Genomic DNA, 72,089 nt, shown 5'->3' with positions numbered 1-72,089 from the left:
ATTAAAACGACCGTGTCTGTACTTGGACACATTACGGAAGCGAAGCGTCTTACATAATATTATATGAATTATTATTAATGGGGCAAAACAATGTATTCGCAGTATACACAAATGAAAACACTTTTTGTTTGTAAAAAATATGAATCAACAATGAAATACGAAAAATATTATAAATATGTTGAAGCACGTGTTTTCTATAATATATGGTCAGCGCGTGACGAATTTTTTTGACGATCGTGTTTAATCTGTGACCCACATCCCGAAGCCTGAATTTAGAAGGTTCGTTTCAAAACTTTTGTAAAAATTGTCTGGAGATGTAAAAGTGTGGGGATTGAATAATATAAATATAAAACATAGTACAGTATAAACATATTGTAATTATTTAAATATCATATAATCAGTTGACTATATAATTTCAAGAAATTCGTGTGTTTAATTCTTTTAATTTTTATTTTAAATCGCTACTTAAAAAGTAGTAAATATATTTAAAACTCAGTTTTTATGGAAAATAATATTTGTCCATAAATACTATGAACTAAACACAATTTTTTTTTGGATAAATTTTTATATCATATTTAATTACGGTTTGAAATCTGTTAGGGCTTTATCTATATAAATAAAAATATAAAAGTTCGTTTGTTCAAATTCTTAAATCTCCGAAAAAGTTTTCATCGATTGCTTTGAAATTTTGACACAACGTTGCATTCGAATGCACGCGTGTTTTTTATATACCTACTATTTATACACCTAAGATGTCACAGATAATAACATGGTTTTTTCTGAAAAACAGCGCTATCTGTTGGACGTAAAAGCAATTCACGCTATACTAAATATTTCACGATTCCATTTCAATGTTTCCGATATGTGTGTCCGCTATAGACTAAAAAACTACTGGACCGATTTACGCGCGGGCAAAAAGGGAAGAATTGGAAAAGGTAAAAGGGAAGAAGGAAAAGATAGAAAAAAGAGGAAAACGGGGGAAAGGAAAAACGGGAAAAGGAAATGGAAAGGGTAAATGAGATAAGGGCGAAGGGGGAATAAGATAAAGATATACGGGAAGAAAATGGTCAGGGGATGGTAAATGGGGAAAGGGAATATGTTAAAGTGAAAATGGGAAAGAGAAAATGGGGAAAGGGGAAAAGGAAAAGGGAGAAAGAGGAAAAGTTTAATTTTGTGAAGTTCCGTAATGTTCATTTTGTTAATGTTTTATCATTTAATTTAATTTTGTGTTCATTTAATCTATGTATATACTCAAATCTAGCAATAGTGAAGCATTGCCGGGTCTGCTAGTGATAAATATTTTCCAAAGATTTTTTCGACTGTTGTTAATATCCTTTTCTATAAATAACCATATAACATCCAGTATATAAACTCAACCGATTGGGTTGGCCTATTGGTGAACTCATCATCGCAAATCATATGATTTCGAAATTGAGAGTTGTAAGATTGAAGTTTTAGTAAACGCATTTAATTGCTTTTATACGGATTTGAATACTAGATGGTGGTTACCTTTTTGGCATTTGGGTTTCAATTAACTACACATCTCAGGAATGGTCGACCTGAAACTGTACAAGATTACATTTCATTTACATTCATACATTCTCATCCTCACTTATCCTCTGAAGTAACTTCTTATGGTAGTTCCGGAGGCCAAACAGAAAAGAAAGAACACACAAATTTCATCGGTTAGAAAACGAATTGTATCTAATTCTCTTTTCATCTCTTTTGAGTTGTGAAATCAAAATTACGTAATCGATTTATTATCATCATTTTTTCAGGAAAATAACAAAAAATTTCAAATCGTCAATTACCCTAAAAAAATAATAAATATCCACTCCTTTTCCAAACCTTTAATATTTAATAATTAGAATAATTTATGCACGGTTTTCCTATTAAGGTTGTTATAAATACTGAGCCAAATTTCAACGTTCTGTGAATTCAGAAAGTTGGAGAATCTTTAAGAGTGAGTGAACGCTTTCTCATTTATATAGAAATATAAATGAGAAAGCGTTCTATTTAATTTTCTATTCTGTTAAACAGTTTCCTACATCCGAATAATTAAGTAATTATAGTTCAAGAAAGGAAAAAATGTAACATATACGTGTATTATTGAGATGTAACTGAACACATTTTTGTATAAATACACATACACAAAAATGTATATATATATATATATATAAATTGTGACTTGTGATGGTGATAAGTGAAAGTTTTAAATGTCAGCAGATTTTATTAGCAGTTTACTTTGGATTAAAAGGGAAGTAAATGATAAAATTATGAAGGATTAAAAATTATATTACATTACTTAGGTCTATAAAGAAATCAAAAAGTACAGAAGGTCAAATAGTTAAGATTTCACCACGTAATATGAGGGGGAGTTAAATAAAAAAACAATAAATGAAAAGTTTTGTTAGGAATGAAAATTGATTTCCTGAGGTGTAGTTGCCGGACATCACATTAGAGATGAGGTTTTATCAGAAAAAGAATGAATAGTACAAAAAATTGATAAATATATGTGAGGTAGATGAATAAAAATCAATTACCTATAGTACACGTGGCATCAGTCTTGGGTTGCACTTTTTCTATATAATCGCTAATTTTTGCTTTAATGCCTGTGGTGTAACATTAGAAATGATTATTTCGTTTTGCGCCAGTTGAAAAAGGTGTGCTTATATTTTTATTAAACAAAATCGCAAAAATATCAATTTCTTTTCTCTCATATTTCCCTAGATAACTCAATAACTGTTCATTTTAACGAAAATATTCGGAGAGAAAAAAGTTATTTTCAAATCGAAAAATACGTTATTATTAATACAAAAAGAGCAATAACCATTAAAAAAAAAACAGTATTTTTCGTGTACTTATACAAAGGACCTTCAAATTTTGCCTCAAAGTACTTTTTTGATATGATAAAGCAACAAGCCAAATTTCTACAAAATCGGTCTGACAGTTTTTGCACAACAATTTTGTAATACACATTTTTTTAAAAATTCAATCTTTTAAATTGTCTAGAACCTTAAATAAATTGTCTAGCTACTTGAAAATTGAATGACGTGTAAAGGAGCTCTCAAACTTTCAAATGCATTTTGAAAACTTTTAAGTCGGTTAATTAGGAGAGCCTAGGGAATTTTTCATACATAGTTGGCAATTCTTTTGCTTTTAAAATAATTGAATATCTTCAGGAGTTTTTATCTAAATTAATTTTAAAAAGCACATCTTAAAATTACTTGGACAACGCTTTTTTTTTTTTTTTTAAATTTGATTCGTTAACGTATCAAAGTTGACCGCTATTGTGCACCTATTGGAATAAATTATCGATAAATTAATAGACCTATATTTAGCAATAATTCGCGTTTGCCAGTTTTGATATTTTAACTTTTTAGCTTACAAAAGATCTATTTAAAAGAAAAACAATTTTGTTTGTTAAAATTGCAAGTATGTTTGAAAACTTCCTGTGAATTAAATTTACAAATTAATATCTGAATTTATATATTTGATTTACGAGTCAAAAAAGGCTAACAACGTGCAACGGTGTGTAATTTCGATCTTTTACTGGAAAGAGAAATTTGTAGCTACACGAGGCCATGTCACAAAAAGGTAAATGCTGAATATTTTACGAAACGATACCACGGGATATATACGTTTCAATACAGAATCGCGAGTTACGAAATTGACCCTGCAAATTTTGCAGTCGGACGTAAATACATTTTGATTGAGTGATCGCGATTGTTAAATATCTATTTCTGTGATTATTGCATTTAAAAATCTCATTATTTTCATTTCGAATTTCTTCTTTTTTTAATAAAGAATATTGATAAAATATAATTTGCATTTTCTACTGATGTTCTGCGTGCTTTTTAGACCAGAGATATTAATACTTTAATTATTAAACGTAACGCCAAGTATATAGTGTTGAATATCTTTCAAGAAATTCGTATAACGCAGAAGATTTAAGCCACCACCTCCAAATTTAAAGACAAGCATACAAATTATTGTTTTTATTATATATTAATGCAAAATAATGTTTATTACTTTATATTTTATTCGCATATAAAATTTTATAAATAAACACTACCTCATAAATTAATATTAAAAACCACAAATCATATATCAGTTTTGACGGGTTTTAAATTCAATACAAGCGTGATAACGAGTTGTCGGTATATTACAAGTTATAATTTGAAATAATTTTTGTAAAATTTCACAGTAAATATTCAAGGCTTATCAAATTTCCAGAGGTAAATTTTCGCGATATATTTTATCATTTTTCATGCAAATGCAAGTACAGTAAATATATAGTAACTTCCAAGAGACCGACGATTTTAGGTGATTATAATCAATGTTTAGGTAGCTTAGTGGCACTAATTTAATACACGGATATTGTAATGTAGTAATAAAAATTATTATTAAAAAAAATAATTTATTTCCGCAAAAATATATATATTTTTTTTTTTGGTTAACCTCCGGGTCCACCGTGAAGTATTGCTTCAGAGGATGAGATAAATGATTTGTAGCGTGTGTAAGAATGCCATGTCTAACCGAGATTCAAATTCGGGACCTCCGGATGAAAGGCCAAGACTCTCCGCATAATAATAAAAACCACAAAACAAAACTACGTATTAATAAATACAAATACGGTAGAGTAAAATAAGATACAGAAAAATGGTAAAAATTAATTTTTCTGCGAAAAGTCGGTTAATTTTCTTTATATCATTATGTTGACTACGCCGTAATTTTTTTGATTTCACAGAATTTGTTTCCAAATTTTCCTCTTTTTTCACGGTTGAATGACCTGGGCCTAATTCTTGGGCGATGTCCTTATAAGTTTCACCGTTCTCTAATATCCTGATAATGTGTGTCTTTTCCTCTAAAGTGAATGTTTTTCACGAAGTAATAATTAAATCATTGTTGAATGAATTACACAGGAAACGTAGAATAAAATACTGTAACCGCACGATATGATACGCTTACAGCAAAATATTAATAAAAACTTAATGTGACTGCTTTATTTTACAATAAATTTAGTACAGGAAGAAGATAAGAAAAACAACTATAGTACATATGTAGGTAAAAAGGAAATGGTGATTCATTTCAACCGTCAAAATATTTCTGTAGTTACAATGTAGATATAGTACTACGTTACTGACGAGTCACTTCCGTCCGTCATTATGAGCGACAAAATGTTGCATTGCGGTATAAATAATAAGCCATAATAATCGATATGTCACTACAACCGGTGTAATAATAAACACTATACATACTGAATTTATATATTATCAGCATACTAAACCAATCAAAAGACAAGTTTTTGATCGCTATATCCGATGACACTGTAAACGATACTTACTGTATTTGTATATACAACCCAGTTTATACGTTTTATATAAATATATATATATATATATACTATAAGCTTTCATTTAAATATATGAATTGATATATTACTATAGTTTTAGTTCTTTTTCAGATTCAAAAAATTGAATGTTTTCAGGCAAAATATTAACGAATTAACAGTTTAAATTTTATGTATTTTTATAAGCAACACTGAATGTGTATTTTTTATCTTTGGCAATCGGAAGAATGGGCAATGTATTTCCCGGAATTGTCGATTAAATTTACAAATTAATATTTCAGTTGATATATTTGATTTACGAGTCGAAAAATCCTAACGGCATATAGCGGTCTTTAATTCCGATCTTATCTTAGTTTATCGCTACACGAGGCCATGTCACAAAAAGGTAAATGTTACATATTTTACAAAACGATACCACGGGTTATATACGTTTCAATACAGAATCGCAAGAGTTACGAAATGGACTTTCAAATTTTGCAGTCAAGCGTAAATATATTTTGACTGAGTGATCGCTAGTCTCAATATATTTGTTATATGCAGTTCCCAAAAAAATGATTTACATATTCTTATTTGCAATTCTGTTGTTTTATAAAAAAATTTTCTAAAATGGTTTTTAATTTACAATTATGTAAAATTTGGTAAAATAGATGTTAAAATAAAGAATGAGAAAAATGATAAAAATTTCTACTAAAATTTTAACTACGTTGCTTTTTTTACAGTGCTTTAATTTTTTTATTAATTGATTAATTAAGCTATCACATGGTTATGAAACTTCAAAATTATTAAATTAAAAAAAAAATGCAGCAGGTACTTTTTTAAAATGATCTTAAGTAAAAATTAGAAGTAACGTGGATGAAAATGTATTAATTACACTAATTATTAATTTTACGACGTTTCGATTTTTTAATTCAATTTTCGTCAGACATCTCAATATTTAGTGAAAATAAATATTAACGTAGTATGGTTAATCAATAAATAAATATTAACATAATTAATCAATAAACCCATTACAATAATACAATCATCACAAACTGATAATAGTTATATTAATGAAATTTCCTCCAAATTCCTGCTAATTTTAACTTAAATGTTACTTTTATTTATGTGTTGTGCATTTATTACAGAACAATGAGACGTCAGGACAACGTCTGTCGGGTCCTCCAGTATATATATAAACTTTTGTTCTGATGGTGGTTTTGGGGTATGTGAAACGGGAAGATAAGTCAAAATTTTCCGGAAGTCGAATCATGATACCATTACAATTGGTAGCTTTCTCATGAAATCTACCTCAAAGTTCTTTGAGGCAAAATCTGAAGGTTCTATCTATAAGTACTCGAAAAAAATTTTCAAAAATCTTGTTTTTTATTTCATTTTTTTGACAGTTATTATTTTTGCATCAATAACAATTTTTTTTACATTTTGTTTAATAAAAATTTAAACACACCTTTTCTAACTGGCGCATAACAAAATAATCATTTCTGATGATATTCCGGAGGCAATAAAACAAAAATTCGCAATCTTTTAGAAAAAGTCCAAATATGCCCGTTTTAAAACTGATACCACCATGACCTGGACTACTATCAGATTATGAAATTCGGTATAGTATGGAAAACAGATGCGGGGATGATCATCACAGTTATGGAAAATTACATAAGAATTTGGAAAATTATCTATAATTTAACGGAATTCTTACCCGGTAAAAAGGGATCTAAAAACCATAATTTTATAGTTAAGTAATTTATGAACAGTTGACAAATACGTATTTTTTTTTCGAAATTCTTATTTGAACAATTTTAAGGAGTACAGATAAAATTACTCAATAATAAAAGAGTAATTAACTATGAAATCTTTTATTTATTATAACAATTTTTTTAATACATATTTAATAAAAATTACGAACAAATAATTACGTTTTTCGTTTTCTTTTGGTAAGTTAATAATGGTGTAAGACATACACAAATATTTTTATGATGATTTGGTATAGTACTATATAACATGCGATTTAGTTATAAATATTTATTTCCTGTGTTTATGTTGTTCTACGATATATAATGTATGCGACTGAACATTTTTCCACTTAGCATAAAATCATTACTGTATATGTATTTTTTTTATATGAAAACAGATTTACCTTTTCTTTGAATAAAAGTTAAATTAACTATGGGAATATACCTAATTAGTAAACAAATTTACTCTAATCGGCTAAATAAATAATTAAAATATATTAATTTACGAGTATATACAAAATTTACATTTTTTAAATATTACAAATAAATAAATGACTATTTTTAAAATTTATATATGTTATTTAAAAATCATACAATCGCATAAGTAGAATTTTATACAGAAGTATATCGATACATTTCATGCAACGATAATTTAATATGTTATGAAAACATAGAATTCATTTTACAACTCCATGATTCGACTTATTGCATACTCTTACATTTTTCAGATAGGAATCACGATTATAGAATATCGTGAATTCAAAAACATTTCATTTTGGACTTAACTATTTATTATTTTTCCTAATTTAACAAGTAACCTGTTCATTTTTTTTTTATTTGTGTCGTTAACTACTTATCTTCTTTTATATAATTGTATATATTTATACATATGTATTTTTTGTTTATATAAACATATTTTCAAATTAAAAAAAAATATATCGTGCTGCTGTTATACGAGTATAATGAAAATTCAATGTATTATTTTGGTCTGTTAAAAATGTAGTAGATTCTAATTCGCTCAATTAGTTTTATATATAGAATGATTCCAAATTTGCTCGGCAATCTGTTGGGAGATGATTTTATAGCCAAGAATAAGAAAATGTTCATGTAGATATAGATTAGAAAACGGTTCGTTAGCGAGTTTCGGCTGGCGAAATGTTTTGGCCTACTTTCTGCTCCATTTGTGAAATTAAAATTCGTGAGGTATAACTCGAGGAATAAATCTGGTGCTTCCTTATGGTGTTTGATCTAAGAAAATTAATTAAAGCGGTCCCAGACCTCTATCTTACTTAGGTTTTAAGAAAAACGGGGTAAACACGAAACGTTTTGTCGGAAAATACACTTTTTTAAATTTGAAATAAAATAAATTTGTTAATTTACCGTAAACAAATAAAAATTTCCAGTTAACTTTATATAAAATTTAATTTTTAGAAAGTTAATGTAAATAACGTCTATTAAAATTAAACAAAAATTTAAGTTTAACTTTAATAAAAAATATAATGCGGACACCACATGACTTCCTTGTACATCTATTTAATTACATATACGCATTTTTTAAAATGAAAAGTAGATAAAATTTTATTTAACTAATAACTAATGATTTTTTTTTATTGTTATTATTGAATTATTATTTATCGTTAGAATTTTGTTATACTCAGAAGTTAATAATTATTAATAAATCAATATATTTAAATTAAAAAAAAAAGTTTAAAGAAAAAAGGAAGTGATGTCGGATTCGAACCGATGTGTTCTTGTAAGATCTTACAAAAAGGATCTTTACTCTTTTAAGTTCAAATATTTCATTAATTAAAATTTCATTTGGCTATAACTCTAGAACTAATGAAAATAAGTACCGCTTATGATAAATCACTGAAAAGTTCTCTATGAGGGCTTATTACTTCAGTTAAGAAAAAGTCCAAACTCTAAATTCTTTGGATTTTAAGTATTTTTGACAGTTTTGGTCCAGTCGATTGCAATCAAAAGGAGGTGCTCAAGTAGATGTTGCAACAGTCCTAAATAAAAAATTTCTACATTCTACGACTAATCCTTTTTGACTTACGCGTGATACATAAGTACAGACGTCACGCCTAAAGTAGTCGAAATGGATTCAGGGATGTTCAAAATGGATATTTCCGTTGAAATCTGAAAATTTCGGCGATCACAATACTTCCTTTACTTTCTACAAGGAAGTAAAAACTTCCTTGTAATGTGTAACATGTGCAGACACATTAACTGAATTGGAAGCGATATGATTTTAAACAGAACAATTTACATAGAAACGCTAAAAATTATAAAAATAGGTTTGAAAGACATCCTTCTAAAAGATATTAAACAGTTTTATTTTTTTCATCGGTTGGTAATAATAATTAATCAGCAATTAAGTTTGGGTTCTAGCATTTGAATATTCATTCGTATGAGCGGTGTTTATGCTGTTAATGTTATATCAGTCATTACAGTGGGTTGTATCATAAATTTGTTTTCATTTTGAAAGTCGACGGACATGTTGTTAATTTATAGTCAACTAAATAAAAATGGGTCGGTTGCTATACGCAAATACCGGTAAAATTATCCAGATCGAAGATTACCGGATCGTAAAATTAAAGAGTTAAACAGGTAAAAACCGATTTTGTGAAAAATGCAAACTCTGAGGAGCAGTATTGAATGCAATAAAATTATCTCCGACCTCAAGCACTAAGGGTTATCACATAGCTTTCATGTTTTGCAATCAAGTGTGTAACAAACGTACGGGAGCAATAGACACACGAGCATTGCGTGTCCTTCGGACTATGCAACTGTATCTTATGTAACTGAAGTGAGTTTTCAGCACTCCGATATCGACTATTCTGCTTATTTACGTAGCCGTTCGGGTGAAAATGAATTTAATCTGATATAAATGTATGGTGAATTAAGTTTTCATCAACATCGATACGTTGTGACATTTCTTGGCAAAAATTCATGCGAGCAACTAAATTAGCATCTTTTATTTAATTCCTGAAGGATTTGAATTTTATTGGTTAAAGTTCTCTTGTAATTGATGGTTTGTTGATATTTATTGATAATGCATGTTTAACGGCAGAACGTTTTGTTTTTTGTGTTGAGGCAGTTCAACCTCTGTCTCTCAAGCTGTAATATTTTTTCCATTATTCTATGTTATAACATAAAGTGGGAACCCTGTTTTCTGAAATCTTTAAATTCATAAGATAATTGCATGAACAGACTGTACTCGCCTATGACACGGAATATTGAACAAATAGCGAAATAATTTTCATACAGTTGTCGCAGCCACCATTTTTATAAAAAGATTTAACGGGTAAAGCAGGATGTGTACACCTGACCGCTTTACTAAATGGTGTTAAACGACTGACAATCATCAAGTTCAGCGCCCTCATTCAAATATCAAATGAATAACCAAACTTTTAAAGTTTCTGCTTAATTGACGTGTCTTGTAGATTAAAAATAGTATTTTTATCGTGAAGCATAATCACTCGTAATTAAAAAACCAGGGAATACTTAAACCAAAATGATAAAAATTAAAAAAAAACTATTTTAACCAAAATTAACAAAAGTTCTTAAATAAAAAGTAAAGAAGTAAATTTCATGTTTAAATTTCGTTAAGATTTTATAAATAAATCGTAAATGTAAAATACGTTAACGTTCATGTAATGTTCTATTTTAAAATATAATATAAAAGATGGTTCGTAATTTTGTTGTTTTAAATATTTATAAAAGATGTAAGCCTATTAGGTAAGAAGGGATTAAAATCAGACTGGTACATTAAGGATTGCTTTCATTCAAGTAAGCTAGTTTAGAGTTAAGAATAACGAATAAATAAATTTAACTTTATTATTTTTTTTTTAATTATTGACTAACCTTTATATTAATTATGTTTGTTTTTTGAAAGGGATAAGGAGATCCGGTTAAACTGATAAGCGCATCAGTTCCAAGTCGGATGTTTCGTACATCTACCGGATTAGAAACGGGGTACCTGAATAGTTCAGTAATATATACGTAAAAATAAAATTTTTTACATCCTTAAAACGGATTTTTGTGAACCTTGAGTTAAAATGCACAGAAAACTAACTATTGCGAAAAAATAAATCAAAGAGAAAGAAAGGGTAAATAATAACAAACGGACGATTTATCCGTAGAAGTATAACAGATCCTTTATTGATGCAGCGGTTATATACAAGGTCTTATACGTATATAAGGTTGTTGATATTCATAGATTTGAATACTAACCTAAAATGCACTCTGCTCCTTTTAAAAGGATTAACGGTTTTCAACCGGCAGGATTTCGACGGAGAGATGCGCTTATATTGCTTAATCTGACCGTTATGGATTTCCTCTTTGCCTTAAATGGTCCGAATACAATTATTTTTAAATCGGTTTTTCTTTCAGAATGTATGCCGGAGGCGATTTTAGAACCTGTTCCTATTTGATACATGACCGTAGAAAAACAACGGGCGAGTCGGTACTCGCACGTTGTTTTTTATAAAATTTATAAAACACAGATTTTTGTAATGTACGATTTTCGGTAGCAACGATGCAACGTAAAATTTTGCGTGAAACTGGGAAAAAGTTCCACACAAACGTTTCAACTTTTGAAAAAAGCTTACGGAGATGATGCTGTAGAATCATCCTACATGATCCTGCGACCGTGATCCTGATGATGCTGCGACCACTTTTAAATCGTTGCGCAACGATTTAAAAGCGGTCGCAGTCGATTGAATCTGATCCTCGACTAGGAAGGCTTTCAACTTCAACTAATGACACCCGCATTGCGAAATTCAACGGTCAAATGCGTGCAAATCGCCGATTGACTTGTCAGAAAACTTTCAGAGGAGATTAGTATCTCGATCGGATCCATTTTGATTGATAAATTGAACATGTATCCGGAACATAAAACTTTGTTCCTCGTTTGATGAACGAACGACAGAAAGAACATGAGTAGACGTTTGTCGGCAGCTTCTTAAACAACCCGATGACGATGAAACACGTTCATGAAAAGTATCATAACGGTAGACGAAAGCCGGGTTTACGGCTACGATATCGAGACAAACGGTCAATCATCTAAAATATCACACGTTACAAAAATCGCTACTAACACTTAAACAAGTTGCACTCAAATAATAAACGAGATATCAATAATCCAAGAACATGTAATTAAAAATCCGGAATACAATGCTGCCAATCGTACGTCACTAAATATCTCCGTTAGCGGGTAATTAAAAATGTTCGGATTCTTTCTGAACAGATCTTGTATTGTTACTACGTAAAGTTTGTTAATCATTCTGCAAATGATTAACGTTTGCTAAAAAAATATTGACGGTCATTTATTATATTTTAACTACAATTTCGAAATGTACGGAATATAGACGTACGGAAACGATAGTCGAAAAATTGGTAGCCTTATGATTTCCAATTGCTTTGATTTATATTGAGTCGAAGGAATATTTTTTTAGTTAGCAAGCTATTTGGCAATGATAGTTTAAAAGAATTTATCACGTTAAACTGTAGTGGCATCAAAGAAGCACGATTAGGGTGTTTTCAACCCTGGGGATGGCTACAACAAATGCCTAGATTTTGGTGGAGTATCTAAAGAGAAAGGAGTGGACTGTTAAGTAATTTTTAGCGGGCAACAATAATATTTTTGTATTAAAAATGTTTATAATCAAACAGTTTTTATTTTCAAGTTAGTAGTAATAATAATAAATAATAGGCCCATGTAAAACCAGATGCTCTTTGGTTCGTGACGTGTAAAAATAAAATTATAAACTTACAACATGAAAATCTGTTGTAAGCTGTTTATTCTTTATTATCACTCTGTTTAATAATAAATAATTAACGAATCATTTTTCACACAACATTTTAGCGAAAAGATACGCAAACACGCTAACAACATAAAGTAAATTAGAAATAGTCTATAATTTTTCTTAATATTCATAGTTGTTTTTTGTTACGCGAAAATTATCGATCTATTAGTTATAATAATGAAGTATATTTAACCTGTTATTATTTATTTTCACATCTGATAAATAATCACGAAGCTTTTACCAGCAGTAGATTAATTTTAATTTTTTTATTTCCAGAAAAAAAAATGAAATGTTACCGGTAATAATCAGCAGACTATCTTGTAAAGTAATCGCAGCACATATATATATGTCGGTGAATGTACTGGTGAATGAATTGCTTAGAACACTGATGTTTACATGCGTACATATTAATAGCCACATCCTCTATTGTACATCTCAGTCTTCAGTCCATTCCGAGTAATTTTCCGAGAAAAGTAGACTACAAAACCAGATAAATGCGTTATTGATATATACCCCCTACTATCACGTATAATAATTAAAAATGCTTTATTTATTTTTATGCGGCTATTTTAATAACAGAATGTTGTAGATTGCTCGTTTTAAATTTGGAAATTACTACTTCCTATGATTTATTTATTTTATACTATATTTAACAATACTATTTTTACTTTTTTTTTTTTATAAATATATATCTTATATATAAATGCGAAATTTTGTCTGTTTGTTTGTAATAGCATCACGCGAACCAACCGACCGATTGCTTTCAAATTTTCAGGATATATTCGTTTATCTCAGGGAAGGTTTTAACCCATAGATCAAGGCCCTAGCCTCTTAGGGAGGATGAAGTTGTGAATTAAAGAAAACAAGATTAATCGTTTACTTCACCAGTATATTACTAACACCACGGCAACGGAAATAGGTTAATGACTAATTTTTTTTCTTTAACGAATATCTATAAAATACGGTATTCAATATACTTTTATGTATTCTATATATAGTCTAGGTATTATTTTTTTTTCTTATGTGGGCATCGACTTCTAAGGTTATTAGCCCTCAGGATATTCTTTAAAATAAAGTTTAAATCGTCACCTGGTTCTTCAGATGAAAGATTTTAAACGGCGCTTATATTTTATTTAAAAACGCAAAATAACAAACCACTAAACATTTAAGCAGTTATAACAGACACTAATAACACCTACACGGTGTAAAGGGCTGTGACACTTAAATAAAACACAAAAATAAATACATTAAAAATAAATTTTAAAAAAATCGCAAGTTTTGACAATGCCAAACGATTAAATAAAATCCATGTTAATACAAAGAACCACTTTATATAGAGAATTCTTAAACATAAAAGGTTGTACTGACATACTGATTTGATAATAATCCGCTGGCGTGTAAGCAACTATCTTTTCTTCTTTACCATTTTCCAAATCACAAGCAACAGTATTGTTTATTACATCGTACCATTTTTTGAGATTCTCATGCGTAGTACCCTCTTCCGGTAAATGCTTAATTGCAAGCTGTTTGTTACATGCACCGTACATTGGTTAAATATGAATATTAAAAATATGAATTTATTATTCTTGTGTGACCAATTCTGAATCTGGTCATCGCCACTTTTTCTCGGCGAATCAGTTTCACATCGCTTTTCCATTTGTACGGTGAAGTTTTAAACGCATTTAATTTCAGAAGCTTCTAATCTTTTCTTCTCAGATACTCAGATCGTCCAAGTTTCATTTCCATATAAAGCGACACTCCAAACATATACTTTCAAAAATCTTTTCCTGACATTTAAATTAATTTTTGATGTAAACAAATTATATTTCTGACTGAAGGCTCGTTTCGCCTGTGCTATTCGGCATTTTATATCGCTCCTGCTTCGTCCATCTTTAGTAATTCTACTTTCCAAATAACAAAATTCTTCTACCTCCATAATCTTTCTCCTCCTATTTTCACATTCAGTAGTCCATCTTCGTTATTTCTACTACATTTCATTACTTTCGTTTTGTTCTCGTTTATGATATATCGTTTTGTTCTTGTTTTGTATACTTATGATATATCGTTAAAAATTTTCATTAAGGGCTGATTACTGCAGTTAAGATAAAGTCCAAAATCTTCTTTTTTTAATTTTTTTTTGGACCCTTTGGTACAATCGATTGCAATCAAAATTGGAGGTGCACAACTAGATGTTACAACAGTCATAAATCAAAAATTTCAACATGGTTTGGGCTAATCCTTTTTGAATTATGAGAGATATATACGTACATACGTACAGACGTCACTCCGAAACTAATCAAAATGGATTCAGGGATGGTCAAAATGGATATTTTTTTGCTAAAATCTGAAAACTGAAAGATTTTTCGCTATTACAATACCTCCTAGTACTTCTTTCAAGGAAGTAAAAAAGTAAATATGAGTTAATTTGAATACTTTTTATCGATCTGAAAAAAGATGTGAGATGTTAAAATATCGATTATAATTTAAAGTGATATACCATTAATAACATATTTTTGAACCTTATTGTTTAGACGGTTCAAAAAAAATTGTTTACTTTTATGTCTTATATTAAAAAAAGTAATACTGAACCAAACACTGTAAAGAATTGAAATTCCTCAAGGCTATGTATTAGAGCCATTACTTTTTATCCTGTACAAGGATAAAATTGTTTTGTATGGTACACAGATAACACAGAGATTCGTTGTTCCGGAAGATCTTGACTATTTGTACGATAAATTAATGTATTACTATTTAAGCGAGATTCGTTTGGGGTTGGCTTCTAATCAATTTTCCTTGAAGTGAGGTTGTTAGATAGATAATATCCCTTCTAATAAAAATATTATTATTATGGTAACGGAATAAAACGAGTTGAATGCTGTAAATACCTCTGTGTGTACGTGGATTGTTTTACGAGGGAGGTCCTGTACGTGAATGAACTGTTAAAGAAGATAAATATTTCTTGTTTATTTTTCATAAATTAAGGAAAACATTTAGTAGTAGAATTCTATGATTGTTTTGCTGTGCCTGATTTCTGATCCTAATCCAAAATAGATTATGCTGTAATCGTATATGCAGAATAACGCCCTCTTGTAATTGCGTACGGGGGAGTCGGTTGCGTATGAAAATGTAATTAAGTCTCTAGTAGCCGTACAGAACAGTATATTCAAAGCCTTTTTAAAGACAAACAGTTACCCGGTTCTTTTAAAAATGAAGATCTGTTTGCATTAAACTTTCTGTTATTTTTATAATGGGGGTGAAATTCTTCTTACTTGTAGAGTATAATAGCAAAGCTAGAAATAAAGATTTCATCCTGCTGAAAGTCAGTAAATCTACTTTTTATAAATATAGTTGTTACGAAGGCTACCTTTTAAGTTTTTACAAAAGCGCAATGAAAGAAAAAAGTATTTTGGTACAAATTGTTTTATTGTTTGTTAAAACATTTTTAAATTTATACACTTCTGCTAATGATGTTAAAGAACAATTTAGATTTTGAGTAACAGTACAAGGTGAAAAGATAAAGATGCTACGATTTGCTGATGATATAGTAATTCTAGCCGAGAGTAAAAAGGATTTAGAAGAAACAATGAACGGCATGGATGAAGTCCTACGCAAGAACTACCGCATGAAAATAAACAAGAACAAAATGAAAGTAATGAAATGTAGTAGAAATTTTCACTGAATGTGAAAATAGTAGGAGAAAAGATTACGGAGGTAGAAGAATTTTGTTATTTGGGAAGTAGAATTACTAAAGATGGACGAAGCAGGAGCGATATAAAATACCGAATAGCACAGGCGAAACGAGCCTTCAGTCAGAAATATAATTTCTATACATCAAAAATTAATTTAAATGTTACGAAAATATTTTTGAAAGTATATGTTTGGAGCGTCGCTTTATATGGAAGTGAAACTTGGACGATCGGAGAACCTGAGAAGAAAACATTATAAACTTTTGAAATGCGGTGCTATAGGAGAATGTTAAAAATCAGATAGGTGGAAAAATGTGACAAATGAATAGGTGTTGCGGCAAATAGATGAAGAAAGAAGCATTTGGAAAAATGTAGCTAAAAGAAGAGACAGACTTATAGGCTACATATTAAGGCATCCTAGAATAGTCGCTTTAATATTGGAGGGACAGGTAGAAAGAAAAAATTGTGTAGGCAGGCAGCGTTAGGAATATGTAAAACAAATTGTTAGAGATGTAGGATGTAGGGGGTATACCGAAATGAAACTACTAGCGCTAGACAGGGACTTTGAGAGCTGAATCAAACCAGTCAAATGACTGAAGACAAAAAAAAATCTACGTTAAGTCTGTTGTTTCCAAATCTCTCAATTGTCGGTCTCCGAGGCGCGAGTGGTAGCGTCTCGGCCTTTCATTCGGAACTCTCGGGTGCTAATCTCGGTCAGGCGTGGAATTTTTACACACGCAACAAATCATTCGTCTCATACTCTGAAACAATACCTAACGGTAGTCCCGGAGGTAAAATAAATGGATTTTTCCCTAAAAATTTACAAGTAGTTTATTTTTTTAAAAGTAAAACAAATATTTAGGTTTATTCGACAATTAAAAAAAAATTAAGCAGAAAACAACGGTATGTTATTAAATCAATTATAAATGCATAAATATGATTAACCTTTAAGCAACCAACTAGTTTAAATAAAATTAAGCAAGCGTAATTATCGTCTGTAAAAGATCAACACGATGTGCCATATATGGTACAGCTATTATATTTTAAAATAAACATGGTACAGGATAAATAAGTTTGTGTTTGTGCGCGCGCGCACCTGTTGTGTTAGATAAATGTAAATCTTTCTTGTACGGTTAATTTGATATAATTAACCAAACAAGGCAGACTACGTAATTATGTAATTCTTAAATCGTATTCAAAATTTCACTTTGGAAAATGAAATCGCTTAAAAAGTTCAGTTTACATGATAATTGTTTAACAAAATTTCGTGTTCACATATCAGACCTACTTAATTTTGCATTTTATCTCCATTGGAGGTCAGGCTGGAAAATGTATAGTTTTATTGGTTTATACGCCACATAATTCTGGTGAGCGAGGTCGCTACTTTAGAAATCTATTATCAGAGACCCTTTAATTTATTTTTTAAAACGATTTTTGTGTAGCATATACTCGTATTTAAGCTAGTCAATTAAAATGGTTAATCGGTAATGTTTTACTTCTATTTAAGGAAAAATTCCAGATATCTAGAAATTTTATTTGCTGTCTGGAATGGATATGTGATATCCTTCGGGAGCGTTGTTTTATTTCGTAGTAGAATTCTTCGGAGAGTTGAGTTATGTTTCTCTACACCCAACCATTTTATTCATCCTTGATTTCTTACTCCTTACTCTCGGTTCGGTTGCAGAACGTTTGGCCCTAATATAGTCGTACCGAAGAAGCCAGAAAGTGTGATGATGATACAACCAGTATAATCTGGTGAGAGAGAACCGATCCAGGCTTTGTTTCCTTTCCAGCAGCTGCAAAATTTGCTTAATGGAATGACTAACAGTAAATAAAACTTTTTAATCCGTTCTAAAATAAAGAATATAAATCAATATATATTTATTTTTAAATATAAATATATTTATATGTAATATGTATATTTATAAATATACATTAAAATATATATATTACATATAAATATATTTATATTTAAATATAGATATGAATATATATATATAAGAATATAAATATAAATTCTATCGTAGAAATTCTCAAAGTGACAAAAGTATACCTAAGTGACGTGAATAGTTTTTTGAAAACGGAAGCGTGTTTTGGAAAGAGACTCAAAAAAGTAGATGTAAAACAAATGCCGAAACCACAGACAGATGTCTTTTCAATAAAGTGGAAAACGTTCAGTTCGTAATGTTAGTCATTATGTGAAAAGCTGACAACGCAGTTGCGAGTTGTTTCTGATGCACGGCTTAATTAAACACGCAACTTAATTAAAAATATTTATCATTTAATTTAAATATAATATTTTTTCATTTATTTAATTCAATGATTCTAATTAAAGCGCACGCAATGATTCTAATATTAGCACGCGCATATATTTAATTCGCGCGGGAGTGGCGGTACTAGCCGTGACGGTCGGCACTAACTTTCTTTCTTTCTTTTTCCTGTTTAGCCTCCGGTAACTACCGTTTAGATAATTCTTCAGAGGATGAATGAGGATGATATGTATGAGTGTAAATGAAGTGTAGTCTTTCTTGTACGTTCTCAGTTCGACCATTTCTGAGATGTGTGGTTAATTGAAACCCAACCACCAAAGAACACCGGTATCCACGATCTAGTATTCAAATCCATGTAAAAATATCTGGCTTTACTAGGACTTGAACGCTGTAACTCTCGACTTCCAAATCAGCTGATTTGGGATGACGCGTTAACCACTAGACCAACCTGGTGGGTTCGGCACTAACTAAACTAATGTAATCTCACAACTTACATAGAACAAATTTCGCTAGATGATCGGCATGGTAGTATAGCCGAGACTTAATGCACACCAGGTAACAAGTCGACCGGACAATCGAGTTTGAGACCCAACCAAACCGAGTTATTTTTTTATACTTTAAATTGTATTCATTCATTTAATTCTATACCTCATCTGTGACGTCAAAACATAGGAGACGACTGACACAACATCATTTTTTGTGTTGGGGGTGCGATTTTGTATTTTTTTTTTTAATTTTGTTGTTTTTCATCATTAACAAATACGTATAAAAAAATGTTATTTTAATTAGGCGACACCTCGAGATACTGAGGGTAACGGTGCTCTACAGCTTCACCCCTTGGACCTTTTAAGTTGAAAAATTTAATGGCATCAATGCTTCGTGTATATATGTAATCTGACCAAGTTTAGTCAAAATCGGTCTTCTAGTTCAGGAAATACAAGGTGATTTAGAGACCAAAATAGAACGCGCGCGCGCGCGCATATACGAACATTAACATCCGGTTTTTTTTGGTTCCTAGATGTCAAAACGTCAACATCGGGTGAAAATTTCATATGCTCAATTTGGACCGATTGCAATACTTTCCCTTCTAGATCTATATCGCAAGACGAGAAGGTAAAAATTCATAAAAGTTCTGTCCATGATGTTTGCAAACGATTAAAATTTCCTGTTTATAAAATGCAGCTATTCAATGAAATTCAACTTAACGATTATCCAATTTGTAACAGCCTTGTTAGATTTCGGTTCTGTTAATAGAAATTTCATGTAAATTATATTGAGTTACATTACGAGGTAAAAAAAAATTCTTTAGACTGTACTATCATGTAATAAAACATATATTTCTATAAAAACAAAAAGAACTGGAAATTTTACACAAAATTTCGATTTTTTTTTTCCTGATATATATATATATAGGATTCATCTTACGTAGAAAAAAATTCCATTGAGTCAAAGTTGTTTTAAAATTGATATTTGTAAGAAATAATTGATTACTACATTCAATTGGCAAAGAACTTCTACTACGATGATACTCTTTAGTTTCTTTTTATCTTATAATAGATTTATAATAATTGTAATTTTTGTCGAGTAAAATAAAGCAAATAGTAAAAACAAATTGAAAATAATTATTCTGATTTATTATTTTGCGTCAAAAGCAGTAAACTATCAGAAAAAATGAAATTGAATTAATAATAACGTTATATGTGAAACAATTTAGTTCGATACTATGCAGTGTGCATTAATCACAAGATTAATTTTACATGAACACAGAAAACGAAATAAAAATCATACGAAGAACAAACGAAAAGCTTTAATATCGGATCAGTTAACAGTCTGTTATAATTAATTATAATATTTTGAATGAAAATTACTCTATTAGTTAAAACGAAATCAAAGAATTGTTTTGAGTAATAGAGAGAACCACATTTACATATAAAAGCCCCTGCAGTATCTGTAGCGTAATAACTTATGTATTCGTCTCAGTATGATACGTATTTGAATAAATAAAGAATACGCGTTAATAATATTTTGTTTATTTATTTATTTCTTTGACTGCATATGTAATAAAATTTTAATCATTTTAATAATCAATTTAAAAAAAAATTCAATTATTAACAAAATTAAAATAAAAACAAAATTTGTTTTATCAATTTTAAATCGGATTTGAAAAACAAACCATCTTTATAGTTTACTATGACAATGTTGTTTATGTTATGTTATTATAAAAGATTAAAAACTCGTGTGTATGTAATAAATTTATATAAGAGAGAGAGAGAGAGAGAGTGCGGGTGAGAGAGAGCGAGAGAGAGAGAGAGAGTGAGCGAGAGAGAGAGAGTGAGAGAGGAGAGAGAGAGAGAGAGAGAGAGAGTGATTGAGTAGGATAAACCAAAAGATTGATATTTTTTCTCACATTTTTAATCGAACATAAAATTGAAGTTCGATGAGATAATTAAGTATCAATAACTTATGAAAAAATATTATATTTAATTTTTATATATATACACATATATATATATATATATATATATATATATATATATATATATATATATATAATTCATAATTAGGCCGATTTAATTATTAAAAATCTTTCTTTGTTTTATTTTGACGATAATATTTCACTTATATGTCATCAAAAACTCTTTGGATCATTAAAATTGGGTTGGAGGTAATTCAAAACTACGCGTATTTGCTTTGATTGATTCAGTATCACGAAGTAAAAAATACATTCAAATAAAATGTTTCAGTGATAAATTTGTCGTAATTACGATGTAAATATGTTTTTATTCAATGCTTGCTAGTTTAAATTTCATATTATAAAAACATCCCTAGTGAATTCGGATGTATAGCTAAATAATAAATACAGAGTACCTCACGAAGAAACGGAATGGATTCTTGTTTTCATTTAAAATTATAGTACAGTAATCTTCTACCGTGTCATTCTCCGTTCTATTTTTAATAAAAGTCTAATTTCTTAAACTCTTTCATATTAGTTGACGTTACTTACATAGAAATATTTTCTAACAATTAAATTTTCTACAAATTTTGTCGTACAATTTTATTTTTTTAACGAAATTATTGAACGTCGAAACAAATTGTTTTGCAAAACTCGTTTTCAAGTAGTGACTTCAAAAAAGGAGGTTATGTATTCGACCCGTTTATTTATTTGTTCCCATATAACTTTTTTCCCATTAATCCGATTAAAATAAATGTTGTTGCAATCGACACAATTGCTTTTCGCGGTGGTACCATACTATATTGAAACATTTTTTTAGACACAAAAAATCGGTCTGAAAATTGACAAAAATTTTTTTTCCCCGTTCGGCGGGTAGGTAGAGAGACTCTTTGAATTTTGATATTCTATATGTATCCGTTACGTTAGACGATGTTGTATGGTCTTCTGTAGGACAGGTAAAGTGAGTTTTTGCATAAGATATGTAGCACCGTTAATAAAATCATCAAAAATCGAGATATCTCGTCAGAAACCTTTCAGATCCATAACATTCGAACAATATTATTATATAATATAAAACGTCGGTAGAATCTAATAATTCTATACAAGTGCATCAAATTACATGGTCTTGATATCGGTTCCATTTTTTACTTTCCCGTTCAGCAGAGCTAGAACTTTAGAAGGGGAAGTACTGTAATCGGTCCAGTTCGGGCATATGCGGTTTGCACTGGATCTTGACGTTTTGACACCTAAGGAACCCAAAAAACCGGATGGAAATTTTCCGGATGTTCATATATAGGGATGTGTGTATGTGTGTGTGTGTTTTCGGTGTCGCACCCTAAATCACCTCTTATTTCCAGAACTAATCAACCGATTATGACCAAACATAGTCAGATTACTTCTATAAACGAGACAATGATGCCATTAAATTTCAGCTTAAAAGGTCAAGGGGTGAGGCTATAGAGCAAGGTCACCCTCAGCATCTTAAGATTTCGTCTTATTTTTCTTAGGCATATTTATTTAACAATTAAAAAATAATATTTCTAAAAAACGTTTTTGAAAAATCGCACTCCGACCGCAAAAAATGTTATAAATAAACTAGTGGCTAAGTGGGTGTACAGCGTCAATAGTAGTACCCCCTTTCACCACAAGGAGCACTTGTGAAGCACTGACGTACAGCTGCTGTAGTCTTCTGTTGTGTAGTGACGTCAGAGTTGATCGGTAGAATTAAATAAATTAATAATATTAAGTGTCAAAAACAATTTAAAATGACCACACAATTTAAAGTACCGCCACACCCGTACGAATGAAATACGGTATGCGCGTTCGTTTTAGTTAGTCGTTTATTTAAATAAATAAAAAATATTGTATTTAAATAAAATTATAAATATTTTTAATTAAGTTGTGTGTTTGTGTGTTTAAGCCGTGCATCACAAAAAAAACCCGTGTGACGGGAAAGTTTCACAACTGTTTTCAGCTTTTTCTGAAATAATTATTTCTGTTTTATACTTTCTCAAAGATTTCTATTCGTACAGTTATTGAACTTATTTTATTCAATTCCTCAGGTGTAAAACTCAGTGAAACCGTAAATTTACCCCGTAATTTAAGTTCCATAATCTTCCTTTTGCCTGTTTTTTTTTTTTTACGCATGAGGAGGTAAAATCTGCACACAGAGCCCAGCAGCCCGCACGACTGGGTGTGTGAGGGGGACTTACTAATCAACCTCTTCCTATGACAACATGCTCTTATACCGTCGTGATGGCATTACTCGGGACACGCTGTGTTCCTACGGGTTACACAGGACGGTTTCAGGAGTCCCACACACATCAGCAGCGACCTGAAGCACCCAAACTACCACCTCTATGTGCAGGCTGTCCGTATCCCGTCCTCCCAGTGCGTTCCGGCAAAATTGCAATTGTCGGAACCTCCATATCATCTTCGTGGTTCTATTTCTTTTGCCTTCATTCATGCGGGTCCGTGGCAAAACCCGTTGGGTCACAAGTTATACAATTTGGATGTTTTCAGACTCATGTTTGCATGATATTTTTTCTTTGTTTTCATTTACAGAATATGTACTGAATTTTTTTTGTTTCTTTACGACATACTCTGTATTTAATTAATATAAATATGAAACAGTTGATGAAATGCTAAACACCTATAATTTTAGTCACTGATAACATCATACTAAAAATAAATGATTTCTGGAAATTAAGTATTTTAAAAGTTTTATTTTGAAACATTACCATTTTTAAAATAAAAATAACTAAAATTTTAAATCTTTATTATTTTTTTATCCATGAGAAAATTTATGCCAGACTGATCAGTAAATCAAATATTTAAATCAATCAAAGGTGAAAACATCTTTATAAAGTTAAAAAAAAAAATTCTTTAAATTTAATAAACATTTTAATATTAACTTAATCAGTGTTTAGTTTAAATCTGTTTATTTATCCTTCTTTTCAGATTTAAAATGGATATTTACTAACCTACTAGATGACAAATTAAAAGCTTTCTCTCAGTAAAATTATTATGACCTGGTTGATGGATGCAATGTAAACGTTTTTGAAAAAAAACTTTCAAAACAGGCTAAATAAATTATAAAACGGTTTTGTAAAGTCCCAACCAGACATAAAACTGTAACTTATCTTATTTAAAATTAAAAATAAAACGAAATTATTTAAATACTTCAAATAAATCTAAATTAAGAAAAATTATCATCCAAACCCGCATCAGTTTTAGCAGATATAACGGAACATAAGAGAAAAAGTTTCCTTAACCCAAATTAATGTATAATAAAGTAGGTTTATAATTGCGTATAAGAAAAAATACTTTAACTATTCTAAATTGAGAGCAAAACGTGCCCAAGGTATTTGCCCCAAAAGGCAAAAAACTATCGAGTTATTTGCCTTCTTGAAATAAAGTTATTTGTGGTTTAATATATATCAAATCAAAATCAAATTTAGCCATTCAGTCGTATCCGACCTGAGGCGATTCCATAGGCGTTGATGTTTTTCATTGCAATTTACCTGGCAGGTTTTACGGGTACCCACCGGGTTGATCTAGTGGTGAACGGTCCTCCCAAATCAGCTGATTTTGAAGTCGAGAGTTCCAGCGTTCAAGTCCTAGTAAAGTCGGTTATTTCTACACGGATCTGAATACTAGATCGTGGATACCGGTGTTCTTTGGTGGTTGGATTTCAATTAACCACACATGTCAGGAATGGTCGAACTGAGACTGTACAAGACTACACTTCATTTACACTCATACATATCATCCTCATTCATCCTCTGAACTAGTACCTGAACGATAATTCCCGGAGGCTAAACAGGAAAAAGAAAGAAAGGTTTTAGGGGTGGTTTGCCATTGCCTTTCCATTGTGGTTAATTGAAACCCAACCATCGAAGAATACGGGTATCAACAGTCTAGTATTCACATCCATATATAAGCAGCTAAGCATATATAAGCCTTTACAAGGACTCGAAACTTAAAACCTTCGACTTCGAAAATCAGCTGATTTTGCGGTAAGAGTTTAACCACTAGACTAACCCGGCGGGTTTATCTAGCATTTTTTTCATTAAATGAATTAATGCTGTCTTATTTTGTAGAGTTTTCTTGAGTAAGTTCCTTTTGTGGTCCCGTTGTATGGTCCCTGTTTTTTTTTTTCATTGAATTAAACGAAAACATATATTACATTCATAAACGGGTGTTTTGTCGATATTACTTAGAGTATTATTATACCAAGTTACATAAAAGCTACATATCTCCGTATATTCGAAGTATTTTCATATGAAAATTCAGGAAAATGAGTTGTAGATTTTTGGCTTAAAACATAGTATAATTCCCACGTAACATAGTAACTTCGCTCAAGTTCATTAGCTCATGTCTTCACATCGTGTTTTGCATTCTTTTTTTATTTTTGTCAAGAAGAAGGTGTCTAACCATTGTCTTTATTGCGAGTGATGTTTACATACAAAATTTTTTTTAAAGGATTATTGAAACTTCCAATAAAAATATAAACAGAAAATAAAATAAATTAAATAATATATCAATAAAAAAAAAAAAATTATATATATTTTTTAATTTCAGATGTTTGAAATCGGTGCCAAATTAACGATTAGTAAATTGGTGATTAGTTTATTTTTAACTTGGCGCTAACTTTAAAAAATTACATTTTTTAGAAAATATAATGTTTCCTCTGCAAATTTTTTGTAAGTCAATTTATTATTATTTAAAAAAAAATTATTTTATGGACAGATATAATCAACAAATACTGTTTGAAGAAATACATCTTCAAGCCCATATATCTTTACGAATATTCAGAAATACAATAGTAAAAACTTTACTGTTATTTTTTTTAATTATTTAAAAAAAATTTAACAGAATCTTTTTTACGTATTTTCGTAATGTTATCGTTACTACAGTCAATTAAAAAATACATGAAAATATAAATAAATATGGTCATCTACCTGGATCGTCTCTCTCTTTAACTGATGACAAAAATTGTTGGTTAATTAAAAGCGACAGTTTTTAAATACAGTAACATCTCTTTGAGTATTAAAAAAGAGGGAAAAAGAAGAAGAATGAGAACTAACAAACAGGAAAATACGTAAAACAAAATCATGGAAATTGATCCAACAATATTAACTTTCTGTTAATATACGAGATCTGTAAATGAAGTAATGAGACTGATTCAGAAAAATATTTTATTTACAACCCAATTATACATGGATTCTATCACCTTCAAAATAGTTTCCTTAGGAAGCCACGCAACGCTTCAAAAGGTTTTCCCACACTTCATAGCAGTGTTGGAATATCCTTCAGATGGTCGGTTACATTTTTTTAATGTTTTCTACTGTTCCAAAATGGTGGTGTCCTTTGAGGTGTTCATTTAAAGCCGGGAACAGTAAAATGTCGCAGGGACTCAAGTCAAGTGAATAAGGTGATTGAGGAACCAGCATCTACGGCTGGTCTCACGCGGGCAACTCTTTTCCGCAGTTATTCAAAAATTTTTCGGTAAATATATGGATTTACAGTCTGTCCTGTAGACAAAAACTCCTTTTGGACAACGCCATTATTATCGAAGAAAATGGTTTTGTTTTATAGATTTTCTCATTTTTGCTTTTTTGGAACGTGGTGAGTTTGAATGTGCCACTCCTTGCTCTGGCGGTTTTTTCTGTGTCGTACTCAAATTTCCAAGATTCATCACCAGTAATAACATTTTTTAGAAAATCAGGATCAGTTACAATTCGTCCTAGAAGATCGCAGCACACTTCCACCCTATTCTTTTTCTATTCAGCAGTGAGTTTTTTGGACAAACTTTTTTCATGTCAGATTCGTTTGTTAAAAGTTGATGAACCGGAGTATATTTCAAATTCAATTGTTCTACAATCATTCTGACAGTTAATCGCCGGTCGTACCGTCTCTGATTCGCTCAACATTGTCATCTTTTTTTGGCGTTAACGGTCTTCTGGAGCGTGAATCGTCCGTAACTGATTACCGGCCATCTGAAAATGCTTTAAACCACCTAAAAACTTGGGCTCGTGACAGAGCATCATCTCCAGACGTCCTTTTCAATTCTGAAAAAGTTTCAGTAGCATTCTCACCGAGATTAACACAAAACTTGATCGCACAACGTTGCTCATAATTGTATCACTCATTTTTGTAACCCGCAATAAGAACTCCTCACGAAAAGTGTAAGTCTCACGTGACAACAATAGACTAAAAATATTAATATCTAATATAAATCAGCTGTTCATATAACCGTATATTTACAACTATATTTACAGTGTTGCCAATACTGCTGTCAAAAAAATCTAGTCTCATTACTTTATTTACAAACCTCGTATAAACAAAACGTTTTGTTCGTATATAAACTTTTATTTGGCGTTTTAAAATGAAAAAATAAAAAATAAAAAAGTATCACCGATAAAATTATTGGTAATATAAAATGGAAAAAATGTAGAACAAAATCATGGAAATATGTACAATATTAACACATTTAGACTGTGATCCAGCATCATGCCACTATCAATAAGGTCCAAAAATTTGAATGATTTTAGTCTTTTTGTTATGTCCTGTTGTATATATAATCTCTTGCTTGACTTTACGGAGCTTTAGTTTTTGCTATATGAACGTTTTATTGGTGATACACCAGAAAATGCACGATATTTTCGAAATACTTGATGCTCCCCACAGTTGGGTTTCATAAATCCAATCGAGTTGATTTAAATGTAATTTAAACATATTTATAATTATATATCGGCATTTTTGATTCGTGTCCAAATAACAAATACATCGTTTTGAACTTGAGATCAATTTGTATCCATTAGGAAAAACATGCGTTTGCCGTCGACCTAGATGGATTGTTAAGTATTTATCGCTATCAATTTATCAGTTTTGGATCGGTAAATAAGAAGACAGCAGGACAATTGTTTCCACATAATTAAAGATGACTTGCGTCGACTTCTTTTCATTCACTGTTATCGTCTAGGTTAGAATCCAAATCCCGGTGAATTAAAATATTCTTCCGATCGTTGAGTTGCTTATACTAAGACATTATCAACTACTAGTGAAGGTGTGATCTGCAAAAATAACAATCTTTGCTCGTATAGACATAATAAAGTCGGCTTTGAACAAAGCAAATAAGATGGGTCCGAGAATGCTCATCTGAATTACAACTGAATTAATCTTGTACAAATTAAATAGAAAATCTTGATATTTAACTTGAAAGCAGCACCTTCCAAATACGATTTTAAGTTTACACAAAAGCAAGAGGTAATCTAAGTCTTAATATATGCCTGATAAATAAATATCGGTAAATTTTTTTTAATCCTAAAGCTACGTTCACCTTCCAGATCCAATCCACCGTTTGGTATTTTTAAAATTAATCTGTTTGAAGTATTATCATTTGATCCGTGCTTACAAGACAAATTAACGAAAACATTTCTGTTAATAAAACTGAATCGAAATAAAATAATTTACATTATTTGAATTATGTAGCGTAAAGAAAAAAGAACGTTACAAGTTATATTCCTGTTCTTTTGTTAACGGTTTATTAAGTTTCCCTCCGATCAATTTTTATCTTTTTGATATAAATATATAAGTAATTGTTATAAAATGCCGGATTCCATCTACGGTACGGTGTAAATACGTAGTATATTATTGATATTAAAAAAAATTAAAGAGATATATCATCGTTTTTTTTTTTTACGGAAAGAAAATAAAAACTTTGTATCGATAATATATAATGTTTATTTTCCGTGGAATGTTGAACATGTTTTTAAAAAAACAACTGTATATATGAGTCACTCTGAATTAATGTTATAATAATTATTATTTTGTTGAACGGCTAAACTGTTCATTACCAATACATAAATAATTGTATAAAAATACACATATCAATTGTTCTAAACATTACAGTTGTCATTATAAGAGCTAGATTTTCTCACGCTTTACTTGTTTAGCCAGTTACCGCAAAATAGAATAGAATGTGTGTATGTGTGATATATATATATATATATATATATATATACACTTATTTGTACTCTACACGTTTACTGACCTCTAATTGATCGGAAATATATAAAATAAATAGAAATGAGAACAGGATTCTGACAGAAATGTGATCAGCCCTTCTCAGATGATATAGTAGTATGTTGCTGTCTGTACTATCAGAAATGTGAATTATTCTGCTCACATATTACGTATCGGTATCTTTCTACTTTATTTTCTTCACCTTCTCTCCTAAGTATATATATATATATATATATATATATATATATATATATATATATATATATATATATTATGTATTATCTCTTTTATACTATACTCGTACGTAGACTGTATGTTAAAATATTCTCACTTCATCACCACCTTCAATTGTTTTTCCATGAGAGTTATTTAGATTAAATACATATATATATGTATGTACATTAAAAACTAGTGTACGTAAAATAAAACAAGGTAAATACTACATAAAGGTATAAAGTAGATATTTAATGAAACATAAATAGTTTAAAAATTTTTATACATACAGGTTTTCTTCTTATAAATATAAAACTTGGCACGTTTTACTTTACCGATTTGAAGCTTAATAATTTCATAATAACGGTAAAGAGTTAATCATTTTATTTTATTACTTCTTTTTTCTGTTAAATTTTTTAATCGGTATTATTTTAAAGAAGTATAATGGGATGTTAAATAAACTAATTATTTATTTACCGAATTTGGTGGCGGAGTCGATCGGAAAATTCCAATTAAGTTTGGTATCTTTAATATGCTAAAAATTAATTTGTCATTATGTAACAGTAACTATCAGTTTTTGTTGTCGGAGAAAAATAAGTAATTTTAAATATCACGATAAAAATTAGTGAATTTCATAATTAAAATTATAAACTTACGATGAGCAAATCAATGTAAAAAAATTTCATAAATAAGCTTACATGATATTTCGGGTAAAAATAAACCTGTTTATATTAAAACATAATCGCAAAATAATAAAAATAAGTTCTTTAAATGTCTGTAACCAATTTATTCCCATTTAGAAGAATAAGGAAGAGGCTTTGCTGTATGATATTTCAGAAAACTTCTACGTTTCTGGTGGTGGGTTAGATCGTTGGAATCTTCCTTCTCTCCCACTCTTTCCTTCTTCAAATTTAGATAAGTATCGGTCTATAAATATACTTATTAAACGACCCAGGAATACTGCTCCCTGTCAATCTCCGTAGCGCGAATAGTAGCGTCTCGGCCTGGATTACTCACGACGTACTCTTGACCGGTTATTTCCACACGCTAATTGATATCGCCGTCATAGCAACCGAATCGAACTGGGACTTGCGTTAACTACTCGGTTATCGCTTGCTATCACGATTGCACCGAGCACGGCCTCACAGAACTACTGACTCTCTCCGTTGGTTTGTGGCAGTATTTGGATCTCTTGGCCTGCATAATCGGTACCCGGCTCATCCCTTTAATTGTTGAAGAGTAATAATTTTCATCGCGCCCAAACGTTTTCTCATAAATTCTTATTCTAGTCCGGTAATCATTCTGGTCGAACAACAGCTTTTGGAGGTACTATTGTCTGTATTAGAAAGAACAGATTGTTAAACGGACCTATTAATCCAAGAAAAGAATCCCTTTTATTTCCTTCTGGATTCTTTTTATTATTATTTTCTCTTTCTTTCTTTCTCTCTTTCTTCTTAATTGGAAGAAATTTGTTATCCTGATCAGTTATAATGATCCTGTTATATGTATATTGACTTTATCTAATTATAAATTTTAAAACCTTTACAGACGGTAAGAGAAAAGATACATCTTGTTAAAGAAAAAAATAGAAATTATAAATTATAAATATGTTGGTGATTTTTTTTTTTAATAAAGTTTATTGTTACAATAGTTACTTTAAAAATAGAATAGTTACTGTAGCATAAAATCTAGCACAGTACTTCTTATTTTATTATTATTATTATTATTAATAAAGCTTTTTAACATACAGACCGCGGTAACGTTAAGTTTTTAATCTCTATTAATAAATTCTGAAATGAAAAGTTTCTGATTATTAGTATTCATGGTCGATTACGGCCATTACAATTGCGGCGCGTTGCAACAATTCTGTATTATGTTAATGCTAGTGACAATTACGTACGTATCAGTTATGAGCATACTTTGATACGAGATAGGTTTGACCTCGTTCTGTTATTTAAATACGTAACGTAAAGTCTTATCTTAAAAATATAATATTATTATGTAAATACGAACTAAGTAAAGATAATATATTAAAAAAAAGAAGAAGTAGAAACTAAAATGTAAACCTGTTAATACTTTATAAGCCTGCTATGGACATGACCGGTATCTAAATTTATTTTAGCTGTCGTGAAAAAAAAAGAACTCATCTTTGAAGAGTTATAAACAATCATGTGACGGAAAAAATTAAGTTTAACACCAAATTAAAACTTAATTTTTCTTCTTTAGGTGTAAGAGTTCAATTTATTTAAAGTAAGCCCGTAGAAATTAACAGGTAAATTAAGCATACTAATACTTCGTTTTTTGCCGGTTTTTATGTTTGTGATATTTTAACGTTCCAGACTTTGATAACAAATTTTATATAAAAATAATTTTAAGTTCATATCTATAAAGCCCGCCGGGCTGGTACTCGTATACTCATCGCCCCAAAGCCGCTTGTTGTTTAACAGCTGATTTTCAAAGTTGAAGGTTCAGGTGTTCGAATCCTAATAGAAGTTAGTTGCTTTTATACGGATTTCAATATTGTACAGTAGATACTGGTGTACTCTTGTGGTTGGGGTTCAATTAACTACACAAAAGGAATGGCCGGCTTGAGTGTACAAGACTACACCTCCATTTGCTCATCACATTTATCATACTCATCTCTGTGGGGTTTGCTTATTGTTCTCTAGTTGAACAGATTTCAATGTACATATTTTATATATATTAAAGAACGGTGTTTTAGCTAGTTTTAAGATTTTTAAAAAAATTTTCTGATCGGTTGATTAGATATGTCGGTAAATTTTAATAATAATTTCTTATTACAGCACTCAGTAAAGGGATTTTTTTTTTACTTTGAAATGTGATTTTTAACAATGCTTATTGAAATTACGTATCGTTATGATAACTTAAAAAATCTTATTTTTATTAATAAGAAATTTATTATATTTTATCCTTAAAAAACTAGTTCAATTTTAAAAAGATTACATTCTGGGAACGAGAATAAAAAAAAAAATTTTCATGGTTAAAGTTAAACGCAATGGAAAAATAGTTACTAATTTGTCAGTAAAAATTTTCTTTACAACGAATGGCAATATTGTTGCTAAAACACACAGTTCATTTTTTACCATATATCCGTGAGTCGAAATCATGTTTTTAGGTACATTTCATAAGAAAGCTACCTATTGCATTGGGTACCATGATTCGATTTCCAGAAAATTTCGACATATCTTCGCGTTTCACATCCCCCAGACCTCAAAACCACCGTCAAACCAAAATTTTATACACACACACACACACACATATATATATATATATATATATATATATATATATATATATAAATTTCACTTTCTTGTGGACCCGATAACTGCCGTAATTTTGCGCCAATCACTTTCAAGTTTTTCTTTAAAAATAACTCGTTCCAAAATCTCGATTGAGTTCGTTGACGGCCAAAACCGGACTGTGGGGGTGGAAATGGGGGCTTTTTCAAAAAAATAAAATATCGCTATAACTTTCTTATTAAAAAAAATATCGAATTCGTTTAAAGTTCTTACTATCTTTTAGATAAGGGTCTAAAATTTATCTAAGTAAATTTTTTTTTTATCAACAACCATTGGCCATTGGGTTGAAGAAATGGGGTTTCGAAGACAAAAAAGAATCATAACTTCCTTAATAGGCACATTATCGAATTAGTTTAAAGTGGTCGTTAGTCCTCTAAACATTACCTAAAACCTTTGGCTGTAACACTTTTTGATATGATCAACTCTTACGGCAAGGGATGACCAAAATGTTGCTGGAATTGTAAGAAAATGGTGCTTCTATAGTAAACACGTGAAACTTTCTTTCACATGCAACCATTGTCGTATATAGTAAATTTGAAGTTTTTCGTAACTTTAAGGTGAAAATCATTTTATCCCCTATTTAGCACCGGTGAAATCTATTTCCGCGTTCCGGTGTGCCGAAATAATTTTTTTAATATATAATTTATTTCTAACAGTCAAAAATATAAAAAAAAAAATATATTAAAAAATGATTTAAAAATGTTAAAATAATTAACAAGCCGACGTTTTTTCGTTTAATTTAACAGACAACCAAAACTGTATGAAAATTTCAATAAAAAAAAAATAAAAAAAAAAAAAAACGAGAGAGAAAATGTTTAATTCTTGAGTTAAATATATGTAGATGATATTTACATCTACACTTTAATATTTAAATACCTCTTCGATGTTCTTTAAATATTAAAATCCCGTATAAATAGATATTAAAATTATTCAATGAGAGATAGAAATTATTAATTCTTCGTTAAATCTCTAGTTACTCTTTAAAATTTAAATACCTCAGTGTTTTTTAAATATTAAAATGCAGTATAAATTATTCAACGAAAGAGATTGAATACGTTAAATCTCCACTTACCCTTTAATATTTAAATACCTCAGTGTTTTTTCCAGTCAGTATTAATTTATATTAAAATTACTCATTTTTTTTTTTTTTTTAATAATTTATACTAGACACTTAAAAGTAAATTACCAAAATATTAAATCGGTAATACGAAGCGCGCGCACACACACATACACAGTAATATAAATATCATTATATAAATATTAATATATTAAAAAAGCATACAATGTAAACTTATTAAAAGTTATCGCATAAGAATGTTCTAGTTATTCCATTATCAAACTATAATATAATTTAAACCAAAATTTGATTTAAATCTTTCTTAAATACGTTAATGTGACTGTATTTCTTAATATTTAATTTAGGTTTTATTAAAAACCTAGAGGCTGCAACATTACAGCGTCTCCATAAATGATTTTCTAAATTTAGGACTGTAAATTAATAGCTATTAGTAATTCTCGTATTGAAATAACGAGTAGAAAATAATTAATTATTCAATATTTTTTTCATTTAAGTAGTATATGGGGTTTTTCATAGAGTGAACGAGAATTAATTCTCTATACAACAGTTTTGTTGGATACCGGTTTCGTTTGTTACATTATCTTAGATAAAAGATTTAAACTTTTTAAGTTGGCTCTCTAATGGAAAGTACAAGTATTTACTCATATATTACCATAACTCATTATGTAAATGAAAGACCGTTAAACATTTTTTACTAAATAAATCAATATAAGAATTTAAATAATTAGCAAACTACAAATTCGATGTATGAAGGAGTCAAATAGAATATAAACCATATTCTACTATATTTTTTCATACTGTGATACTCCATCGTACTTCATAACACTTCTATTTCTCATTGAATTCTTTTTGGATTTTCTCTTGTATTTTGGGTTGCTTGTTTAAGCAGATAAAACCCTTTTCTCCGGTGACAATTTCAAAAGTTAATGGTTCTAACCTCTTTGAATTAATCGATTTTGTATATAAATCATAAATGTATGTGTGTATATATATACCAACATTCGATTAAAACACAGAAATAGTAACAGGGAGTTCTCAATGATTTTTTTATACTATTTTTCTTGAACTTTGATAATAATTTTAGACGTATAATTATTCAGATATCTCCATCTCAAGACTTAAAGCAGTTGTATTTCACAGCATAATATTTCGTATTAGAATATTTTGAGTCGTTAACTTAATAATTTTCTGTAAGACCATTAGAGAAAAAAAAAATTAATTTTATTTTGGTATCGTTTATCAAAATCGGCTTAGTTATTTCGAAATAATAAAAGAAATTTATCTATGATCTTCTTTGTCGGTGGCTAATGGCTTTTTGTTTTTGTCACAATCTACTTACGGTACATACCACATAATTATATAATAATTAAATTTAGGTAACTAAATTCTTACGATTATCTTTATTTTTATTTTATAAAAATTGCGATTCTATCAAAACTGGCGTAATGGTGTTTACCATTACGTCAGTTTGTGCCTATTGTTATGTTTTTTTTTTTATTAGTATAAATTAAGAACACAGGCAAAAACAGGTTTATTGAAACTTGCAATAAAATAATCTTAGCAAATATAGCAATTCATATTATTTAAATCTTACATAGCTGTCTATTCGTTCATTTTAAATATTTATTAATGGACTCTTATAATATAATTTTTTCTTTTTGCTTCTATTCGTTCAAGATGATCATCAAGAAAGTTTTTTTAAGAGAAAAAGTTATACTAATTCTCTTTTTGATCAACACCGTCTTTACATTCCCGACTATATCATAATTATAATGAATAGCTGTTTAGTGTATTTTCTTTACCTAATAAATTTTGCTCGTCGGAAATTTTTTTGCACACCTTGATCCTCTCTAACAACAAAAATACAATTTTAGCGTCGGAAAATACCAGAAGGATGTATGAACCCTACGAATTATAATACATATTTTACATACAGAACGTCTCGTAAGTTTCCATATGTAGAAACATAAACATTTTTTAGGTAGATTTCATAAGAAAGCTACCTATTGCAATGGATACTATGACTCGACTTAAGGAAAATTTCGACATATGTTCGCGTTTCACATCTCCCATATCCCAAAACCACTGTCAGCTCAGAAATTTATACACACGCGCGCGCGCACACACACACACACATATATATATATTTGACATTCTTATGGACACGATAACTCCCGTAATTTTCCGCCAATCACTTTCAAATTTTCCCTGAAAATAACTCGACCCAAAATCTCGGTCGCGTTTGTTAACGGCTAAAATTGGACCACGGTGGTGGAAATTGTGTCAATAAGTGTACAGTTAAATGGAGAAATGTAGTTTATTGATTAATCTTATAACATTATTGTAATAAATTTTAAGTTATATTTATTTATTTAATATATTTATTTTTATTATTTGCATATTAAATTGTTTTTTTATTATCAAAATAAAAATATTATTATTTTAAGCGTTTATCGTAAAGATACCAGGCAATGCAGAGATATTCTAGTTCAAGAATATTGCTATTAATTTTATTTTTTAATACTAGATAGTAGATACCGGTGTACTTGAAAGAGTGATTAAGGTTTAATTAAACACATGTATCAGGAATGGTCGGCCTGAGTTTGTACAAGACTACACTTTATTTATACATCATCCATATTTTTTTTTGTGTTCAGTCATTTGACTGGTTTGATGCAGCTCTCCAAGATTCCCTATCTAGTGCTAGTCGTTTCATTTCGGTATACCCCCTACATCCTACATCCTTTTGTACACCTTTTGTACATATTACTTATTAAATGCAAAAAATTATAACATTAAAAAAAAACTGGCATCATATTATTATATGATAATAATTTAAAGAGTTAGTCAAAAAACAGAATGGACAAGTTTTGAATTGAATTGAGTTAGTTTTGCGATCAGGAGTTCTTTGATGTAGCTAAGTATCACGATATTCTTGAACTGCGGGCAAACCGTTCTTGTTTCATTTACCGTAAATTAATATCATTTCCGTATACTCTTCATATGAATACATGTTTGCATTGTCTCCCGTTACGTATAAAAGAAAATTTCACGAAAGTTTATAAAAACTGTTTTTTTAATTTTACACAGAATCTTACTGATACCTTAATAAAATACAAAAACAATCATCAAGATTATTCAAACATAGTTTCAAAAAGTTAATTTTTTGATCAGTTGATATTGCAAATTTTTTTTTGTCTTAATTCATTTGACTGGTTTGATGCAGCTCTCCAAGATTCCCTATCTAGTGCTAATCATTTCATTTCCGTAAACCATCTACATGGCACATCCCTAACAATTTGTTTTATATATTCCAAACGTTGCCTGCCTACACAATTTTTTCCTTCTACCTGTCCTTCCAATATTAAAGCGACTATTACAGGATGTCTTAATATGTGGCCTATAAGTCGGTCTCTTCTTTTAGTTATATTTTTCCAAATGCTTCTTTCTTCATCTATTTATCGCAATACCTCTTCATTTGTCACTTAATCCACCCATCTGATTTTTAACATTCTTCTATAACACCGCATTTCAAAAGCTTCTAATCTTTTCTTCACAGGTACTCCAATCGTTCAAGTTTCACTTCCATATAAAGCTACACTCCAAACATATACTTTCAAAAATCTTTTCCTGACACTTAAATTAATTTTTGATGTAAACAAATTATATTTCTTACTGAAGGCTCGTTTAGCTTGTGCTAATCGGCATTTAATGTCGCTCCTGCTTCGTCCATCTTTAGTAATTTTACTTCCCAAATAACAAAATTCTTCTACCTCCTTAATCTTTTCTCCTTCTATTTTCAGATTCAGTGGTCCATCTTTGTTATTTCTTCTACATTTCATTACTTTCGTTTTGTTCTTGTTTATTTTTACGCGGTAGTTCTTGCGTAGGACTTCATACATGCCATTCATTGTTTCTTCCAAATCCTTTTCTACTCTCGGCTAGAATTACTATATCATCAGCAAATCAAATCGTATAATCTTTATCTTTTCACCTTGTATTGTTACTCCGAATCTAAATTGTTCTTTAACATCATTAACTGCAGTTCCATGTAAAGATTAAAAAGTAACGGGGATAGGGAACATCCTTGTCGGACTCCCTTTCTTATTACGGCTTCTTTCTTATGTTCTTCAATTATTACTGATATCAATCATCTTATCTCATTGAGTTATAGGGGGGGAGGTTTGCTTATTGTTCACTAGTTTAATAGATTACAGAAATGAACAGATTGTTGAACACACACATAAGGTTCTAAATAAACAAAGATAATTTTCTACGAAGGAATGAACATTTTTGGCTAAATTTCTTTTCAAGTTTTAAAGAGTAAGGGTTATGAAAAAATTAAGATTTATGTATTTTGTATACAATGCGAGATGAAGTAAATTTACGTAAAAAAACCAAATGTTTTCGGATTTTGGACTTTTTTGAACACTTTTGGTTCAGTTGATTCCAATCAAAGAGGAGGTACTCAACTCGATGTTACAACAGTCGTAAATTCAATATTTCAACATTCTACGACTAATCGTCTTTGAGTTATGCGAGGTACGTACATATACATTCGTACAGACATCACACCGAAACTAGTCAGAATGCATTTAGGGATGGTAAAAATGGATATTTCCGTCGAAATCTGAAATTTTTTGCGATCACAATACTTCTTTACTTCATACAAGGAAGTAAAAATATACAATTTAAAAAAAAAATGAATATTTCGCAATTTATTGCCGGCTTCTTTTCTCTTCTGACGTTCGAATGACCATGAGAATTGTGTCCAATGTTCAAATCTGTCTTGTTGTATTGTGTATGATTTGTATTCAATAAAGACACTTTTAATATTATTATTATTCTATTTATCATTAGTTTTTTATGTGTGTATAAGATCCCCTGTTTAACAGGGAGATCAGTTTAATTAGAATAATATGTAATAATTACAGATTAATGAATTATTTATGTATTTTTTTAACGATGAACTACAGTTGTTCTACTAGCATTTCTTAATATCAACTCGGGTTTTTTTTTAATTGAAAATAACTAAGAAAATTTACATAATCGTTTTACTACTTTGTGTAATTAATGTAAAAATATTGGTCTTATCAATAACAGGTAATTATTCAGTACGGTAATATCTCTTTTTCCCCTTTTTCTCACTCTCTCTCACACTTTACATGTGTCTGTACATATACATCCGTTTCGTGTGTATGTGTTTTTCTATGTGTTAATGAAAATTAAAGGAATGTTTAATTAAACTATTAGAAATGATATCACCTTTCAAGTCGTCACTAAGTGTAATTTAGTTATTACTGTTTTTAGATAAGTCTAAAAATCATTAATTTGTTTATTATTAACAATTTATACTCGAAAGAAATATATATATAGATGTATAGTAAGTAATTAGCTTCTTTTTTTTATTCCATTATAAAATGACGTATTTTTCTTATAAATAGTTATTTACTTTAGTCTTCAAGTTTAGCCTTGAAATTTTAAAATAAAATACATAATTAAATAAATTTTTCCGTCCATTATGAAATAAAAATTTCCATGCAGAATATTATCTTAATGGATGTTTTTTTATGTATATGTGCAAACACTTTAACAATATTAATTAGAATAGGTTTTTATTATTTTTTTTTTTTTTTAGTTTTTACCATTTGGTTTGTTTGATGGAATTTAAAATCGATTAATGTAAATAAAAGTAATCGTCTGATTACAAGAAAATCTAAAGTTAAAAGTATACTACTAAGTATGAAAGGAATAACCAGGGATATTTCTTCAGGATGTAATAAGCGCAGGGCTTAAAAATGAAAGCTTTTCCATTTCAATTTCTTCTGGCGATATATTTTAAAACCGATTAAAATATTTTGATTGACATTATTTTAGATTAGTAATCTACCATATTTTTTTTTTTTTTTTAATAAGCGTTGAAAACTTATCACCCTGATAAATATTTAATTTCTAAATATTTAATAAAAAAACTGAATCACAATCGTAGAACTTCTCCGTTATGCGACTAAAGCCGCGTTCCGGGAAAGTCCTACAACTGTGGGTTTTTTCTAATGCATGCTTACACACGCGTACATACACAACTTAATTAAAAATATTTATCATTTTATTTAAACGTAATATTTTTTCGTTTATTTAATTCAATGATCCTAACTAAAGTGCGCGCGCATACCCTATTTAATTCGTGCGGGGGTGGCGGTACTAGCGGCGACTGTCGGCACTAACTAAAGCGATGTAATTTCACAACTTACATAGAACAAATTTCGCTTGTAGGGTTGGCAGACCGGTGTAGCCGCGAAGGTGAACGCACCAGATACCAAATCAATCGGGGGACGGAGTTCGGGACCCAGCCAGATCGAGTTACTTTTTTACACTTTTTTGGAGAAGGGTGCGAATTTGCAAAATTTTTTTCGCAAATATTATTTTTAAATTTTTAACAAATATTCCTAAGATAAATACGACCTTAATTAGGCAAAATCTCGAGGTACGGAGGCTAACCTTGCTCTACAGCCTCGCCCCCTTGTCCTTTTAAATTGAAATTTTATTTGCATCAACGTACCATCTATAGAAGTAATCCTACCAAGTTTGGTCAAAATTGGTCCAGTAGTTCTGGAGATATAAGGTGATTTAGAGGCCAAAATCGAACACGCACAAGTACATACGAACATTAACATCCGGAAAATTTTCCATCCGGTTTTTTTTGGTTTTTTGAAGAAAGGCTTAATGTAAAAAACTTAACAATATAAAAAAAAAATGAGTTTGAAGAAATATTACATGGTATTTATTTATTAATAATAAAAGATTTCAATTTGAAATTACACAATTGTACAATAATGGTTAGAAAGTGTGATAGAAAGTAGAGTAGAATAGTTTAAATACTAAGATAAGGAAGACAATGTACCCCAATAAATAGATTATTTTATGTTAAAAGAATTATAAAGAATGGATGAAATTAATTTATATAAAAAAATTAGACCGCCGTATGTAAGGAGAACTTTCATGTAAAAATAAGTCTCTTATAATTTCAAATAAGATCTGAGAATGTGTAAGAAATTCTTGATAATATATGTATGGAGTTTAGCTCTTTATGTTTGTGAAATATAAGGTAGAAAAGACGAGAAAGTAAAATATACAGGTCTTTCGAAATGTGGTTTTACACCGTGATGTTGAATGTTACGTAGATCGGTAAAATTCGGAATAAAAAGGTCATAAGATGAATTTGATAGGTGGGAAATTTGTGTTAGAGAATTGGAATAATGGACTGGACTGATGCGTCATATAATAGATAGTTTAAAAAGTATTGAGCCTTTTGCGCACGAGATAGCAAAAGCTATCTCGTAGCGTATTCTGGCAAAAGTCGAGGAAGACCTGCATGTAAGCAATCATGACATCGCCAGTGACCTAAAAATCCATCACAAAACAGTGTTCAACCGTTTGGAGAAAGTTGGCTACAAAAAGAATCGACGCTTATTTGCCGCACGATCTGAATTAGAAAAGTTTACTCTATCGAATATCTATCTGCGAATCTCTACTGAAAAGTAACGAAGTCGATCCGTTTTTTGAAGCAGTTGATCACGAGTGATGAAAAGTGATCGGCAGTGACCTACGACAACGATGCGTGAAAAAGATCGTGATCCAAACGAGAAGAAGCTCCACAGTCTGCGGCAAACTCCGCACTGAATCCCAGAGAGGTTATGCTGTGCGTTTGATGGGATTGGAAGGACTTCCAATCCCATCAAACGGAAGGACTTCCAATCCCAATCTTGGTGGAAGCTGCTTCCACCAAGAAGAACGATAAACTCGGACCTAAACTGTCGACTATTAGTGAGATTGCATCTAGAAATTCAAAAGAAACAGCCCGAACTGGTCAGAAATAGTGTCGTATACCATACTGACCAAGCCATATGGCGTGGGGTCTTTAACGACCCGTCAGAAATTGAAACAATTTGAATGTGAGGTTTTAATGCATCCACCATACAGCTCGTAGTTTGTACCGTCAGACTATCCTTTGTTTCGGTCTCTGCAGAACTTCCTGAATGATGTTAAATTAATTTCAAAAGAGGTCTGTGAAAACCACGTGTGATAATGTTTTGCCCGGAAACCAGAAGTTTTATAGAGTTGGATTTACGGTGTTGTCGGAAAATCATCGCAAAAAGGTTCATATGTGGTCTCATAATGTTATTTTCCAATATTAATGAATGTGCTTTCAATTCTGGCCTCCAAAGGCTCAATACTTTTTAGGGTTGTCTATAAAGTAAAAACATATAAGTAAAAATACGATAGGTAAATATGTTGAAATTAAAAGCTTGGAACGGAAATGAATGTTGAATCAAATCGTACCAGTCAATTGACTAAAAACTAATTTCAAACAGTTGAATATTTTTCTTAATTCCAAGGGTCCCAAAAGTCAAAATTATAAATATTATGGACAAGTAATTTTTTGTCTGATAATAATACATTTTTCTCTTCTGCATTCAAAAGCAAAAACGGCCGTTAAAGTAAAATAAAAAATAAACCAATTTTTTTTTGCACTTCTGTACTTGAATCCGTCTCAAAGTAATGTATGGTATAATTTTTTTGTTACTATTACTTTATTTTCTTCCGTATTAAAAATATTGTGTAGAATTTGTACGGTTTTACTTAGTGAATCTTGGAATCTGTATGACTGTGAATAAGAGTTGTTTTGTCAGCAGGCGGTACGACGGTTGTCATAGTAACCAATGATATAAAACTAGCATCAGATTTATACCTGAAACACACATACACACACTATATATATATATATATATATATATATAGAGAGAGAGAGAGAGAGAGAGAGAGCGAGTGAGAGGATCTTTAAGAACTTAAGACTTTATTCAATTTTATATCTTTATGTCCTCTATATAATATTCCTTCTTTTAATATTTAACTGTATGGTACGTAACATATCAAATAATTTATGTTAATATTTTATTTTTTTATGAGATCTTTTCATATTTATAACTTTATTATGTTTTATTTGTCTCATAAAAATGTTAGTTTTATGTATCTGTATGTTTAAAAAAATTTGTGAATATTTCTATATTGAAAATTAAATATTGATATTTTTTTTTTATCCTGAAAATATTACCACCTGAATTGCTTCACTTTTAAGAAAAGATTATTGCGTATATTTTATACTAGAAAATATATCAATCGTTAGTCTTGAAAAAAAATATTTATTTATTTTTGTAAAATAAATTGAGAAAATTCTATTATGTGAAAAAATAAATTATTTTTTATTCAAACTTATTTTGGTGTATAAGTCTAATAGAAAAAAAAAATGCAATTGGATACGTAGAAGTGTAGCTGTAGAAGGAATAAATTCTCATATTATTTGTAGTTAAACGATCGATTTTTATTTGGTAGGTGGACTAGTATCCTCATTGGTTGTTATTGGGCGTTGTCAAGGCAACAAACCACCATTATATTTCTTTCAATTTTAGTATTTTCAAATCATTACGTGAATTATATTATTATTTATGGCTTAATCATTTGTCTGTGACTAGGAAATTTAAATGTAAGTTTGAGAGAGAGAGAGAGAGAGAGAGAGAGAGAGAGAGAGGAACGGTGAATTGTGTACATCTCATAGTTACAGAGTTTGGGTATCAGTGAATCGTAAAAGTGTTCTCCATTTAATGTGTATTAAGTAAAAATAGGCTTTATTTTACCAAAGTAAAAAATAAAAAACAGAATAAAGGCATGTAATTCATGATTAGTTTGGTATAGAAAAGAAATTTATACTTATTAAGATATTGATGAATAATTTCTCAACTTTAGTATAGAACATGTAAATGAATGGAAACCTCTTATTTCTACTTTTGATGTATTTAAATACATTTTAGCGTTCAACATTGATTTTTTTTTAAGGAAATAATTATTTAAAAGTATACATTAAATAACAATAGGTACAAGAACTTATAAGATAACCTATAAGATTAACCTGTATGGCAGTTAAAAAAATTATGATTAATTATTGAGAATAATAGTACAAATGAACTTGGTCTCTAATATTAACCTTCTCCACTTAGTGGAGAAGTAGTGGATATTTATTAAGTTAAGAATTTTGTTACCTTGTACACTCTCGTTCTATCGATTCACATTCAGAAAAATACTGAGGTTTATGTTAAAATTTCTTTTCCGTTATAGGGGTTTTTCAGAAAAATAGTGTAGTTCTAGAAGTAAAAAAATGATGAAGAATTATTTTAACAATAAAATTTAACATTACATATAATTTACTAGTTATTTATGTTAAACTATTAATCTCTTTAGGATCATTATCAGCACAGTACTAAAAATCAAATCGATCGGAATTCCTTAATCATTTAATTAGATACATTCAGACCACAAAGGGAAGACACTCTCTATGTGAGGGTTTCGGTCTCCACACCACCCCCTCCATTTCTAGTCCTTATGGGCTTTGGCGGAGATCATTTTCAGTACCTCGGCAATGATATCTTTCAGTCAGGTCTCAGCCGGATGCCACCGATGCGAATGCCAGAAGCGACATTCCCATCGGTACTTTACCACCGGTAAAAAAAAAAAAAAAAAAAAAAAAAAAAAATGCGAATGCCAGAAGCGACATTCCCATCGGTATACCATTAAATAAACTTCAAAGAAAACACTTCTAGCCAAGCCTCAAACAAGACTGAATGACTTTCTAGGAACGAAGGAACTGAACTCTTATCTACCCGAAAGGTAAAAATGAGTTCGATATAAACGAATCGTAAAACGCCACAGAAAAACCAATAACAAAGCATTACAATAACAATAAATAATGTAACATAACTAACAAAAAACAAACAAATGTATAACCAAACAACAAAAAAAGAAGAAAACAGCACAAGTTTAGCAAATCATAAAACAAAAGAACAATAAAACCAAATATAAACGCAAAGAAGGAAATTCCATGCAGAACATCATACATCTTCAGCGATCCTTTTTTTCGCCAAATATGTGATAAAGCTTTCTACGATCATCCATTCGGCCCGGCTTATCCAATTAACACGGAGATCAATATCAAGCCGACAATTGGTCACTGTGCGAATTAAGTCATACCTTTCTTTCTTTCTTTTTCCTGTTTAGCCTCCGGTAACTACCGTTTAGATAATTCTTCAGAGGATGAATGAGGATGATATGTATGAGTGTAAATGAAGTGTAGTCTTGGTACATTCTCAGTTCGACCGTTCCTGAGATGTATGGTTATGGTTAATTGAAACCCAACCACCAAAGAACACCGGTATCCACGATCTAGTATTCAAATCCGTGTAAAAATAACTGGCTTTACTAGGACTTGAACGCTGGAACTCTCGACTTCCAAATCATCTGACTTCTTAGCAACATGACGCTCTTAGTTAGATTCACTATTTATTATCACCTACGAAAATAAATAAAAATATAAAAGTAAGTAGTTGTTTATTTGTGTATCACAGAAAATAGTCGTCGTTTTTTTTTTTTTTAATTGTACAACAAAACAAAATCCTACCCTGCTAAACGGCATTTGTATGTGTTTCTGTGTGTGTATGTCCCTTAGTTTACCATCGGAATGTACCGATCACTAGCGGAAAATCCCGATTCGTTAGTACATGTCTCGTGGTGGTCAGGTGTATACTTGTTGCCGGCCTCCGTGGCGTGAATGCTAGCGTCTCGGCCTTTCATCCGGAGGTCCCGGGTTCGAATCCCGGTCATCATGACATTTTCACACGCTAAAAAATTCCCATTTCATCTCATCCTCTGAAGCCATACCTAACCGTGGTCCCGGAGGCAAAAAAAAAAGAAGAGAGAGGTGTATACTATTTATATTACTATATATCGATATACTGTATATATAGCAATATATATCCAAAAAAAAATATATATCGAAGATTTGGGAAAATTTAGTACTTTTTAACCAGATCCGTATTTTTGGACAAAAAACGCAAATATCTCGAAAACGGTCGGTCCTAGAGGTCTGAAAACAAATTTTTACCCTCCTCGACGACATCCTACCCGTTACTCTGTGGTACCCGTCGGATCATAATATTTTCAAGTGCCGTCAGGGCGCCGTTCGGAAATTGGGGAGGGAGTGCGTTAGCGTAATATCTTGGCAACTGCTAACCCGATTTTCACGATTCAAACGGCGTATAGATCAGCAGGTCGAGTTCTAACTGTTCTACGCATCGGGTACACTCTTGATCGACTGGATCTTGGTTATCTGGAAATTAAATCGTTTAGCCCTATGTTTTGATTGAATTCACCCACCGTAAAACGTGCCTATTCGATCTTTCGCTAAATACGCTCAAACGCTAGCGCAGCTGTAAAGTGTATACTTATGAAGACTGAAAACTAGAAAATAAAAAAAAATTAAAAAAAAAAATTTAAAAGCCACTCTTATATTGAATACACTGAAAAGTAAAAAATAAAAAAAAATATGTAAAAATAAATTTTAAAACACCACTCTTAAATTAAACGCACTAAAATGTAAAATAATAATTTTAGGGCGGTATCTCAGAATGGATTTGACAATAACCTTTTGATGGTAATATCTAAGCTTATGTGAAAGTCATAGCTTCTAATTAAAAATTTGGTGTTTTTGTCAATTTTTTCATTTGCGTGATGAATGGCCTAAAGAGTAGCATTCAAACACATATTCCTACATTCACCAACAATGATTGTTGTCAATCCAGTCGGAGATACCGTCCTAAAATTATGTTTTAGATTTTAGTGCGTTTAATTTAAGAGTGGTGTTATAAATAAAAAAATTTACATATTTTTTATTTATTTACGTGATTGTTTTTCTTCATAAAATAATGAACTATAACCAAAAAGTAGGTACAGGAATGTACCGATCACTAGCAGAAAATCCCGATTCGTTACTATCAATTTCTAGAGTTAAATTTCTAATTTAACTTTCGTTATATCAAGTTTCATCATGCAAAAAAGAATATTTTTACACAAGAGGTAATCAATTTTGGATAGCTAATAATTCCATTCGGAGACGCCGCCCACCAGGCAACCCACCCGGAGGGCCTAGCTGCGGAGGCGTGCCACAGGCATGTCCTGCAGCTAGTAATACAAATAAAGAACTATCAGATATACGTAAACATAGATAATTTTAACATTGTATTTTTTTATTATTCTCAAATTTATAGACTATTTAATCTTTTGGTTTCCGCTGAAAAAAAAGTATTTTTTTGAGATGCGATTATTTTTTTATATTCACAATTTGGATTTAAGTATCTTTTTAGATAAAGCAAATATTTCTAACGCAATTAACCACCCAGTAGTACAAGCAGTACACAACTTCCTGATTAAAATATGCTAATACGTAATATTATAGGATTTGAAGTTGAATTTTTTTGTTTAATCTAAACCAATTTTTTGCACGTTATTTAAAAACTCAAACCATTTTAAATGCAAAATAGTAACCAATTTATTATAACTTCTTTTTGCATTTAGTTGTAGAAAATAATTATATCATGAGTGGTTACATTATTTTTACAACGAATGTGTACTTCCAGAACTACCTCTTTATAACCTTAGCTAGAAACTATTAACCATCGATATTTAAATACGGATGAAACAATTGCAATGTGCTTCTCAGATAGACAATGTTGATCGTATTGACACCAGTATTTCCATCAGTGATAATGTTAGTATTTCTGTTGCCCATTAAGCAAAATTTCTGGGTATTTTATTAGATGACAAATTATCTTGCCTCCGTGGATGGAATGGTACATTCTCGGCCTTTCATCCGGAGGTCCCGGGTTCGAATCCCGGTCAGGCGTGGCATTTTCACACGCTACTTGTCATTCATCTCATCCTCTGAAGCAATACCTAATGGTGATTCCGGCTGTAAAAAAAAAAAAACTTGCGATGATCATATTAACTTCGTTTCAAAAAAAAAAAAATGCATAATTTTGCTTTGAAGAACCTTAAAAAAAGCGCTTTGCTTGTCTCATCATTATTATATTGTCCTATATAAAAAGCAGCTCATCGATGTTAGTAAGTCATTTAAATAAAAAGGCATTTGTAAGTTGTAAAATTAAATATTTTATTTCCATACTTTCTAGTGGTTTAAATTCTAGAGTAAATGCTGGTACTGGCCGCCATCTTCATGAATACACCCTTCCTCCATTTACATTGAGTTTCTAGGAACTATTTTCAGAGTTTGTGAGTTAAAACAGCTTATTCGATATCGACCTTTAGTTGTTCCCATTGTTCGTAATTTGTTCCTGTAGCCTTTTATTTTTTGAGGAAACCCCAAAGAAAGAATCTGGCGCAGTCAAATCTAGAAATCTTGTTGGCCACAAGCCACGACCAATAACAGGATCACTAAAGAGTTAATTAACGAAATAAGAAGTTGAATGTGCGTAGCGTGATGTTGCACCGTCATGTTGGAACCAAAAATATCGATCTTCCTTTTCTAAGAATGCAATGAAGCGCAATAAAATATTCTGATATCGTTCTGCAGTGATGGTGTACCCGAGGAAAACAGGACCGATAATTTTTTCGTGATATCGCACACCATACGCCCATCTTCTGCGGATGCGATTGGTTTTCATGGTACGCGTGGGGATTTTTCAGCACCCCAAATCCTACTGTTATGGATATTTACGTAGCCGTCCAGATTTTCTTGTGTGAAAAATTCCCGTCCGTAACATGAATACCCTCACGCACGTATCGACGAAACCGATAACAGTATTCTAGCTGTTTTTCATTGTCTGGTTCAAGAAGTTAATGAACTGCTTGAATTCGATACTGTCGTAAGTTTAATTGTTTTGTCGCCCGATGAACGGTTGTGTTTGATAAATTAATTTTAGCTGACAAGCGTCTAATTGATTTTTTTGACGAGGTAGTTAATCGGTCTTTAATTTCAGCGACTTAGTATGGATTCCAAATTGTCATCGATCTTTTATGTTCCTTAATAACAAGGAACCTATCCTAAAGGTTCCTTAATAACAGAACCTATCTCCTAAATTTAGCCACTAACCGCTAAGGTGATGTGATAGGTGCTGGTTTATTACGGTACTTACGGAAAAAACATGCTCGTACTGCAACCGCTGATCGCGTGCTAAAATATGACAAGAATAAAAACAAGTTCGTCTTGTGAAAACACATCATCTCTCTAATAACTTATTGAGCCTTATGATTGCCTTGTTATGGCATTTAAAAGCAGTCTACAACGTCGGCGCGATGTTCACTTCTTGAACGAGTTCATTCCAGTAAAACGTACGGGGAATTGGGCAATCAGTTCAAATGTTGTAGAAGGCTGATTGGTGGGTTGCGTTTTAAATAGGACTCCCTACATATTTATAATGCCTATATTTGTTCTTGTGTTAAAGTATATTTCATCTCTTGCGATTCCCTCAAAGAGTCAGAACGACTTCGTAAGATACAAGAACAGGCTGTTCTTATACACGGTTTGGTGCCGTTAAGTATGAATTGCGTAGAACGATATTTAGAAAATTAAATATGTTAATTTTTTCTTGTGGGAAGAATTATAAATGTGCAATTTTTACTAAAACAAATTGTCACTTATTTGTAAAAAATAAAGTACATTTCTCTCGTAACAAACGGCAAAAGGCCTTATTATGGTGTTACTAGTTTTAATAAATTATCAAAACATTTAAAAATTCTTCCCACCGATTTATTTAAAACACAATTAAAAGATTTTTTTCATAGAAACAACAAAACTACTCTGTCGCGTGGATTGTTAAATAATAAATTTAAAAATGTGATGTGGACACCACATGACTTCCTTGTACGCCTATTAAATTACGTATCACATTTTTTAAAAAATGAAATGTACATAAAATTTTATTTCATTATAACTTCTGATATTTTTTGATAGATTTTTTTTGTTATTATTGAATTATTATTTATAGTAATTTTTTTTACAATCAGAGGTTTATAATTATTAATAAATAAATATATTTAAATTAACAAATTAAAAAATTAAAAGAAAGGAGATGAAGTACGATTCGAACATGTGTCTTCCCCTTGTAATACCCAAATATTTTATTAATTGAAATTTTATTTGGCTGTAACTTTGGAACCAATGAAAATAAGTACCACTTATGATAGTCTTGTTTCTGCAGTTAAGAAAAGGCCAGTTTTTTTCGATTTTGGTTTTTTTTTTACACTTTTGGTTCAGTCGATTGGAATCAAAAGGGAAGGTGTAAAAATAGATATTACAGCAGAATTAAATCCAAAATTTCAACATCCTATGACAAATAGTCTTTTAGTTAAGTGAGATTGTATGTAGGTACAGGTCCTTTACTTCGTATAAGGAAGTAAATATATTAAAAATCTCTGATTTCTCTTTTTTCCGTTCAAACTGTATATAAGTATGTGCTAAAATAATTTTCAGTAACGCGCTCCGAATTATGAATTATTTTCTATTTTTTTTTTATTATATATAATGTATTTTTCTAAACATTACTTCGTGTATTTATATTTTATAAATATTTTATTACTTATCGATTAGAATAAAAAAAATTATTTATTTGTGAACTTAGCAGAATCTTCTGTATTTTCTTATAAGATATTTTAAAAAATCTCCATTTTTCGTTTGGCGTACTCATGGTCAGTAGCTTTTTACCGTAAATCAATGGACCGAAACATTTATTTGTAACCAACATGTGTGATAGTGTATTCAATATGTATTTGAATATACTATCAAATTACATGTTGATAGTATATTTATAATATACTGTAAACATAGTATATTATAAATTACAGAAAAGAAACAAATTATGTAATTATTAAAAAACAATTTCTTTTATTATAATAATAAATAATTTTTACGTACGCTTTTTGTAATTTAATGAATATTATTCTTCATTTTTAATTATTATTTAATTTAATTTGACGTTAATTACCTATAAAGAAATGAAAACATGTAATAATTGTGTAATTAGAAAGAAAAAAGAGAGTAATAAATAGAAATTCCGAGTAATTGCTTATGGCTTCATTTATTACAAGTACTGTCATTATTCTTTTCCAGTAATGATGTATTTTTTATCGAAATAAAAAAATACTCTTGTTCCATCAAGGAGATTACTTTTTTTATTAACAAGGGAAGAAAATTAATGTTATAGTAATTATGGAGTATAAATATATGTGTTTGTAAACGAATATAATAAAAAAAATATATATATATATATAAAATTAAACGATGAATTAGGTGCTAGACAGTAAATCGTATTTGTGAGCGTATTTTTCTTTTTAAATATCTGTTCGTCTGCCTTTTAGCTAGGTGTGTGTTATATGATGTGAAAAGCCGACAAAAGCTTCAAGATAGTTGTTGGGCTTGCAGTAGCCAACCGTCGATTGCATGCATGCCAACTGGTCGGTCATAAAATACTCTACCTTTTGGTTGAGTCCTCACTTGCCTACTCGTAACGGCTTTAATGTGCTTTGCTTTTAACTGTGAACTTAAAATTAAATATTCTTTCTATTAGGTTTATTTATTTGTTTTAAACATAATTTTTATCGGTGTATTCCAAATGCAAACAAAATAATAAAATGATTGTATAATTTACAAAAATTCTTCATCTATAAAACGGAATAACATCTATGAAATAGACTATCTGATTAGTTATGTTTTATACAACAAAAGACGCCAGGTGAGAAGTAAGCTCTCTTGAGGGTAGATTCTTTAGAATTTTCTAGATTCTCGACCTGTAAAGAGTAGAATCTACAGATGTTTTGAACCGGGTTAGATGTTCATTTGTTCTCAACTCCTCCTTCAAGTTATTTTGTTGACATAATAGTTATAAAGTTTCGATCAATTTACCTAATAAAATGTTTTTATCGTTAATAACTAGCAAGATTAATTCATTTCCTTTTTACAATAAATGAGTTTTATACATTTTTTCTACAAAATGATTCAGTTTTTTCTAGTTTTGATATTCTGAAATAGCCAAGCTTTCCGTTTGTTAACTACTGCTCTTGGCCGACAGCATTATTCTTCCCTATATCGAATGCACTTTTTTGCTAATCTTCTTCCGTCATGTTATTTAATTCTTTGTTAATTAAGTTCTAAATATCATATTCAGCCGATGTCATTCGGCCGCGGTACGGTAATTTCTCAACCTTTAATCCGGAGGTCCTGGCTTTGAATCCCAGTCAAGAATGGCATTTTTCATACACAATAAAATTCAATTTACCAAGTTTCTCTGTAAGCTTTTATAGTAAATTAATTTTTTTTTAAATTAGTTGATTTTTAAAAGCTCCATTTAAAAATATAAATCAAATACACTAGATCGCAGCACATACAGTTTTATTGAAAGTGCATTTTATCAAAGATTTTTCTAAAATACTTTTTACTACTTTTTTAATTCTAAATATCAGTTTAATTATTTTTGCGTTTTTTATCCGTATTACTGTTGTTATAATTTTAAAATAATTACCTTAATAATTGATTTATACTTAATTTTAGCTGTAGTTTTCATGAAAGCATTATTTAAATGCACGATTTAAGTTAGTGCTGAAAGATAACGGACAAGATCCTTTTTGGATCTACCTTAAATTCACCGACTCAACCAAGAACGAACTGAAGATCGAGTCAATCAATTTTCATAAAACTTTCACGTGCATAACTTCAGGTATGCTGATAGAGCATATTATAAAATTAATCCTGTAATTTTGGAAATTTTCCAGCCGCAAAATTTTATACCTAAGCCTATAAATAAATATATAAGTAAACAACAATTTAAGTGATGCTATTTTCGTATTCCTCATACCCGAAAACGTTTTCGGATTTCCACCGTGCGACCGAAAGTAATATCATGCTTTTCTTCGAAAAGTCGGCAGAAAAAAGCAACTAAATAAAAAATAATTTAGTTTCGCTATAGTACTTTAGTTTTGCAATAATTCAAAATGTGATATGGCATAAAAGAAATGGGTTGGTGTCCAAAAAATCAGTTTTGAAGTTTAATCGTTTTGATCACATTATACTAACGTGAAATACAAATAAACACCAAAAGCTAAAAAAAACACCGAAACTAATGTTATTTCAAAAATCATTACAGCATTGCAAAACATCCTTTCTTACTTAATTAAAACCGGAAATCCGCTCTTATGACGTACTTACAGAACTAAGGTCTTCCTTGTACGAAGTAAAGGGGGAGTATTGTTATCGATTTTTTTTTTCACATTTCAACGGAAGTATCCATTTTGGCCATCCCTGAATCCATTTTGACTAGTCTGTACGTACGAACGTATCTCGGATAAATTAAAAAAAATTAGCTATAGGATGTTGAAATTTTGGATTTAGGACTGTTGTAACATCTAGTTTGTGCACTTCTCCTTTTTATTGCAATCGACTGGACCAAAAGTGTCCAAAAAAAACCCAAAATTAAAAAAAATCTGGATTTTGGAATTTTTTTTACTGCAGTAATAAGCTCTCATTGTGAGCTTTTCAATAATATAGCATAAGTGGAACTTATTTTCATTGGTTTCAGAGTTACAGCCAAATATAATTTTAATAATTGAAATATTTGGATCTTACAAGGGGAAGGCACATCGGTTCGAATCAGACTTCATCTCCTTTTTTTTAAATTTAAATAGATTGATTTATTAATAATTATTAACCTCTGATTGTAAAAAAAATTACGATAATTAATATTTCAATAATAACAATAAAAAAAATTTATATATATGAAAAAATATTAGAAGTTATTAATGAAATATAATTTTATGTACTTTCCATTTTAAACAATGTGCATATAGAATTTAATAGGCGTACAAGAAAGTCGTGTCATGTCCACATCAGATTTTTTACTTTATCTTAGATTAGTTTGACTGGATTATATTTGTAGTTGTTCGTCGGTCATCTGATCACTGCTTAGTTCTTAGTTATTCTGCTGTTCTTTGCTCTGCATCTTTTGTTTATTTCGAAAGACATTCGTTATTTTATTAATTTTTACTGAATCATAAGTTCAAATCATTTCTTTACTCGTCTTGAAAAGAAAATTTAAATTTTTAATAACCTCCGAACTCGTAGTACAAAAAAGGGCTTAAACTTTCCAAATATGGAAAAAAATATTTGTTTCTAAGGTAATTGTGTTTCTTTGTAAATCCTATGACGTATGCTGTTTTAAAGTCGAAGTAGGTGTAAAATATATTAAAAAAATCGAAACTCTGTTTATTTACAGCTGTAAATTGGCTCTTTTGTTTTTATTTTGAATACTGATAATAAAAGAAAAAGCTTAATTTCAATTTTTTTATGATTTCTACCTTAAAAGTTATTTGGCTTCAGTCAAGGATCAAATCTCTTTCACAGGGATTTCAGTTAAAAGCAGCATTTTCCCTTCCATATTCCGTAAAATGCCTTAAAAAAATAATCCTATTTTATAAACCGAGCAGGAAACTACTAAATATACAAAATTATCATATTTTTTTTTCACCATTAGATTTCACTAATTTTCTCTGTCGATCTCCGTGGCGGAGTGGTAACATTTCGTTCTTTTATCCGGGAGGTGTCGGATTCGAATCTTAGTCGGGATTCTAGTTATTTTTCACACGCTGTAAAATTTAATTTCTACATTCCTTTGTATAAGCTTTCAAAAGCTTCTCTGGTGAATTAATGAATTAATTCATTATCATTAGAGTCTAATTTTAAATAGTAATTGTTATAAACTGTTTACGGTCACCCTATTTTGATAAACGATTCTACACAAACACCTGTTGATTTCCAACAGCCTCTAAATTTAATTTTATTTACCTCGCATATTTCTTCGATTATAAAAAATTATTGAATAATTATCAACATCGTCTTCGTCAATTATTATTAATTATTATCTTTAGTTGTTGATCATAATTTTTGATTTTATGTTCAGTTAAAATAAAAGAATCAATGGGTAAGCCTGAATGATTGACTGTTTAATACTCAACAAATGGATTTATCTGAAAAAAATCTACATTTTAATACATTCCTTAAAGGTAAAAAAAAATCAGGAAAAGGAAATTTTATTATATCGGGCCAATGATTCCAGATTTTTAAGCGAACGTGTGATATTTTTGTTATTATTCTAACCAACTTTAAAATTGATTATTCTTTATTTTAAGCCTGTTATTTTTTGCATTTAAATTATTAATATTATTAATATATAATATTATTAATAAACATAATAATTATTATTTTATTTTATTCTATTTTGCGCTAGATCACCCGCAGACCTTAGGCCGTATGCATACAAAAAGCTGTTACTATTAGTACAACTAGAATATATAATATATTGTTGTTAATAATAACAATAATAATAATAATTTAATACTTCTTTCTCTTTTATAGAATATAAATTATAATTGCATTTATAAGTCAATTTATTTATAGATTTATAAGTATATTAACTGAACAAATGGTTGTATTTTTTATTTGAGTCAAAAACTTATATCTTTTATTTTTGTTTTTGGTTTAGGTCGAAAACTGGAAACGTTACGAATGTCATGAACAATAATACACGCAGGTACGTTTAAAATTATATATAACATAATATTTTTAAATATTTGGACTGTAATTTTTATTTATTTTAGTAATTTTTAACAACATTTTTTTAATGATTTTTCATTAAATATATGTATAGAAACACATGTAAGGAAAGGAAATTTTGCTCATTTTAGAGTACTTGTTTATCTTAACATTGGTGATTTTTCAGCGCTTATATCTTTTTATTTAATCATATATATTATCATATATATATATATATATATATATATATTTTACAATTTAGATTAAGTTATAAAATGCTTGAACAGTGGCAGGTACAGTGGGAAACATCAGACACTGGTGGCTGGACCAGAAGAATATTTCCCCGTCAGTATATGGATCAACAGGAGGTACGTACGGAGAGGTGGGCTTCCATCTCACACAAATGTTAACTGAACACGGTGAGTTTGGGGCCTACCTCTATCGTTTTGGTAAGCGGATGATCCCAGACCGCCGATACTGTAACGAAATTGACTCGGTAGAAGACTCGATATACAGATGTAATAGATGGGACGAAATTAGGCACTCATTTGGTATAAGTCAGTTGCATCCGGAAAACACGCTGTAGTACGTGCTAAAAGGAAAAATATTAACGGGATAAAATAGCCTCAATGGTAACTAGAATAATACAAATCAAGGAGAGGGACGCTAGGGAGTGGGAAGGGGACAAAAACTGGCGGTAGGGAAATACAAGGGCAGCCCTGTTCTGGTCTACTTATGAACGCGTCTTCGCAAATCAGCTAATTTGGAAGTCGAGAGTTCCAGCGTTCAAGTCCTACTAAAGCAGTCACTTTTATACGGATTTGAATACTATATCGTGGATGCAGGTGCTCTTTGATGGTTGGGTTTCAATTAACCAGACATCTCAGAAATTGTGGACCTGAGACTGTACAAGACTACACTTCAATTACACTCACACATATTATCCTCTGAAGTAATACCTGACGGTAATTCCCGGAGGCTAAACAGGAAATAAGAAACCCTGCTCATGAGAGGGCAGTTCCTGAGGTGAGCCGCTCTCGATGATTGACCGGGGACTCCTTGAGTTCAGGGAAAATTGAAAAGACCGGAGACCCGGCTAGATCCCCTCCTTGGAGGGAAACTGGTTTGAGGCATGGCACAAAGAAAAGACCGAGTCACGGCCTACTGGGTGAGCGACCCCCGCAGGGCACGGCATAGCCGGACCCTGTGGGGTCCAGGGAAGTTAGAGGCCAAGCAAACACTGAGGAGCAATGCGTAACTGCTGGACCATCCTCAGTGGTCTTGGGAGAAAAAAAAAGATTAAGTTATAAAACTACTTACCGGGTAGTCAGGAAAATTCCTAGCTAAGATGTCCATTATTAAATATTTATTTTTCGTTACGAACAAATTATTTAAATTTTCACGTTAGTTATAAAGATGTTTTTTTATAATTGTTTTTGTATTAACATCGTTTGAAGTAGAGCAGTTATTTTTATAATTTAGTTTAGGCTGCAGGTGAAAAGAAAGTCACAAATGACGCAAGCTAAACCACAATCTTTGGTTAATAAAAAAAATATTTATATAAATGAATATATAAATATATTATTATTAAGCAGTTTTTCTTATTTTGGAATCACTTTTATTTACCATTTTCAGATAAAAGCTATAAATAAATTTATCTCGTAATGTATAGCCTATATAATATAAATAAATAAATATATTTTTTCCTTTTAAATTACGTGTTATGTAACCTTTGGTTTATTTGAATGGATTTTACTTTAATGTTTTATTGTTGATGTAAATAACACTTGGCATTACCACTCGGTACTATTATTTTGCTTATCTTGATAAACTTAAGTATCCTAATATGGAATCAATTATAGCAGGTAAACGAATTGATCAAACGGTTGTGGCTTATCTTTCACTTTTTATTTTCTTTATTTTGTAAAAAATTATTATTACCGTTACACTATTTAGTATTAATTCACCTTTATATTTTAAACGGCTGTTCGATTCTTGCTTCAATGGAAAAGTTGTGGTTTAATTTGAAGGTTTCTGACCTAGTTACGTTTTCTGATATTTCCTACGACGCTTTATTTTATTGTAATTATTTGTATTTATTTTTATTTGGTAGTATTTGTTTTATAATTTATTGCTTTGTTTATAACATTTTAAACCTTCTGATATTAGGAATAAATTTTCTTTCTTGAAATAACATTAAAAAAATAAATAATTTAAAGAAGAAAAATTGTTTTATTTCTGGCAATGAAAAAGAAAGTTTCCCGAAAATTATAAAATAATTTCACATAAGAGTTCATATAAAACAATAATTCTTCTTCATTTATCACAGATTAGGATCCGAATCCCGTACCGGCATCGCAAAGTCTTCCAGCTATCTTTTTCTGGGCCGACTTTGATTTCATATACTATCTGGACGATAGTCCAGTGCTCTAGAGGAGAACCTATTATTTTCCATCCTGTTTGTATGCTTTAACCAGATCTTTTTTCTTTTCTTTTTCCTGTTTAGCCTCCGGGAATTATCGTTGAGGTATTAATTTAGAGGATGAATGAGGATTATATGTACGAGTGCAAATGAAGTGTAGTCTTGTACCGTCTCAGTTCGACCATTCCTGAGATGTGTGGTTAATTGAAACCCAACCACCGAAGAACACTGATCTACGATCCACGATCTAGTATCCAAATCCGTATAAAAATAACTGCTGACTTTACTAGGACTTGAACGCTGGAACTCTCGACTTCCAAATCAGCTGATATGGGAAAATGCGTTCACCACTAGACCAACCCGGTGGGTGTTTAACCAGATCTGTTTATATATAACGTTACTGTGGTTGCGGAGGCTAAACAGAAAAATGAAGAGGATGGTCTGTTTATATGAGTATTTCCTCATTGTTTCCACCGTTTATCTCTGCCCTAATATCTCTATTTCTATTACGATCTAAACGGTTTACACCCTTCACTGCTCTAAAAAGCAGTGAAGGGTGTAAATTGCCGTTCATCATTTTTATACGACTTTAGTCTTGCTTAGCCTTGACCCCTTCTCGCTTCCATATAACAGAATTGGACGCGCGTAACAATACATAGACTACTTGAATTCGCTTTTTAGTCTTTTTTAAAATATCGTCTAATCGTTCCGTCTATGCCTTGATAATTATTCCTATTTAACTAATTTTCTATATAGTGCTCTCCAGCTATTGCTATTTTCTGAAACCAAGTGGTTTCCGAAAAAAATGGTTTTACCGTTTTTCCCTCGAAACTTTATTACAAGAAACGTTTCAAAGATACAAAAATAATTTTTTTTAAATACATGAATTTATAGTAAAAGTACAGGAGTGTTGTTCAAATTTAAATTATAATTTATTATTTTTCAAAAAGTAACCTATAATAAGTAAATTTCACACCGTTATTTTCCAATATAGTCTCCCTCCTTTTCGATGCACAAACGTCATCTTTCAGGTAGCTTCTGTATTCCTTAACAGAAAAATTTCTGTGACTGCTGAAGGACCCTCTCACGATCACCTTCAATGACTTCTTCATTGGAACAAAACATTTTATTCTTTAGAGCTTTTTTAAGGATCCGAACATCGGAAGTTAAGGGTAGAAGGTTTAGATTACAGTGGAAATGTCGCAGATTAGTCTGCTTTAATTCATGGATTATAGTCATCATATGAGCAGTCACATGAAGGCGAACATTATTTTGTAAAAAACAGACGAGATATTGACTTTTCCCCTCTTGTTTCGATGACTAATTTTACTGGGATCTTCAGTAAGTTTTATTAATATTCATCGTGTTTATAGTCCACTGCTCTGTTAGGAAATCGATGTATGAAACAGCCCGCATATGACAAAAGAAATAAGCCACAATTTTTCGTGGTGAAAAAGTGATTTGCCCTTTTTTTTCTGTTTTGCAAGTGAAGGACATCGCCCCATTACATCGATATTCTTTTGTTTTTTGTGGTGAAATAGTATACCAAAGTTTAATCATAGTGACAATAAACTAAAAATTTATCGCTTATTTTATTATATTATGCTAACAATTTGAGTCACTTGCAAGCGAGTCTGTTTGTGTTCATATGTTAGCATTCGTGTAATCCAACATGCGCAAACTTTTCGATAATTAAGTTGATTTCTGATATATCGAGCGGCACTGATATCGAGTGTAGAATAATATTCCTCACTGTAATTCGACGATGATTTTGAATGAGTGTGTTAATCCTATAGCCATTCCTTCTGTTGCCTGTAATTCGGGCGGCGAATGAGGTTGATTTTCTACGCGTTCTTGACCGTCTTTAATAGATTTACTCCATTTATATACGCTTATGTTTGTCAACGTTTCCACATCAAACTGTCTTTTAAATCTCTTGTAAATTTTTAACGGTTTCAAATTTTCTTTTGTAAGAAATTTTATAATAATACGCTCTTCGACGTTTCGATTTATTTCTTTTCACTCATACTTGTAAAGAGATTACAACTGGGTGCTGAATGAATGACTGGAATAGATTTTCGCTCGTTTCCACCCATCAGGTAGTATCAAGTATCAACTTCGGTTCTTTTTTATCCAAATTCAAATATAATTTAAATTTGATCTCTAATTGTATTTCCTCCTTCTCATCAATCAATATGAGTAAAGTCTAATGTCGGCAGTACTATTCCAAGAGAGGGAGAGGGGACTATTCCAGGAGAGGAGCAGGCAGACTGGAAGAACTGCAGTTGACCTGAGGCGGAGAGACCGATGTCGGCGGCTATGGGCGGCCAGCCATACGGGTGTTGGCGGGGGGATCTTCGGAGTCGTTGTTCGCCGATGATCCCCTGGGGACTTCGCTCTGGCTATTCTAATTCGGTGACAAGAGCGCCCGGGTGGTTGCGCAGGGGTTGTCTACATACCATGTGGATTAGGATTGTCCCCTGCGTGATTAGAGAGGGAGGTTTTTTAGCGGGTGAGAGCCCCGCACTTGCCGTCAGAGCGGGCCTGGCGGCGGCGGCTGGCAGAGCTTTTTTCCTCCTCCTACGGAAAAAAGAAATCTTCCAAAAAACTAGCAAACGTAGCCTCGTAGTAGAAAAGTAAGCCGCGATGGAGAACCTACGGTTTTATGAAAATTGCTCTATGACAAATAACATAAAGAGAAGAGAAAATATCACCGATGCAGTAGTTTTTTTTTCTGAGCTGAAGTGAGATTTATTGTATTAACGAGTATTGTAGCCGTACTCATGGACCTCAGCCAATTATTGTTTGGAAAAAGAAACTAAAGTGTTGAAAAGATCGGATGAGAATAGTGTATGTTTCGAGATTAATTTTATTAAGTTCAGCCTTTTTTGTCTAACTAACTTCTTGATTAGTTCGGGTTTGGCCACAAGGAGCGCTTCTCTAAGATCAGAAAAAGTTGGCTCGTGGAAAACATTACCTACATATAGTATCTTTTATTGTAGCAGTTTATTGTCGATTAACCGCCCAATCTCTTCCTCTATATTTTCTTCCACCGACTCTTTACAAAGACCATATAATCAGAATCGATTATACGCTTTATAAAGGCCGTCTGTTACATTTCTTTTACGTTAATTGTTTTAAGTTTTTTTTTGTTGTAATTCCTCTACATCTACTGACGACGGTTCAAGGATTGATATTCATGCCCAGTTACTATTAGTCGTTTTTTTTTATTCTGTTCGTCAGAGTTTCTCTTTGCAATTTTATAACCCCAGTTATTTCTTTATCGTAATTATATTAAAATATCAATTAACTATTAAAAAATGTTATTGACGCTGTTAAATGATAATTTAAGGTTAAATTAATTATGCGTAATTAATTAACGCGCTTTCAAATTAAGCTTAAAGGTCAAACGTTTAAAAAACAATCTTCTTTAAATTTATTTATAAAAAAATAATAAAATCATTAACTTTCATATTTATTATGCGGGATAGATATAATAAGCAATTCTTTGAATAATTTAAAATTTTGCAAAAATTACATTTTACTGTAATCTTTATAAAAAAAGATAAGATTAGATGAAAATTATGACAAACGTTTTCGGAATTTGTCATGGAATAAGAGGTTAGATGTAAAATTAGAAGCTATATTACGATGAGTTTCTTGTCACAGATAATCAATTCGTACATCCGTTAATATTGTGTCTATCATTTTGCCTATCATAATAAAATATAATATAACGTTCTACCATCTTCATATTTTTAACATTATATATATATATATATATATATATATATATATAGTATGCACTACCTGGAATTCAAAGCTTGAAGGATCTTTTAGGTCACTTTACAATGCCTCAAACCATGACCTTGTTTGACCTTGTGGCATCACTATCACCTGAGGCAATTCTTTTATTTTTCTCTTTTTGTTGCTGCTTTCGTAGAACCTTAACCGCCTCAATACAATTTACGTAAGGTGTATATTATTTATTAAATTACCTTAAATTTTTAAATATTTGTTAAAATTCTATTAGACAAGGTAATTTGCATAATTTAATGGCTATTAACAACAAATTGCTTCTTTACTTTAATGAAAAAAAAGTATTATTAAAATAATGTAATTAAATTTTAGTTTTTAGTTATCTTATAATCAAGCACTACGTTAGAAACTTTGTTATAAAAAATAAATGAAATTATCCTCCCGGGTTTATTTTTAATTTTCAACACACTCCTGTAGCAGGCTGTTTAAATTGATGATTTAAATTTTTATTTAAAAAAATAAAAATTATTAACTATACATATATATATATATATATATATATATATATATATACATTGTGTATATATTTTTTGCATACACATGTCGTTAAAACTCATAAGCCTTATCTAATTTATTTTTTTAACAAATTTTATATTTTCCTCAGTAATAAACATGATTTATGTGCTTTTTTCTTTTTAAAGTAATAAAAAATTAAAGTAATTATTGCATTAAATGAGTAAATTTTTATTAATTCTTGGTTGAAAAATAGCGAAAAACCTTTCTTCAGCCAGCAATTCGGGAAAGAATAGTCGGTTCGGAATCGAAAAGCTCGATTGTGATGACCTTGACCCTGTATGCAACAGTAAATTACTACAGTTTGTAAAAGCAAACTAATTTTTAACTGTATGTAATAAACTGCCGCAATAATCAAGAAGAAGTTTAGGGGATAGCGATGTCTTGCAAAAGCAGTAAGTTGTCGTTTGGGATTCTACGTTTTAAAATCGATAGATTACCTAGATCGTGAGTGCAATACAAATCATTTATCGTTTTTTTTTATGAACAAAATTTATATTTATAAAATTCTTTTATCGACTCAAAAGTATTGTGGAGGAACTTTATTTGCAGGTAATCGTATTTGCGTTTTTACTGAACAGGCGTTCCCTGCTTTGAACAGTTTCAAAGCAAGACTTTTGGAACGAACTAATTATTACTTATTGTTTTATCGTACTTACTGTCACAGAAGTGAATCAAGGCGACGAGAAGTCCTAGAGAGGAAATATAGCAAACCCTTTAATACCAAAATCAGCGTTAGCTGGGTGCGATCGTGTTTTATGAAGTAGTACCAAAAGTAAGGATATTTGATTGACCGCTGTATTTTTAATAATTAAAACATTTTAATTAATTAATCGGTTTTTACTTTGCCGCCTATTGCTATATTACAGCTTAAGCTTTAGAAGGTAAACTATGGTAATCGGTCCAATTTGGGCATATGCGGTTTTAACCGGCTCTTTACGTTTTGACACCTAAGAAACCCAAAAAAACGGATGGAAGTTTTTCGGATCTTCGTATGTACATGTGTGTGTTTGGGTTATCGGTCCCTAAATCACTTTATAGCTCCAGAACTACTCTACCGATTTTGACCAAATAGATTTCTTCTATATATGGAGCTGAGAAGCCATTACATTTTCAATTTAAAAGTCACGGGAATAAGTGTGTACACCGGCTTCAGTATCTTGAGATTTCGCCTAATTAAGGTCTTATATTTCTTAGACGCATTTGTTAACGATTAAAAAATTATATTTCCAAAAAACGTTTTTTACAAAATCGCACTCCCACTTCAAAAAATTCTCTAAATAAACTAGCGGCTAAGTTGGGTACAGTGTGTCATTAGTACCTTCTCTCACCACAAGGAGCGGTAGTGTAGCACTGACGCACAGCTGCTGTAATCGCCTTTCATTTTTTTTCTGTTTATCCTTCGGCACCAGCTGTGTCGTAACGTTACAGGTGAGCGGTAGAATTAAATAAATGAATAATATTTAGAGTACCCGCTAGTTCCGCTATGCCTGCGCGAATGAAATACGGTATGCGCGCGCGCGCATACCGTTATTAATTTACCGCACGGCGGGAAAGTCCTACAACTGCGTTGTCGGCTTTTTTGTTTAGTTATGTTGAAATCAATAATGATCTTTCGGAAATTTAGATTTTTTTTTTAAATCTTTACCGATAAATTATTTACAAATACTATACGCCCCTATGCTATTTGTCAGTTTTTTTATCTTCACTTAGCTATTTTTTAGACTAAAAGAAAAGCGCATAACATTCTATCAGATTTTTTCAGAATGTATGCTTAAACATGTACGTTTTTACACGTATGTTTATGCATTAAATTTCAACGCATAAAAATACGCCGTTGCATAAATTACGTCATACCTTAAATGTCACAGAGAAATCGTTTTGATTTGTCAATTATTTATTCCGTTAGATGTCATTATTACTTAGGTATTAAATTCCACGATGAAACATCATTTGAGAAACGAGAAGCTCTAACCGTGTTAGCGCATTTTATAAATAAACCCGTGGCCGAGTTGTAATGAAATTACATGATAATTACGAACGGCGCCGTTTGATCATTAATTCATAGTTATAACGATTTTATCAAATATTTATGAAAGACGTTTTACATTATTATTCCATTACGATAAAAAAAAATGTAGTGCTATAATGTAGTGTAGTGATATATCTACGATACTGTTATTTGAAAAAAAAGAAAAAAACAAGTATACTAACGTACATCGCTGTTTCATATAATTTAAAAACCCGTAAGTTAGTGTAATAACTTAATGTCTATAGATTACGTGTAACAGACCTACCTAGATGTAAGAATTGGTAAAGCGGTACGTTATAGGAACTTGTTTCAAAGGAAATATACTCGTATTCGCAGAATAATTTACTATACACTATTCAACGAAAGATGAATCCTGGCTATTTAATCGTTTAAATAATCCTTGCAAATTTATAAAACTTTTATACGCTGCTTGTTTTAATATTTCTTTATTTCTTTTATTTCTGTATTTATTTATTTGGAATTCGCTTCGTAAAAGTTATTTCGGTACTTTACGGTTGTTAATAAAGGAAATATGCGAGTGGTATAAGTTAAAAAACTTTTTCGCAGTTCTGCACAAGAAGACCGATTTTCGATATTTTATTTTGTATAATTTTTTGCGCAAGAAATTAAAAAACATATATACAAATTAAATGAAAAAAACAAAAAATATAATTTTTTTTAAATTTAATATTAAAATATATTTTCTATTTATAAGAAAATTAAATTATTGTAACCGTAATTTGTTGAAAGAATTAAAAATAACGTACAAGAATCAAGTTTAAACTCGTTCACCACAGTGATTTACTGCATAAGCTCTTACGATACACAATAATACAAAAAGTCTGTTCTCGACCTTAAATTATGCGTAACTGAAAAATGATTCGACCAATTTTCATCACATTTTCACTTGCAACTTCAGATACACTTAATAGCATACCTAAATTTAAATGAAATTGATTTAGCGGTTTTGAAAATTTTTGAGTCGCAAACCTTTTGTACATATTACTTATTAAATGCAAAAAATTATAACATTAAAATAAAACTGGCATCATATTATTATATGATAATAATTTGAAGAGTTAGTCAAAAAACAGAATGGACAAGTTTTGAATTGAATTGAGTTAGTTTTGCGATCAGGAGTTCTTTGATGTGGCTAAGTATCACGATATTCTTGAACTGCGGGCAAACCGTTCTTGTTTCATTTACCGTAAATTAATATCATTTCCGTACACTCTTCATATGAATACATGTTTGCATTGTCTCCCGTTACGTATAAAAGAAAATTTCACAAAAGTTTATAAAAACTGTTTTTTGAATTTTACACAGAATCTTACAGATACCTTAATAAAATACAAAAACCACCATCAAGATTATTCAAACATAGTTTCAAAAAGTTAATTTTTTGATCAGTTGATATTGCAAATTTTTTTTGTCTTCAGTCATTTGACTGGTTTGATGCAGCTCACCAAGATTCCCTATGTAGTGCTAATCGTTTCATTTCCGTAAACCATCTACATGGCACATCCCTAACAATTTGTTTTACATTTTCCAAACGTTGCCTGCCTACACAATTTTTTCCTTCTACTTGACCCTCTAATATAAATGCGACTATTCCAGGATGCCTTAATATGTGGCCTGTATGTCTGTCTCTTCTTAACTATATTTTTCCAAATGCTTCTTTCTCATCGATTTGCCGCAACACTTCTTCATTTGTCACTTTATCAACCCACCTAATTTTTAACATTCTCCTATAGCACCGCATTTCAAAAGCTTCTAAATTTTTCTTCTCAGGTACTCCGATCCTCCAAGTTTCACTTCCATATAAAGCGACACTCCAAACATATACTTTTAAAAATCGTTTCCTGACATTTAAATTAATTTTGAGGTAAACAAATTATATTTCTCACTGAAAGCTCGTTTCGCCTGTGCTATTCGTCATTTTATGTCGCTCCTGCTTCGTCCATTTTTAGTAATTCTACTTCAACAAAGAACAATATTCTTCTACCTCCATAATCTTTCCTCCTCATATTTTCACATTCAGTGGTCCATCTTCATTATTTCTACTACAATTTATTACTTTCGTTTTGTTGTTGTTTATTTCATGCGGTATTTCTTGCGTAGGACTTCATCCATGCCGTTCATTGCACCTTCTAAATCCTTTTTACTCTCGGCTAGAATTACTTTAATATCATCAGCAAATCTTAGCATCTTTATCTTTTCACCTTGTACTGTTACTCCGGATCTAAATAGTTCTTTAATATCATTAATTGCTGGTTGTATGTAAAGATTAAAAAGTAACGGGGGATAGGGAACATCCTTGTTGAACTACCTTTCTTATTACGGCTTCTTTCTTATGTTCTTCCATTATTGTCTTGCTGTTTGGTTCCTGTAAATGTTAGCAATCTTTCTTCTACCTCTGTATTTGAACTCTAATTTTTTTTAATTGCTTAACATTTTATTTCAGTGTACGTTATCGATGCCTTTTCTAGGTCTATAAATGCTAAGTATGTTGGTTTGTTTTCTTTAATCTTCCTTCTAATATTAATCTGAGGCCTAAAATTACTTCCCTTGATTGCAAATTTATGAAAACAAATTAATTCAATCTGATGAAAAAGTAGTAAGTAAATGATCAATTGTTATTTTCAACCTCTGAAAAAAATTAGTTATTTCATGCTGTTAATTTTTTTTTTTTTTTAGAAATGATTCAGTCTTTTTCGTTTTTACGTCTTTGTACGAAGTAAAGAAAATATTGTGATCGCAAAAAATGTTGGTTTTCACATTTCAACGGAAATATCCATTTTGACTATCCCTGAATCCATGACTAGTTTCGGCGTGGACGTCAGTGTACTTATGTATCTCGCATAACTCAAAAGCATTTACCCGTAGGATGTTGAAATTTTGGATCTAGGATTCGTGTAACATGTAGGTGTGCATCTCTTTTGATTGCAATTGACTGAACCAAAAGTGTCCAACAAACCCAAAATCCAAACAAATTTTATTTTGGATTTTTTATTAACTGCAGTAATAAGCCCTCATTGAGAGCTTTTCAACGATATATCATAAGTGGTACTTATTTTCATTGGATCCAGAGTTATAGCCAAATAAAATTTTAATTAACGAAATATTTGGATCTTACAAGAGGAAACCACGTCGGTTTCATTCAAACTTCATCTCCTTTTCTTTTTTTAACTTATTTTTTTTAAATTTAAATATGTTGATTTATTAACAATTATTATTATTATTATATTGACTTATTAATAAATAATTATTTAATATTATTGACTTTTTAATAATTATTATTCTGATTGTAAAAAAATTTTCTATAAATAATAATTCAATAATAACAATTAAAAACATATGAGTAAATATCAGAAGTTATTAATGAAATAAAATTTTATGTCCTTTTTTTTTAAAAAATGGGTATGTACAATTTAATAGGCGTACAAGAAGTCGTGTGGTGTCCACATCAGATTTTTTAGTAAAGTTAAATTTCAGTATCCTGTAATCAAGTTTTTCTTAAGAAATTTACATGAATATTTTCAGAATTCGATTTTTTACATTTCTAATTGGAAAAAAAATACAGCTTAATTAATCATTTAACAAAGTTTTCTTACGTTAAACCCAAAAACGCGTGTTATTTTTTATCCCCAATTTTTCTATTTTTCGTCAGCTATCTTTAAAGCTAATGGAGGTACAGTTATGGGACCCATTTTTTAAAAGATTTTCTGGTCAAAAACCATAAAAATTTTGGGGAACTAAATTATCCCTATAATTTACGTTCGCAGAATTTTAGAAATTTTTAATTTCATCGAGGGAACCGAAATCCGGACGAGATCTTTCGCTAGCTGTAACTCGCTATCGATGCGTTTTTGAGCCTATGTTTGTATTAACTTTTCCTATTTTTAGTTACAGAATCAGCTCTCGAGAGATTACCGAATAGTTTTGAATCCCTCTTTTTATGCGTTGTAGGTAACAATACGCTTCAATGAAGTTTTCTCTGAGCTGACTCGAAATTGGAATATTTTTTGCGATATCCTTCTACCGATTTTCATCAATGTATATGTCTATTAATTTTGAAAAAATAAATAATATGACCAATGCTCCATATATAGAAATATTTTAGCAAAATTTGAAGAAAATTAGTTTTGTCAATTCTGAGATAAGACCAAAAATAGTGCAACACACACCCGTACGCATATAATTTTTTTTTTGTTTAAAACTAGTTTGAACGAGTTGGTTCTTAAACCGTAAAGATTTAAAAAATCCCGATATCCCATTTTTGACTTGGTCATCATACTTCCCTCTTTAATGTAGCTGTTCACCGGGAAAGAAATTCCCTTTTTTTGTAGTGGTGGGAAATCCATTTTACAGATGCTATATGGCAGTGTCAGGGTCGCTAACAGGTTCCGCAAGATGTTGTTAAATGCGTATATGTACCTGCGCACTACCGACTTAACCTACGCCCCTGGCTACCCGCCCTTCGTGGAATCGCTTAAAGAACCATTACTTCAGGGAGGGGGATTGATGCGCCCACTCACGCATTCATACACCGTCCAAACAATACACAGCAAAAATATTACGCCAAGAAATTGCATCCGACAACAGATAATACAAATCATGATCAAACAAGATACATATATAACAAATCTAACATAGAAAACTCAGACTAATTCACCTCAAACACCACATGAGCAAAGAACATAATTGCAGATAGTACATCTAAACTTATCAAATCAGCTCCTTTCAGAGGTACAAAGTCCAACGATCATCCAGAAATATCACAACAAGGTTCCGGGACAAAGAGAACTAGATAACATAATACATCAAAAGGGACATGTCAATCACATCAATCATACATTCAACAGAGATAGCAAAATTATACAGAAGACATCTCAAAGTCACAAAACAAAGTACAGCAAAATCATAATAAAATGTAGCCGTTACGAAAATAAAACATCTACATACAAAATATATCAAAGTCCAAATAACATGAAAAATTACCGTCTCGACCAAAATATTATTCCCCGTTCTCCATGAGGCAGGATTTTTTACGATCACCATCATTTGCATGAAAGGAGTGCTCTCAGCCTCTTTGCACTCAGACAACCTTCACATGTACGGGGGAGCCCCTAAGCACTCAGCCGAGAACCTGTCCTTACACGCTCCCTTCGGCGCCGTGCTTTGTTTCGGGTCTCTTCATAAACATGTAACATTCGCATTACAGTTTTTGGCGTAGTCCTCCACCGCCCTCCAATGCGCCTCGTCCTGCAGAAGTATCATTTGCGTTTCGTCAGGGAGAAACATACGTGTTCGGTTCAGTCTGCCCATCATTTCGTTTCGTGCATCAGCAAATCTAGGGCGTACAAAGAAGACGTCTAAGGGAGTCTCCTTCTCTTCGCATTCCGGGCAGGTGTCAGTGCGGTCAAGTCTACCTTAATGCAGGTATGATCGGAAGCCTCCATGACCCGCCAGGAACTGTGTTAGTTCATATCCTAGTGAGCTATGGCCTCTACGACATCACCCCTTGATGTCTCCTATAAGTTGGCGTGTCCATCTGTTATTCGTGGCCCGATCCTATCGCTCGTACAACATTTGTGTCGTCTCGTTCTGTATTTCCTGGATCCGACGCTTCTTTTCGTCTGTAGTCAGCGGGCCCAGTTATTTTAGCCTGCAGTGCTGTGTAATGATGAGATCTACGGGCGGCAGTCCAGCTAATACCTCTACCGCTTCTCTTAAAACCGTTCTATAGGTCGATATTAGCCGAAGACAACACCTCCTATGGACGGACTCCATATTCCTTCTATACTTTGCATGTCGTAAAATTCCCGACCACAGCTGTACACCGTACAAGAGGGTTGAATGCACCACTCCAGTCAGCAGCCTCCTTCTCTGCTGCGTGGGTCCCCCTGCGCTCGGTAAAAGTCATGCGATCGGCCCCCTCGTCCTTTCAGCCTTCTCGCAAACCCGGAGTGCACGGACTCCAAACCGGAGTCTAGTGTCTACCCTTACACCCGGGTATTTAATTGCTTGCCATCTAGTATCACTAGATGGGAGACTATCTGCTTGCCATCTAGTATCACTCTCAGCGTTGGCCTCATAGCAGCGGAGATGGCAACCAACTCCATCTTAAAACTATTATATACTGGTATAAAAAAAGGTTTCTAACGGCTTAGTTTGGCAAATTGTTTCTCCTTTCTCAAATCATTCATTTTTGAAAAAAAATGTAATTCGTTATTTAGTATTTATTTATTTCGTATAGATTATCTTAACTTGAATAAATATAGATAACAAGCCTTGTAAAATACTTTTGACCAATTATTCAGTCCTATAATGGTGCTTAGACTTTGTTGTCTGCAATGAGTTTTCTTCGTAAATCTACTTACGTCAAATTCGTACGGCAGAAAACATTCATTAGGCTGTATGAAAACTAAGTGTAGTTTAAATGACATTTTGTATAGTTAAGATGAATCATGGCTTTGACTTATGTTACTGTAAATTCCCGTTTATATATGTATATAAACAATATAGGTTATACTAGACTTATCCTTTCCTGCCATCCGCTATAAGTTTAGATTTATATCCGTCTTATGTAGACAATAGAACTAAACTAGAGACAGACGAGATGTAGTAACTTTAAAGAGAGGGACAATGCCTTATTGTCCAACTTAAAAGGCGTTATTATTAAAAACAATCTAATTGTTCCTTATTTCTTAACCTTGCTTCTTCACCGCCGCTTCGAATCTCTTTCTCTTTCGGAATTATTTATGTATATATATTCTTTATTTTTTATTTTTGTTACTTAGATAAGCAAAGTCTGAGAGATTTATTATAACCTAATGTTTTTCTTACAAAATAATGCGATAAAAAATCTAATTTCGCATTCATTAATGTACTTTGTTGTGGAAATACTAGAAAAAATATATATTGCATAAGATAACGTGTAGTTTTTTATTATTATTTATAGTTGCATTTAAAAATTATTAAAATAATTAATTTAAAAAAAAATTATTGGTATTTTATAATGTCTGTATATTATGCATAATATAATTTTTTATTTAATTTAATATTGCTTCATTGTGTTTTTTTTAAAATGTGTGTAGCTTATGATACTTAGAAAAAAAATTATAAACTCTTTTTGTTAATATTTATGTGTTATTGTTAAAGAAAATATAAATTATTTTTATGTAGAATTTTGTTTTATATTTATATTTATTATTTTGTTTTTAAATTATGTTAAATATCATTAAAATTACGGCAAGGTAACAAAGAAAAACCGTTAATTTCAAGGATTAATAACGTTTAAGACCGTTGTTGGTTTTTACATTTAGTTCCCGTTTAACGGGATTTAGTGGAGCGGTTTAAAGAGGGATTGGCTTTTATGTTCAGGGGTGCGGCAAATTATCGTTAGATAACGCGTAAAACCATAAAATAAAATTAACTTGGATGAAACGGAAAATGATGAGTGTATTTATCCATTACAAGTTGTCAAAGAGGATTATCAACAACAGAATTTACCCAAATATATACGTAAAGCATATACCCAGTTATTATAAATCGGTTGGGTTTAGATAAAACCGAAGTTCTTTACAAATTGTAACTGTAACTTTTTACATAGAATCGGTTTTTCAAAAAAAATCTTAGAATATCTTGTTGATCTTACAGCAGCAAGCAACATAATCCGGATCGATGAAAGTTCATGAAAGTTTTTCTTTACTGAAAATTTTTTATACTTAGGAAAAAAATGTCGTGACTTATCGGCTCAGCAATTAAAAAAAAACCCTTTGCAGGGTTCATTAATGGCACCAAGCGAAATGGTAATTCAAGCGAAATGACAGATAAATTATCGTAAAACGTTTTGCTATGCGTTTAATATTAGCGGTAA

Source organism: Lycorma delicatula, chromosome 10 (genome assembly GCF_047948215.1).
Source record: "Lycorma delicatula isolate Av1 chromosome 10, ASM4794821v1, whole genome shotgun sequence".
Classification (NCBI taxonomy): domain Eukaryota; kingdom Metazoa; phylum Arthropoda; class Insecta; order Hemiptera; family Fulgoridae; genus Lycorma; species Lycorma delicatula.
The sequence above is the reverse complement of the archived record's forward strand: the minus strand, read 5'-3'. Positions refer to the sequence as shown.